Source organism: Myotis yumanensis, unplaced genomic scaffold (genome assembly GCF_028538775.1).
Source record: "Myotis yumanensis isolate MYYU_CA2020_CCGP unplaced genomic scaffold, mMyoYum1.0.hap1 SCAF_7, whole genome shotgun sequence".
Taxonomy (NCBI): Eukaryota; Metazoa; Chordata; class Mammalia; order Chiroptera; family Vespertilionidae; genus Myotis; species Myotis yumanensis.
This window is the reverse complement of record NW_027223758.1, coordinates 23,264,800-23,336,888: the sequence shown is the minus strand read 5'-3', so window position 1 is coordinate 23,336,888 and position 72,089 is coordinate 23,264,800.

The window sequence follows — 72,089 nt, the reverse complement described above, 5'->3', positions numbered from 1 at the left end:
CTTAGGCTTTTATAAATATACTAGAGGCCCAGTGCACAAAAATTTGTGCACTTGGGGGTAGGGGGTCCCTCAGTCCGGCCTGTGCCCTCTCGCAGTCTGGGACCCCTCAGGGGTGACCACTTGCTGGCTTAGGCCTGCTCCCTGGGGGATTGGGCCTAAGCTGGCAATCAGACATCCCTCTGGCAGGCCAGCAACCCTCGGGGGGTGCCCACTTGCCAGCAGGGAGCAGACCTAAGCTGCAGTCGGACATCCTTAGCGCTGCTGAGGAGGCAGGAGAGGCTCTCACCACCACCACTGTACTGGCAGCCATCAGCCTGGCTTGTGGCTGAGCAGAGCTCCCCGCTGTGAGAGCACACTGACAACCAGAGGGCAGCTCCTGCATTGAGCGTCTGCCCCCTGGTGGTCAGTGTGTGTCATAGTGACCAGTCATTCCCAGTCTTTCTGCTGTTAGGGTCAGTTTGCATATTACCCTTTTACTATATAGGATAGAGGCCTGGTGCACGGGTGGGGGATGGCTGGTTTGCCCTGAAGAGTGATCTGGATCAGGGTGGGGGTCCCGCTTGGGTGCCTGGCCAGCCTGGATGATGGGCTGATGGCTGTTTGAAGCTGGTCACACCCCCTTCAGGGTGGGGGTCCCCACTGGGGTGCGGGTCCCCACTGGGGTGCCTGGCCAGTCTGGGTGAGAGGCTGAGAGCCATTTTCAGGCTGGCGGGAGACTGAAGCTCCCAGCCTCTTTTTTTTTCTTTTTTTTTTTTATTCTGGGATTTATTTACCTTCTATAGCTGTCACTGGAGCTAAGAGCCGGCTCCAGCTCTGAGGCCGTGGCTGGCTGAAAGCAGGTATCTGGGTTTGTTTAGCTTCTATAATTGCAACATTGTTGCATCTGGAGCTCAGAGCTGGGCTGCAGCAGTCGGGGAACCGTGGCATCCTCCGTCACTGGAGCAAGCAAGCCTCCTGTTCACTTTAGCTGGGTGGCTGCCGGCCGCCATCTTGGTTGGCAGTTAATTTGCATATCTCGCTGATTAGCCAATGGGAAGGGTATTGAAGTTATGGTTAATTACCATGTTTCTCTATTATTAGATAGGATGTATTTATGTAATAATATGTAACATTATATGTTATTTTGTATGAATCAAATCATTGAGCATGAAAGCCTCTCCTTAAACTCAGTAAGTTAGACTTTCCAGGGGTGACAACCAAACACTGGATTCTCTTGCACGAGGCCTCTAACATGCAGGGTGCATTGGGGTAACTGAGAAGATTTGGTGATCTTTGTGCTAATGTCTTTCTTCCTGGGTTGGAGGCAGTTGGTCTCTGTCTCATGCTGTTAAGGCAATAAGACAACTTAAAAATTATTGTAGATTCTCAAATTCTTAATTCTAAGTATTCCAAACCCACAAAACATAGGTCACATGCAGCTATGAATCATTACATATTTTAACCACTTTTAAAGTGTGTTGCTTACAATTCCCTTAAGGTAAAAATCTAGCCCTTTTCAGCTCATAGAATGCACCTCCAAAGGGTCATATCAGTGTCATCCAGGAGCTTGTTGAGATGCACATTCTTGTGCCTTACTCTCAATCTACTGAGTCAGAAACTAGGGGGTTGGAGCCTGGGAATCTGGGCGGTAGCCAATTGTCCAGGTACTGTGACAGTGTAATGTGTGAGAACCAGTGTTCTGTACAAAGGAGTAAGGCGTGAGGCAGTGGTCCTAAAACGGCTGCACATCAAAGTGGCCTGGGACATCTTTAAAAAAAAATTAGTGATATTTAAAAAATACTGATACCTGGATCCCAGATCCCCCAACTGTGATTTAATTGATCCGGGTCATAGTGCGCACTCTGGGATTGTTAACAACTCCCCAGGTGAGTCTAATATGCAGGCAAGTTTGAGAAACTGATGCGAAGCAGTATCGAGCAAATTCCAGAGCTGGCCTCACCAACAGGCTGGTCCTCCCAGGCAGCTCCTCTTGAGCTGAATCATTTTCATCCTCCCTGTCCCCATGTCCTCCAGGTCATCACTACTAATACCACATTTTTTTGTCTCTCCTCCCTTTTCTCTTTCATGATCTCAAGGAATGCAAAGTGCATCATCAGGAATTAAGCAAATGCATGTTCTTTAATTCATGGTTTGCTATTGATTTGAGGTCCCAGAATTATTGAAGTTATCTTGCAAGTTTTTCTTTAGTAGAGACGCAAATTATTTTCAATAAGAGGAAAAGAACACCTCAAAGGATCTGGTTTATCCCACTGTTAGACATTAACTAGTTTTGTATCTATCCCAGCAATCTATTCCTAACCTGCCTTTATTAAACTTTCCTATAAATACCTATCTTTTCAAATGTTCTTTGGGCTGGTTTTAACACCTTATTGTTTCTCTCAGCAGTTAATGAGTTGAATAAATCTTTGACCCATGTTCATTTTATATGTGTGTGAGCGTTATGATGTTATCTTTTCAAAATTATTCTCTAATAATGGGATGGAATTTTTCATCAACTACACAGAAGAATAGAGTTTATTTGATTCTGAGAAATAAAAAAGGGCATTTAAACTGATGTTGGGGACTGCAATTCACAGCCTCTGCAATCCTCTTAAATTCTAAGAAAAAAACAATTTCTTTGTCATGCTCTTCTGGGAGGAGGAAGGAAATAAATCCATCAATAGCCACCTAACTTCTTTCTGTGCACTTACAAAAGCAAGATCTCTGGTCTCCAGGTTGTAGAGAATAATATTTAACTACCAGGTGTGGTAGTGATGGCAGCAATGGTGAAACATTGAGACTGGAGTAAAAGATTTATTCTGAGAGCAAAGGATACAGGTCAGAGCTCTGGTAACAAATGCTTTGCTGAGAAATATCTCAGATTGAGCATTCACGGATATGATGGGATTCCAACAAAACCCTCAAACACTGTTCAAGTATGATTTAATCTGGTTCTTGACATATAGAGTGTAATGCAATTAAATATAAGTTTAATCTAGTAAATTAAATTTATTTGTAAATATATGTGCCATTTATCATGAATAGCTTATTTATTTTAATTTTTATATATCAATGCACAGACACATGTGTATGTACATATACATATGGAAGTGTTATGGTAAGTTTGACTTCATGTTATTTTTCATCTTCATATTTACTTTAGAACATGAAGGGACAGGCTTGGGTTACATGCCCATCCCTGAACCCATTGCTGTGGATCTGGAGGGGAATAAATACACTAATATATCTATTAAATACAATAGATAACTTTTGAGTTATATATTGCTATACTAGCACTCACTCCAAAACTTTGTGGCTTAAAGCAACAATCATTTTATTTCCTTATGATTCTGCAGTCTGGGCTTGGCTGGTTGGTTCTTCTGTTGGTCTCACTTGAATGAAGTCTTTCATGAAGCTGTGAATATTTGGAGGCTAAACTGAGGGATCCAGGAGGACTTTACTCACAAATCTGGTACCTAAGTGTCCTCATCATGGTGCCTCTTTTCACACAGTCTCATCATACAATGGTCTAGCCCAAGCTTTATTATAGCATGGCAACAGATTCCAAGATTGAGTATACCGAGAAGCAAGATCATATCTACATGATGATGGCTTGTCACAAGGCAAGGCTTATACTCAGTGATGGAGGTGAGTGCACCAATAGTGGGAATGCCAGGAGGTTTCACTGGATGTTACCAAAGCACTGAAACGCGGAAATTGAACTGAAACCTGTGGTTTTCCTCTGAGTAGGATGCAAAAGTGGCTTCCTTCCTGGGTCCTTGTCCAGGTGGATTCAAAGAATGAAGCCACAGACAAAAGGTGGTATAGGAAAAGGTGGAGATGTATTGGGAAATAAGCAGACTCCCACGTGGGGTGTGGGAGAGATCCACTGACTCCCTCTTTCTAAGGTTTATAAAGGCTACAGTTGTTTGTGTCCTGATATCCTCCCTGATTGGTCACTATAACAGCTTCAGAGCTGAAACCCCTGGAGGGGTCCCCCTCCTTTTCTCACTTTTGTTTTTCTACTCCTTGTGGCTTTCCCCTTATCTTCTGTGAATGGGTCTCTTCCTCTCCCTTTAGGCCAGTGATGGTGAACCTTTTGAGCTCGGCATGTCAGCATTTTGAAAAACCCTAACTTAACTCTGGTGCCATGTCACATATAGAAATTTTTGATATTTGCAACCATAGTAAAACAAAGACTTATACTTTTGATATTTATTTTATATACTTAAATGCCATTTAACAAAGAAAAATCAACCAAAAAAATGAGTTCGCGTGTCACCTCTGACACGCGTGTCATAGGTTCGCCATCACTGCTAGGCTGTGGCTCCTTTAGTTCTTTGTGAATGTATGCCTTTTAGCAGCTCCCCTCCCCCCAGCTTTGCAAGTCTCCCCCATGGACTCCCTAATTCCCCAAACTCCCTAAACCTGCCTATTTTACCCCTAAAAACTCCTTTCAGTACAATCTACTACAAGTGGTCCTAAATCAATCAGTGACTTTCAAAGTACATTCTTTGGGATCACTGGAGTTCCAAACAACCCTTCAGAGTAAAGTGGGTAAGCCTCACTTAACAATAAGAATTTCACTTAAAAATATATGGCATTAACAGTTAAGATTTCTATTGAGGAAAGTGTTCACTGCTAAGTTTTTAAAATCACTGAACTGTATCATCCCTTGCAAGTTAAACATTTTATATTTTATGACTCCAGGAGTTCCTGGGCACTTAGTGATCGTCCTTGGATGATAGCACATATTCTTATCTACTTCCCTGGATAACTGCCAAGATGAATGCTATAGTGTCTCCACATCGCTTAGAGGTCTTCAACAGACACACTGAATGCATCCATTGAATTTTAATTCCCTTTCTGCATCACATCCTGCATAGGAAATACCTCCATCATTTAGAAAGTTAATATCCATAATTATGAGCACTTATGAATTTAGAGGCAGGTGTTAATGTTAAATAAATCAGTAGTGTGAACTTATATTCATCTGAAATGTTCTGTCCTGTGCGTGTGACTATGGTATCACTGTTTCAGTTAATAGCATAAGCTCTTTTTTAAAAATTGAAAGTGCTTTGCAAATAATAACAGTGACAGCTATCAGTCATTGAATATTGATCCTTTAGCATGTCCAGGCACTGTGCTAAGTGCTTTTCATCTCATCCTTTTAATCTTTACAAAGCCCACACAAAATTATTATTATTTCCATTGAATGAACAAAGAAGGAAACGGAGGCTTAGTAACTGATCCAAATCCATGCAGCTAAGGAGTTAGTGACAGAGCTGGGTTATGAACCCAGAACCTTCAAGCCACAAAACAAGTCCTCTTCTTCTCCACCATAATACTGTCCTCCCATACCTTGGCCATTCTTCTTATGATCAAGTACCTAATTGAAAATGTGGAGTTTCACCCTGGCTGGTTTGATAGAGGGTCAGCCCTCAGACTGAAGGGTCCCAAGTTTGATTCCAGTCAAGAGCATGTACCTAGATTGCAGGTTCGATCCCGGGGCACAAGTGGGAGGCAACCAATTGATGTGTCTCTCTCACATTGACTGTCTCTCTGTCTCTCCCCGTCCCTTCCACTCTTTCTAAAAAGCAATGGGAAAATATCCTCAGGTGAGGAATAACAAACATACAAAAAAAGTGGTGTTTCAGTGTATAGCAAAGAAACAGACTTATCTGGACAGGGTATACTCGTTAGCTATTGCCGACAGCACTGGCTCTCAACCTTGGTTGCATATTGCAATAATCCAGGGAGCATATAATAAATGTTGATGCCTGGGTCTCAAAGGTGTGAAAAATCAAAGAAGTTAAAGTCATTATCAGCAGGACATTTATTATTTCTTCTTATTTGTTGCACTCAAGAATTATATGAAAACAAAAGGCATTGCTAAGATTTGAAAAAAGACAGTCTAGGGAAAGTAGCTCCCCTCAACATGAAGATGCAATATGTACATCTACAGATGATATTGAAATTTCAGTGGCGTATATCAAAATGCTGACAGAGATCATTGGAGGTGGTAGCATTATGGAGGACTTTTATTTCTCTCTTTGTGCTATTTTGAATTTTTTAAAAAATATTTGCTACATTTAATACTATATAATAAAAGGCTAATATGCAAATCAACCAAACAGCAGAACAACTGGTCCCTATGACTCATATTGACCACCAGGGGGCAGGCACTCAACACAGGAGCTGCCCCCTGGTGGTCAGTGCACTCCCACAGGGGGAGTGCCACTCAGCCAGAAGCTGGGCTCATGGCTGGCAAGCCAGCAGCAGTGGCAGGAGCCTCTCCTGCCTCTGTGGCAGCGCTAAGGATGTTGAGGGCTCCTGGACTGTGAGAGGGCACAGGCTGGGCTGAGGGACCCCCCTGAGTGCACAAATTTCATGCACCGTGCCTCTAGTATTATATATTTATCTGTGAAATATATTGCTTGTATAATATGCATTGCTTTTGTTGCCGGAAAGTACAAAGTCAGCTTACAGGAATTTTAGTCAAATATAAACTTTCTTGTAATCTCTTCCTATGCCCTAAGCCTAGAAAAGTCAAAATTTCCCAGCAACTCTCCTCCTTCCTACATGGCAGGCCCTACCAAGAACTTGGACAGTTTCAAGGACTGGACATTTTAATTACTATTATGATTTTAAATGATGGGGAATTTTTATGACATTATTGTGGCCAGGTAAGTCATGGGGTCTATATTTTTGTGTTATTATTTTTATTCAGGGGCAAGGGAAGAACCATAACAGAATAAACTTAAAAATAAAATAAGAGAAAAAATAAAATTACTTTTGTGATTGACCCACTCCCACTATGAGCCCTGCTTTTTATTCAATGTTTATTTGTTTGTTTTCATGTTTTTATTTGTTTCCATATATATGTGTGTGTCTATATTTATGTGTATCTATATCTATATCTAGCTATATATAATGAGAACTATTTGATGATTTTAAAGTATTTTGAATTTGCATTAGGCTTGATGAATATAATCCACCTTTGGTATGTTTTAAGAGCCTGCAGAATCTTTTGGTTACATTTCTAAAGTTTCTGGATATGGAACTGATATTTTACCTAAATTTGGCATTATGTTGAGTCCTTGATGAGACTCAGATTCACTCAGTTATATCTGTAAAAATGTTATAGAGAGATAGAACGATTACTCAATCAACTTTGCTGTCATTAAGGAAGGCTCTTCATGTTAAGGATAGAATTTGAACTTGGCCTTGAAGGATGAACAAATAGGTAGTATATCAGAGTAGTTAAATGCAATAACTTAAGAGTTAGAAAAGCCTATATTCAAATGCAATCAATGCTCATTACTTATTAGCTGAGGAACCCAGGATAATCCCTCAGTTGCAAAGTGGAGATTATTATTATTTAATCACACATTCCATTGTACGTTTTATTAAACATTAGAGGCCTGGTGCATGGATTAGTGCACCAGTGGGGTCCCTCAGCCTGTTCTGTGGGGATTGGGCCAAAACCGGCTCTCTGACATCCCCTGAGGGGCCCTGGATTTCGAGTGGGTACAGGCTAGGCCGAGGAACCCCACTGGTGCACAATTGGGGCCGGGGATGGGGGTACCGTGGAAGCGCTTCAGGGCATGTCCAGCCCCTCTCACCCAGTCCCGATTGGCTAGACCCCAGCAGCAAGCTAACCTACTGGTCTGAGCATCTGCCCCCTGGTGGTCAGTGTGCATCATAGTGACTGGTCAAATGTTTGAACGAACCGTCAGACACTTAGCATAGTAGATTTTTATTATATAGGATTAGTTTAATTACATATAATTATATAACATATAATATTATTGGTTATGGACTTATAATAATAGAGGTGTCTGTCTCAAGATTTATGAGTATTAAAAGATATAACTCAAACTAATGTGCCACACATAAGGCCTGTCTATTAGGAAGTGTTCAAAAAGTGTCCTTAGCAAATACTACCACCAGAAATTGGCTAGACCATAAAATAGGGGAGTGAGCTCCCAGGCATAGGGAGTGCATGGAGGTGTGTTTAATTAAATATGCTGATCGTGCCACAGAGAACCTGAAATGAGAAAGCCTCTTTGAGATGGTCTGGTAAACGAGATGAAAACCAATTAATGGAAAAGGAAATGTCAGGACTGAAAGTGGAACTTTGGCATCTTAATCTCGGTCAACACAGCCTCCTCCTTGGTTTCATTTGCATCCATCCATCTCTGGAATGACATCCCTGGCAGCACATTATATGGCTGCTCAGAGCAGGTCAGAGCCAGCACGGGGAAATGGAATGACCCCTCTAACTAGCAATGATGGCTCCCATGCAGCCTTCTACTCTAGAATTAATCTTAAGAGAGAAAATAATACTCAGTGCAAGCTCTTCTACAAGGCCTCAGTCAAGGCCAACCTTCTACCATCTCCTCTGAGAGCTGAGACTCTCTGGGGACTACTGTCATTTTTATTCTTGGTTGTGTGGAATGAGGAATTTGAGCACAAATATCCTGCCTACTAACTCTCCCTTTCTATACAGGCTACTGAGAGAAACCCAAAATGGGTGTTGTTATAAAGCAGATGGCAATCTTAAAAAGAAATCTGGGAGTTGGGGTGTGCTTGTGTTCTTTTGAGAAATCAGAGCTGTGTGTGAAGATTGGGAAAGAGAAGACACCTGAGTGTCCAGTGAAGATCCTGGGAAAGGGATGTAATATACCCAACATGCATGAGTGAGGGCCTGTTGCATTAAAAGCCTTAAATGGAGCTGGCACTCTGCCTCAGAAGTTCTCATAATCAGATGGAGGTGAAAAGACACCCACATGTGAACTTCAAACCGTGGCCAGGACGCTTCTCAGGCTGAGCCATAGCGCTGAGAGAGACGCAAGGCTGGGGGCAGGAGGTGATCTCCAGGGAGCTGTGGTGGGGTGGCTGGACACATGCAGGTTTGAAAGGATGGGTATAGACCTCTCAGGAAGAGAGGCATGAGGAGTGTGGTCCAGGACAGAGGAACAGCTGCCCAAGGGAGAGGTGGCAAGAGATGGCCCAGCGGGTTGGGTGGCTGCAGTGGCGAACTCATAAAGGGGAACTCATAAAGCTTCCGGCTCTCCTGGGAAAGCTAACTATAAAAACGGGTGGAATTCAAAATTAGCTGTAATGCCTTTTTTGAAATTAAACACTGCACACATGTAAAAACAGGACTGGGCAGTGCTTGAGAGCACGTGGCCAGAAAATTAGTCGAGGCTTAATGCCTGGCATTGTCATTTCTTAGCTGGTTGATGCTGGGCATGTTTCTTAAATTCTCTGTACAAAAACACTTATATAGCTTTCTTGCAGGTGGAGAGAATTCAATGAGATAATCACTAGTCACGATAAGTAGGTTGCTCATTATGTGGTACATGATAAATATGCAATATTGACTATTGGGTTATTAATTTGGCCAGCTCCTCTGCCAACCCTAAGGTAAAGAACCAATATCATAAAAATGAAGCTGCTATATAAGCATTAAAAATAATGCTCCTTCTCTAACTTGTAATTCTGGTTTCCAGTTCATAAATTATAATGTGATTTTTTTGGAGCCATTTGGGATTTGAGAAAGGAAAAATTGGAGACTTTGGTAGAATTTGGAAGAAAAGAGTTCCACAAGCCGAACAGGCTCATTCTGATGGGCCCTGAGGCTGAGATCTGTGTACAATGGGAAGATTTACAGGCAATGGATTTTTATCAGAGCAGAAGGTAAAACTTTTCATTTCAAGGCCATGTTTTAAAAAGAAGAAAGGAAGGTAGGGACAGAAAGAGAATGTATAAAGAGGGATGATGGGAAGGAAAGAAAGAATGAAGGAAAGGCTGTGATGGAAAGAGAAAAGGAAGAAAAGAGGAAAAAAGGAGGAAGAGAAAAGGTGAGGGAGGGAATGAGGACAGAGAGTGGAGCAAGAGGGAGACAGGAAAGGAGGAAGGCAACAAGGGAAGAGGCAAAGCAATCATGGCCGTGTAGGAGAATGAGATTTTGATCATTGACCCCACCTGCCTTTCCCCCAGAAGTATCCAAGCTGAGAATAGGTACCTCTCAGATTTTCCTAAGTAGTTAGGAACTTGGGCCAAATGACTTTTAAAGTCCCTTCTGAGTCCATCTTTTTATGGAAAATTGGATTTTGAATAACAAGGCTGCCTCGAGTATGCAAATGTGTAAAATAAACCTTTTGTTGTTTTTGTTTTCTTGCAGCTAGTCTTTCAAATCCCAAAGAGCAAAACTAAAATGTTTACCTATGCCATTTCATACGTAAAATTTGAGGGACCACTACTGCACCCAAGGCTGACAGATATACTGTTTGGCATTTATGATATGATCCCTCTGGAGTCCAACTATTCAGAAGTAGTTTCTTTTTCAAAAACAGCAACCAGGTAAAAGTTTTCACGTAGTGCAACTTAGTGCTGTAATATTAGTCATGAATGCTTTATTTTTTATTGAAATTTAAAAAAAATCTCTTGTCTTTGGGAATTTTGACTTTTCAGCATGTATGACCAGTGACATGCCTCTTCCCTAGACAATTTTATTATTTCTCATTAAAAGAGCAGCTTTAATCTCCACGTAGGTTTTAAGTCTTGCATGTCCTATTAATGTGGCTGTTGAAATTTATTATTATTACACTTGGAACACTTTTTACATTACTGCCTTTGATTGAACTTGCATTTGCCAACTTTCTCCAAATTCAAGGACAACATGTGTTATTGATTCTCTCAGATGGGTTTATTCAGAAAAGCACGGCTCAGATCTCTGTCTAGACTGGGAGGCTGAACACCTGGTATGTTTAGATTCCGCCATGACCCATGCAGATTTGGAAATGCTTATAAGCACTGAAATTTATTGTCATTTTATAGAACTGGGATGGTATTTTATTTACAGGCATTCCTTGTTTTATTGAGCTTAGCTTTATTGCACTACACAGATGCTTCGTTTTTTGTTTTTACAAATTGAACGCAAAACCCTCCACCAGTAAAAACATTACAACTCACTTTATTGCAGTGGTCTGGATCCAAACCCGCAATATCTCTGAGGTACTGTTGTATTTCTGGAATCTATGGCTAACTTTGGGTAAGACAGCACCTGGCTTTGTAGTGCGTGGCTCTGTGTTCTGTATAGAAAGGCTTTTCATAGGCATAGTATATTATGTTTTCAAGCATCACATTTTCTCACAAGTATGTTTTTTTTCTTTAAAAATATTATAAACTGGAAATAATAAATGTATAACCTTTTAAAAAAAATTTTTATTGATTTTTAGAGAGAGAGGCAGGGAGAGAGACAGAGAGAGAGAACACATCGATGTGAGAATGATGGACCATCAATTGGCCACCTCCTGCATGCCTCCTACTAGGGACTGAACCTGAAACCCAGGCATGTGCCCTGACTGGGAATCTAACTGTCAACCTTTTGTTGTGTGGGGGTGATGCCCAACCTACTGGGCCACATGGCCAGGGCTTTATAACTTCATGTAAAGATATTCATGTAGACAGAAAGCCAAGGCACACCATAGAATAGCTTCCTGCACAAAGGGCAGGTGTGCCTGAGTTTTCTATGGGTTATGAAAATTGATGAGGGGAAGAATTTCCACTAGATTTTTATTTAAGAGAAATACAAATTGGCTAATTTCAAACAAATATGAAAGAATGGTCTTGCTTTACGGACTTTGAAAATGGTCAAATTACCTCTAATATGAGGAGTGACTTTGCCATGCTAGTTGAAAGGCCGGGTCAAAAGCATCACTGGAACCTTCTGAAAGAACATATTGGATGAATGATAGGAATTTGAGGAGGTGGAAAATCAGCCAGGTGCTGCTAGTTCCATAAAACAAGGGTTGGAGTTTTGTCAAAGCAGAGAGTCTACAGGTGAGGCTGTAGACATTCTCAAATGGGGACTTCTTACTTTTAGAGAAAAAAATAAATGGAGTCATAGGGAGGAGAAAATGATGTGAAGCTCCTTGGCAGAGCATGAACTTAACCCTTGGCCTGCTGAGCTTAGGCTCAGTAACCTCCCAGCTCACCTGATATAAGAGAAATTTTGTCAGTTGTGCCAGGAACCCACAGATTCAATCTGAGTCAGCTGAGGTGGCCTCCCTGAACCTTTAGAACAGGCAACATGGGCACAGGTGTGAGGGCTAATATTGGCCTTGGGGGAATGCCCTTCAGTCCTAACTGAGGCTGGAGGACCACACTGATGAGTTCCGGAATGCTCTCTCTCTGACCCTGAGGTGCTGGGTACTGAAGGCATATTTATTGAATGGCTACATGTTTGCCCATCTTGCTACACTTTTCTGCCATAACTATCCTAATAATCAGTGCTTTTATTATATACTACACCCATATTAATCTTCAGAACAACAAATTCCCTACTGGGCCGAGTTTAAACTCCCTTCCTTCTACCTGATAGAGTATCACATCCCTTTATCTTTCTTTCCTCTAAAGTCACATATATAGCCCACAGTCAGGATGGCCAGGATGTGCCTTGGAGTTAACACCTACAAAAGCAGTAGTTATATAACAAACAATGACAATCAGTGGCACAATTCTGGTGCATTCCTCACAAGGACACCAGTGAAACTGAGTTCCATTTGCTCAAGTGATTCCATACTATACAAGGGCTTTTCACTACAGTCCACAATCTGTTTTGGAGTAATTCATTTCTCCCTTCCCTGTCTCACTTTCTCTAACCCTCTCTCGTGCTTTCTGGAGTTACTTCCCAGATATGTTACCAGCACCCAAGTCCTTGTTTCAGGTTTTGCATTTAAGGGAACCCCAAGTGAGATACCCTATAGTGAAAACTGCAAAAGCAATAATTTAGTGCCCAGCTAGAGCTATGTACATTACAGAGGCTAAAATCATACAGATTAAATAGATATAGATGAAGGAAAAATATGCCTTATATTAGCATCTGTTTTTGTCTCCTCTGAGGCTGTCAGAATTTGCTGAGCTGTGTATCCATGATTTATAATATGAAAGTGAAGAGTGGCTGTTCCTCCCGATAGGATCCCCTTGTAGGCCATTTGGTGCCCTGCCCAACTGATGCACCTATCTTCTAGCTGCTGTGTTGGTTGTCCCACGGGCCCCCTCTCTGGAGAACTGCCCTTGGCCAAGGGGAGGTGCCTCACTCAAGAGACCATGTCTACCCTCTAGAGCAGTGGTTCTCAACCTTCCTAATGCCACGACCCTTTAATACAGTTCCTCATGTTGTGGTGAACCCCAACCATAAAATTATTTTCGTTGCTATTTCATAACTGTAATTTTGCTACTGTTATGAATCGTAATGTAAATATCTGATATGCAGGATGTATTTTCATTGTTACAAATTGAACATAATTTAAGTATAGTGATTAATCACAAAAACAATATGTAATTATATATGTGTTTTCTGATGGTTTTAGGCGACCCCTGTGAAAGGGTCGTTCGACCCCCAAAGGAGTCGCGACCCACAAGTTGAGAACCGCTGCTCTAGAGGCAGTCAATGACGGTCTGATGTGCAAGCTACTCCCCTTGCCTCAAAGGGGGCTCTATGGTGAAATTCATACTACAGATTTCCTTGTGGGATCAGGTTGAAACTAGATACCATATCGGTTTCTACCACATTGCTCATCTGTTTTCTCCACTCGAACATGTTTCCCTTCTACCCCTTTACTGAAAGGCCCTCCCTCAATACACTGCACATTTTAGTTTCTGGTTTTAGAGAACTTGACTCAAGAAGATTCCTGATATCCATTAATCTTCCTTATCTTCCAGGACCTTTTCCCAAGACGCCTGGACAACCTTCTACTTCATTTCTCATGTAATGTGACAATTCATTTATTCAATAAGTGTCAGAAATTTCACCTTTGCCACAAGATAAGATCTGCTGCCCCTTATCATCATTTCCACCTCTCCCTATTCAAAGTCCAAGAATAGTGGTTGGCATCTTTTTCAAGAAGCAGCCAAAGAAGATGTAAAACTGTTCAGTATATGGAATTACATGACTGAAATTTCTCTAGGAAGAATAAATCAAATTTATTGGGGGGAAAAGGCATGACTTTTCTCTGATTTTTGCCATAGTAATTTTACTGCAACACGCTATAGGATGATATTTAATATAACTCAGCTGATAGTTTATGAGGCCACGTTGAGGTTAGAATATTTTGGCTGCCCTGTTGCTTTGTAAGGGAAGGGAGCAGAGTAGCTAGAAAGACCACAAACAACCTTTTAAATTCCCCCAAGGCCTTGTTTAATGGAGTGAATACAATCAAATTTCAACAATCCATGGCTAGATTATCTACGGCAGCACTTGTCAGGCATTAATGTGCACATGAATCACCAGGAGATCTTGTTTAAATGTATATTCTGGTTCTGTAGGTCTAGGGTGGTGCCTTCGACCCTACGTGTATGAAAATGTTTCATTAAATGGCAATGCTAATTGTCCATAGACTGCACTCTAAGTAGCAAGGTTTTATATTTTCTTCCACTCAGTAGTGCTTTTTCTCCCCACGTGACTGTATAGGTAATATAATCTAAAGATGAAATTGAAAGTCTAACTTTGAGACCCTTCATGACTATGCAGCAGAAGCAAAATTACTTTCTGGTCCCTGATGTTAAGCTTGGATTCTAAATGCATATAATGATGTTGCACATGACGTGAAATATGAAAATTGTTAACTTTATTTTTTTTAATTTTTTTAAAAATATATTTTATTGATTTTTTACAGAGAGGAAAGGAGAGAGATAGAGAGTTAGAAACATCGATGAGAGAGAAACATCATTCCGCTGCCTCCTGCACATCTCCCACTGGGGATGTGCCCGCAACCCAGGTACATGCCCTTGACCGGAATCGAACCTGGGACCTTTCAGTCCACAGGCTGATGCTCTATCCACTAAGCCAAACCGGTTTTGACAAAAATTGTTAACTTCAGATCAGTTACTCTCATAGATGGGATCAGGAAAGGAATACACAACTTTTTCTAGCTTCCATAAAAGGATATCATTTTAAACAATAACAACAGAAGAAAACAGTCAATACAAGGACCAGCCTAGCCTGTGTGGCTCAATGGTTGAGCATCAACCTATGAACCAGGAGGTCACGGTTCAATTCCAGGTCAGGGTGCATGCCTGGGTTATGGGCTTGATCACCAGTTGCAGGCATGCAGGAGGCAGCCAATCAATGATTCTCTCTCATCATTGATGTTTCTATATCTCTCTCCCTCTCCTTTTCTCTGAAAATTAAAAAAAAAAAATACAAGGATCATAAGCAGTCTATAATAACAAGAGTATAATGATTGCATCCTAGCTTGCCTGTGCTTTGGGAACCTCACTCCACAATGGGAAATTTTAGTTTCAGCTCCTGCAATGTTTCATCAGACTCCAAGCCATATCTTAAATATGAAATACCAAAATCAAGGCTCATTTTACTACTAGAGGTCCAGTGCATAAAATTCGTTCACTGGGGGAGAAGGGGTCCCTCAGCCCAGCCTGCACCCTCTCGCAGTCCAGGGCCCCTCAGTGGACTTCCCTCTCACAGTCTGGATCCCTCACTCCTTACCACCCACCTGCTCGCTGCTCCTTACTGCTCAGCTCACTGCTCCTTGGCGCTGCTGAGGAGGCGAGAGAGGCTCCCACCACCACTGCTGCGCTCGTCAGCTGTGAGCTAGGCTTCTGGCTGAGTGGCGCTCCCCCTGTGGGAGCACACTGACCACAAGGGGGCAGCTCCTGCATTGAGCATCTGCCCTCTGGTGGTCAGTGCACATCATAGTGACCAGTCATTCTGGTCATTCTGCCATAACGGTTGCTTAGGCTTTCATTACATAGATGTTTCTTGAATTCTAAGTTAGGCTTGAAGCCATTTACTTTTCCTAGATAGGTAGTCCATGTTTCCAAGTTCTAGCTGTCATTCTGAGAAATACACATCTCCAAAAAATATCTTCCTGATTATTTGTGTTACAGACCTTCTACAGATCTTTACAATATTCTATATATCTTTACAATATTTTCAGTAAAGTGAATATGCACAATGTTTATAAAGTTAGACTACCACACACATAACATAGTTTTTATGTTGGAGAGTGTTGAACAGTAAAACAACACGACATTTGTAAACTTTCAACATGATTAGGTATTAGAGAAATGCAAATGAAAACCACAATGAAGTACCATTTTACACCAAGTAGTATGTCTAAAATAAAAAAAAACACAGACAAAAATCAAGTGTAGACAAGGATGTGGAGAAATTAGAACCATCATTCATTGCTGCTGGGCATCTAAAATAGTGTAGCTGGTATGGAAAACAGTTTGGCTTTTCCTCAAAATGCTAGACATAGAGTTACCACATGGTCCAACAATTCCATTCCTAGGTATCCTAGGTATATACATAAAAGAATTGATAACGTATGTTCACACAAACACTTATAAAAGAATGTTTATAGCAGTTTATTCTCAGAATAGCCAAAAGAGCAAAAACAACCTCAATGTTCATTAACTGATTAATGGATAAATAAATGTGGTATATCTAGACAATGGAATATCATTCAGCCATCTAAAGGAATGAAGGGCTGATACATGCTGTGACATGAACAAAGCTTGGAAACATGATGCATGAAAGAAATCAGACACAAAAGGCCACATATTTAATGACCTCATTTGTATGTAATGTCAGAATAGAAAAATCCATAGGGACAGAAAGTAAACTAGCGGTGACCAGAAGCCGTGGAGGGAGAATGGAGAGTGGCTGCTAATGGGTATGTGGAGATGAACATGTTCCAAAAATGAGGTGAAGGTTGCACAGCCTTGTGAACATATTGAAACCATTGAATTGTATGCTCTAAAGCAGCAGTTCTCAACCTGTGGGTCGTGACCCCTGAAAATACATCCTGCATATCAGATATTTACATTACGATTCATAACAGTAGCAAAATTACAGTTATGAAGTAGCAACGAAAATAATTTTATGGTTGGGGGTCACCACAACATGAGGAACTATATTAAAGGGTCGCGGCATTAGGAAGGTTGAGAACCACTGCAAGGGTTATTTTTTTTGTATGTGAATAATTTTTTAAACTCTCAATTAAAAAAAAAAACAATGTGAGTTCACAAAAAAGGAGACATATTAAACTTTACTGCAAATGAAAAGAATATTGCAAACCCTAATTTAATTGATTTTGGGGTCATTTTTTTCCCCTTGTTCTCTTAATCTGACACCACCTATTGGGACATATATTTGAAGCTGAGAGCAAAAAGCATTCCCTTTGTTAGTGAGGCTGTATTCATTCAAAAACAATGTGAATAGAGAATTTGCATGCTCAAAGCTAAGGATTCTTGAGGAAGAAATGAAACCCAGGAAATACATATATACAGACAGCAATGATATAGTTTTGAATTAGTTCAGCATTGTTATCTCTGGTCAACAAAGTTTGAAATAACAGTGAGAGAAAAGAAAGAGAAAAACAGCATTGCAGGAAGTTTGGATTTTAATTTGAGAAAAATCATATAGTTGTTCTCATTGTTACTTAGTAATTTGTGCGTAAGTTCTTTCTCTATTGGGCAGTTATCTCTCCAGGTGATCATGACTGTATCATGTATCAGAGCTCCTCAAATGAAAATGTACATTTGAATCCCCTGGAGACCTTGTTAAAATGCAGATGCTAACTCAGTAGGTCTGGGATGGAGCCTGAGATTCTGCCTTTTTGAAGAATTCGCAAATGATGATGTTAATTGCCCATGGATTGGGTACACTTTAAGTAGCTAAATCTTAACATGACTTTTCTTCTCAGCTCAAGCTCTATGCTTAATAAAATACATCCATGTATTCATCTAGTTGAATAAATAGATGGTTTTCTCTGCTGTGGATAAATGTCTTTCCTACATATACTTTCCTAGGCATGCACACAGAGTGGAGGATTCATAGCCCATCAAACGTGAGGAGAATGTTGTGGATTCCATTAGAGTTTTTTCCTGTATAAGCTCAGAGCACACTGCTGCTGCCACATTTTTGCACATAAGCAATGTGAATTGCAGTCAGCTGTGAAAATTGAAGTTTACCTTCATCATGCATGGGAATTACTTCAATAAACTCTACTTAAATAAGTGAAACTGAATGTAAGCACTTAGATATCTAGGCTCCGGCCTATCAGGACTAACAGCATATGTGTTACCAAGCTGCAAAAGATGTGATGTCACATCAGCCGCCTTTGGACTCTTCAGGAAATTGTCACAGAATCCTCTATACTTCTTCACGCTCTGAACTGCTTCATGGAAATGTACCTCACTGAGGAAGTACAGAACCTAATGAGGTCCATTCTCTCCTTTGCTAGCTCCTCCTAGGCCCAGAGGAAAATTATACTCTGTTACTCAAGATGAAAATAGTTGTCTCCCAATAGAATGTCCTAGTTCTGTGACCATACAGGGCCGGCAGAACTCACCTGCTCACTTGAAAATAAGCCTTTTCAGGGTAGGGTCTTAAAGCAGTCATTGCATAGCATTCATTGAACACCCAGCATGCGCTCTAACATTGTGATAGTTTCTTTTTTAAAAAATATATTTTTACTGACTTTAGAGAGGAAGGGAGAAGGAGTGAGAGAATAGAAACATCAATGATGAGAGAGAATCATTGATCAACTGCCTTCTGCATGCCCCACATTGAGGACCAAAGAAATCTGGGCATGTATCCTAACTGGAAATCCAACCGTGACCTCCTGATTCATAGGTCGACACTTAACCACTGAGCCATGCTGGCCAAGCTGTGATAGTTTCGTTAATCATCACAATAACTGAAGAAACAAGCTTCTTCAGAATAAGGACTTGCCTGTTCATCATAGTATGTCTAGTAGCTAGAATGATGCTTGGCACATAGCAAGTATGCAGTAAACATTTGTTGAGTGACCAAATGAGCCATAAATTAGATAATGTTCTAATTTTATAAGAAAAATATCCCAGAAGTTCAGAAATTACCTAACTTCCCTTAAGTCACAGAGCTAGTGAATGTCACAGCCAGATTTCAGAAGGTGGTCCGCAAGGCTCTGAAATGCACACCAGATCAGTTATACTTTCCCATTTTTTTCTACCTTTCAACAAAGCATGTGATCTCCCATCTCCCAGAGGGTGCCAAAGTGTTATGGGCATGCCTCTTTCTTCTTATTTTGACTAAAAGTCCACTCTTCTGTCTCTGGCATGAGACCACATATCAGAGTAAATTCAGTTAAGGGGATTTATTTTTATAAACATAGGCAATTCACAATGTATAGCAACAAATTATCAGTAACAGAGTAGTGTGTCTTGGGACTCTGATTGAGAACCACTACATTTAGGGTTGGTAGATTTAACAAATCAAAACATAAGATGTCCAGTTAAACTTGCATTTCAGATAAACATCAAATAATATTACAATATTAGCATGGTGCAATATTTGGGATACACATACTAACAAATGACTTGTTGTTTGTTTGAAGTTCATGTTTGACTGAGTATATTGTAGTTTATCTTGCAATCCTAACTACCCTAGATCACACCACCTGCCCAACACAATAGCAGGAGCCAAAAGATGTTGGTTGAATGGACAAATAAATAGATAAATAAACAAATTATTATTTAGAATCGATAATTCTCTGTTTTGGGCATTATATTTTAGACAAATGTCATTGTGTGTCCTATTTTATATCATTTGCAACATCACCATATGTCCTTGAAACCAGAGCCTATCTTTGGGGATCAGGGGAATCATTTGGCCTGAGCTACATAGTCAGAAAGGGCTCCAATTTTAGGCTTATCTTTAGAGCAAATTATCCACAGAAATGGGAGTGAATACAGGAGTGAAAGAAAATGTTTCACAAAGAACTTTAAGAGTGATCTTATTAATAAAGATTAATACTAGCCCTGTATTAGTTTCCTGCTATCATTGTAGTAATTGACTACAAACTTAGTGGCTTAAAGCAACACAAATTTATTAGTTTACAGTTCTGGAGGTCAGAGTGTAGGGGGTTAAAATCAAGAGCTGCATTTTTTTTTCAGGGGGTTCAAGGGCATTCATCTCTTGCCTTTTCCAAAGTCCAGAAGCCACCTCCATTTTTTTGGTTCATGGCCCCTTTCAACAATGTCATCACTCCAACTAACCTCTGCATCTAGTCTCACTTCTCCACTCTGACCCTCTTGTGATTTCTTGGGCCCACCCAGATAATTCAGGCAAACCTTCCCATCTCTGTATCCTTAACTTAATTATACTTCAAACTCCCATCTCTCAGTAAGGTAACTTAGTCACAGGTTCTGGAGGTTAGGACAGACATCTTTGGAGCCATTATTTGGCCTGCAACAAGCACTATGAGTTAAGATGTAATTATCTTGCTAAGTGCTCTTTATAAGTGTTAACAGATTCAGTGTAAACCTTTTAAAAGTATACCAACCTTTTTACAACTTCTTCTGTTATTTCTTCCATTTTTAATATCCTTGGAAGTTCTTTGACTTCTGAGAGGCCCCACTTGAAGCAATATGATTTCTTATTTCAATAATGGAAGAATTGCGCAGTTTGGTACATGAAACCGGTGGCTCTCAACCTTGGCTACACATAAGAGTCAACTGAGGATTTATGTAACATCCCATTGCCAAGGCTGCACACTAAATCAATTAAACCAGGATCTCTGGGAAATGGATCCAAGACTCAGTATTTTTAAAAGCTCTCCAAGTAATTCCAATGTGTGTCCAAAATAGAATGGTTACACCAATTTAACCTTCCATTGCTAAGCTAACCTGATTATGTTCCCTCCTTTCCTCCTTCCTGATTTCTTCTTCTAGCCATTTTTCTTGATATCTGCAACTTTCTTTCCCTCTTTTTTTGGAGTATATTATTTTGATTGTATCATATTCAATAAGAAAGACAGATAGAGGCTTTCAATAACCAATATGGCTTGGCTTAACAAAAGATGCTCTGCTTTATCCCCAAGAAGCAGGTTTTCCACCTCCACCATTCTTAGTCCCCTCATCTGCAGAAGGAAACTCTCTATAAAACTCTCTATAGCATTTTCTAGTTTATAAACTCCACAATTCTAATATACAAACAAGAGCACAGTCTTATGAAAGGAGCTCTGGATTCCCAAACTGGAGATTAGGTCTGATTTAATTAAAGGCAGATGGTTTTATTCTATGTATCACTATCTGTCTTAGTTTTGTTTTCCCAAAAAGCAGAATAGGAGAAAAGAATTTGAGTGCAAGTGATGTAATTAAGACTTGACCCTGGGAAGCACCAGGACAAAGCAGATGATTCAGGGTAGATTCTCAAGTTCAGTGCCGCTGTGGTTAACTGGAACTCAGTCCTGCTGGACCCTGGAGCCAGTGTAGAACATGGGCTTCAGAGTTATCCCACCAGAGGGGGGAGATTGCTGGAGGCAGAGGAGTTGTATACCCACATTCTTTGTTGTTGTTGTTGTTGTTACTCGTTAGTTGATGGCTGCTCTTCAGGACTGTTAATTCTCCACTCCTTTCAGCCAGTTGTGATGAGAGCAGAGAAATGTGGTGTCAAGAGATGCCTTCAGGCAAATTAAATGCAAATGGTGACATTTTGGATGTCAGGTCAATGTATACCACAGGGTTAGCCAAAGAAGATATGGACAGATGCTAATGTGGCTTTAAAAAAATGGCAATAAATTATTGCTCTTTATACATTAGTTAAGGGCATTTGAGGAATAAGTGAATTAACATTTCCAAAGTACTTTGAGAACCCTCCCCACCCTTTGAGAAAACTGCTGCAGGTAGACAGGGTATGGCAACAAACTAGTCTTCTTGTATAAAAGGCTCTCTTGGATTCCTTTAGAAAGAAGATAAAAATGTTTAACCTCTTTAGGCCCCATTTAGTCAGATTCTGCTTCAGGCCACTAAATGATAATTTTTTCCCAAATACCAGGAGGTTAAAACCTAGATTTTTAATACTGAAACTAAATGAAAATAAATATTACTTTCAAATCCCTATGCAGGAGTTAAGGAGAAAGGGTGTTGCTAGTATGCTCTGTATCACCTAAGCCAGTGGTTCTCAACCTTCCTAATGCCGCAACCCTTTAATACAGTTCTTCATGTTGTGGTGACCCCTAATTTCATTGTTACAAATTGAACATAATTAAAGCATAGTGATTCATCACAAAAACAATATGTAATTATATATGTGTTTTCTGATGGTCTTAGGCGTCCCCTGTGAAAGGGTTGTTCGACCCCCCAAAGGGGTCGCAACCATAGGTTGAGAACCGCTGACCTAAGCCCAAAGGGAGAAAAGTATACTTTCATGTCTAGGCCAGGGCCTACAGACATATGCCAGGATCACACAGATTTGTTTTCTCCCCCACTGAATAAATGTCACTACTATAGCTCAGGCTCATCACAGCTATGTACTCCTAAGACCATGGTCCCCCTCCATGTCTTATTGTAGAGTGCTGAACAAGATGGGCTGGCCATCTCACAATCTAATCATTACAGAGCGTGCTACTAGGTGATTTTTTTAAAAAGTTAGATAAATAGTGTAGATATATTTCCACATTTAAAATCTCACTTGGAATTTCTTCTGTATAATAAAAGTGATAAAATTTTGACCTCAGATACATTACTCTTATCTCTCTTGATTTCATTTATCAGAGACTTCAGCACGACACTGATGGAAGTACAGAATCTAGGAGCTGGGTTCCTCCTAGTGTAGAGTAGAAGGAATGGATGAGTTTGAGGGTGGGTGGAGAGAGAGTAGTGGGTGGAGCATATGCCCCCCAATATGAATGAATTCATGGTTTTAGGACACCAAAACAGGAGCTTATATTCAGAGCCATCAAAAGCACCCAGCACCATTTGAGCTGCCAAGTGACCAAAGTTACATGAATGAACCCAGACTAGACCAACAGAAGAGCCACTCAGTTGAGTCCAACCCATATTGCTCATCCACTGAATTATGAGTAAATAAAATGGTTGTTGTCTTAAGTCACAATGTTTATGGTGGCTTGCTATAGAGAAACTGATTCGTCATATAACTTGTTCAGCAATAACCCATGGGTATTTAAGGAAAGCCTTTGACATTTTCATATATATATATATATTATTTCAGAGAGGAAGAGAGAGAGAGAGAATCATTGATTGGCTGCCTCCTGCATGCCCCACACTGGGGATCAAGCCCACAACCCAGGCATGAGCCCTGACCAGGAATAGAACATGAACTCCTGGTTCATAGTTCGACACTCAACCACTGAGCCATGCTGGCCAGGCAAGCCCTTGACATTTTGAAATGATTTGAAACTCTATTTAGGCTTAGCTGAAATAACTCAAATTTAATATAAACCTTTGGTTGCATGTAGGCCCATTATGTGTTAGATATGTCTTGCAATCTTTCTCCTGCTATATCTTTGTTTATCAGACCCTGATTATCTCAGCCTGCCCAGCAAGTTTCTGTTCAAAATCAACCTCCTTCACTATGTTTGCTTTGACTTCTGGCTCTAAAAGACTTCTTCATCCACTAAACCCATACAGTCATAAAAAGAATCTAATTATTTCACACTGTATCAATCAATCTAAAAGGCTTATGTCCCATCTAGACTATAAGTTTGTTTCAGGAAAGAAGATGCCTATACTCTGTATGGTATCTTTCACATGGTTCAAAATATGTGAGCATCCACCGAAAAATATAGGTGTCTCAATGATTTACTCACTAGTGTTCTTTTTTTGTTTTTTACATTTTTCTTTATTGATTAAGGTATTATATATATGTCCTTATGCCCCTATTGCCCCCATCCCCCCACTCATGCCCTCACCTCCCTGGTATCTGTGTCCATCAGTTAGGCTATATACATGCATACAGGTCCTTTGGTTAATCTTCCCCCCTTCCCCCCACCCTCCCCTACCTTCCCTCTGAGGTTTGATAGTCTGATTGATGATTCTCTGCCTCTGAATCTGTTTTTGTTCATCAGTTTATGTTGTTCATTATATTCCACAAATGAGTGAGATCATGTGATATTTATCTTTCTCTGACTGGCTTATTTTACTTAGCATAATGCTCTCCAGTTCCACCTATACTGTTGCAAATGGTAAGAATTCCTTCTTTTTCACCCCAGTGTAGTATTCCACAGTGTAGATGTACCACAGTTTTTTAATCCACTCATCTGCTGATGGGCACTTAGGCTGTTTCCAAATTTTAGCTATGGTAAATTGTGCCACTATGAACATAGGGGTGCATATATCCTTTCTGATTGGTGTTTCTAGTTTCTTGGGATATATTCCTAGAAGTGGGATCCCTGGGTAAAATGGTGGTTCCATTTTTAGTTTTTTGAGGAAACTTCATACTGTTCTCCACAGTGGCTGCACCAGTCTGCATTCCCACCAGCAGTGCACGAGGGTTCCTTTTTCTCTACATCCTCACCAGTACTTGTCGTTTGTTGATGATAGCCATCCTAACAGGTGTGAGATGGTACCCCATTGTCATTTAGATTTGCATCTCTGGAATGATTAGTGAATTTGAGCATGTTTTCATATGTCTCTTGGCATTCCTATGTCCTCTTTCAAAAAGTATTTAGATCCATTGCCCATTTTTTTTGATTGGGTTGTTTATCTTCCTTTTGTTAAGTTGTATGAGTTCCCTGTAAATGTTGGAGATTAAACACTTATCAGTGATAACATTGGCAAATACGTTCTCCCATGCAGTGGGCTTTCTTGTTGTTTTGTTAATGGTTTCTTTTGCTGTGTACAGAAGCTTTTTATTTTAGCCCTAGCTGGTTTGGCTCAGTGGAGAGAGCATTGGACTGTGGACTGGAAGGCCCTAGGTTCAATTTCCAGTCAAGGGCACATGCCTGGGTTGTGGGCTTGATCCCACAGTAGGGGGCCTGCAGGAGGCAGCCAATCAATGATACTATCTCATCATTGATGTTTCTATCTCTATCTCCCTTCTTTTCTGAAATCAATAAAAATATTAAAAAAAAAAACAAAAGCTTTTTATTTTGATGTAGTCCCATTTGTTTGTTTTCTCTTTAGTTTCCATTGCCCTAGGAACTGTATCAGTGAAGATATTTCTTCAGCATATGTCTGAGATTTTGCTGCCTGTGGATTCCTCTAATAATTTTTGTCTAGTGTTCTGTAAGCTGACACAGAGTAGGAGGAAAAGAACAGGGAAATAATGAAAGGATCTAAGTTCATGGCTCTTCTCTCTTTGGCTGTGTACTTGTGTTCATTACTTTTCATGACACTTAGCTTTGTAGTTTCCAAATAGATTTTATGAATGGAGATGGGATACCAAGAGAGTATTATCTTTAGAATCATTGTAAAGTATCACTGTGCTTGATGTGGTTATAGGAATTAGGATGGCATTAAAAAAGAAGACGCAGGGGTGCTGCTCAGTATAACAAATTGAGTAAGTGCAGAAGACCTTCAACACATCTGTGGTACTGAATTCTACTGAATAACCTCATCTCCACTTTCTTGTTTTTCTTTCTTTCCCTTCTAACTACAACACACTTGAGAGGCAAATTGAAACTCTGGTTTTAATTAGAGTTAATATCAAACCTACACAAGGATTTCCTTTCAATTCAGTGATACTGTCTTTTGAACTTGAAAAAGGTCAGGTTTCAGGGATATTACATTTCTGGTGGAGGAGCCTATAATGTAGGTAATATTTTTAAACTTCATTCCCTGGTGGAGAGTCACTGGCAGTGAGCATTGGAACTCAATGGGGTCTCTAAGAAGATCTAAGCAAGACAAGCATAAATATGCAAGAGGAATGTCAGTCCACACATTTCCCCATGGAATATGATGCAAAATTCATAAACATTGACAAAGCTGACCTGGGAGAGAATCTGAAAACAAAGACAGAGGTTAAAATGATGCCACTTGAAATAAGAACTAAAGGATCTCTTTTCACACTTTCTCAATTTTAAGTTCAAGGGTTCAAAGGTGGTGATTGCTTAAGAGTCCAGGCTTTCCTGTCTGACAGTTTAAATCAAAATGTGCTTAGTCACTAACTACTTGTGTGACCATGAATAGAATCTTTATTAGTATGGGTTCTCTATTTGTAACTTAGCCTATAGATAATGTAATTTATAGATTGCTTCACACATTTCCTAATAAATAATAATCATGCAGAAAAAGTTAACACTTATCATGCAGTGTTACTAGCTTGCCTTGGTCTTAGAATTTTTAAGAAAGTCCTTTTGAACCAATGTCTCAGGTCAGGACTCTAGAAGGCTGCCTGTAGACAAAGATTCACTTAGGAGTAGTTGATTATGGAATTGCTCCCACAAAAGACTAGTGAAGCAGTGAGGGAAGCTGGACAGGGAACAGGAAGAAACCAAGTGAGGATGGAAAAATTTCAGGTGAATTCCAAGCTTAGCCTGTTCCCAAGGGGAACTCCACAATTTGTCCTACCTCATGACAAGGGAACTGGGATTATATAATTCAGCACCAAAGAATTGTCCGTTGAGACTCATCCTGACAGATGGAATCTCTCAGCCCTTCTGGCTCTGGGTGTGCAATATTCTTCCAATACAGTCACAGAGAGTTCCTCTTTATCAAAAACAAGCACACAGAATGAGGAGGAAGAAAGATAGGTGCTGAATATTTTCAGGATAGAATATGGGTTCATTTATGTAATATATATTCTTTTCTTTTTTCTTTTTATTTTATTTTTTTACCATGTATTAGAGCTTTAGATACTTAATGAGAGATGAGAGAACTGTATTTTCAAGCAAAAATGCAACACTGGTCAATGTGCAATATTTCTAATTTAATGGGGTTTCCATATGAATGCACCCCCATGGGTGAATACATTCTGATTTGTCTGACCTTTTACATTCAGATTTTCAGAACAACTCTAGCAATCACATGATGGGATCTCTTTTATTACTAATCCTTCACTTTAATTGTAGTTGATTTTAGAATTAGATCCAATCAGGAGACACTTGGGTACCAAATGACCCAGAGGGTAACCATACAAGTTAGTTTCTATGACTCCTCAGGGAGTCTGAAGGAAAAGAATCAAGCACATGTCCTCTTACAAGTCTCTGCTTTGCCTGGATTTGTGACACTTGAGCCATTTGCTCAATTTCTTCAATAATAATGATAATCATTATATAACCACCACACATCCCATACTTAACTTGCACCCATAAAGTTTAAAATTCCAATGTAGGTATGACTCCCATTTTATGAATGAGGAGATGAGCCTTACTGACTGGTACAAAAATATGAAAGCTTGCCCGGCAGGTGTGGCTTGGTGGTTGAGCATTGACCCATGAACCAGCCAGAAGGTCATGGTTTGATTCCCAGTCAAGGAACTGGAGTGGATTGTGGCCTGGATCACCAGTAGTGGGCATCAGGAGGCAGCCAATTAATGATTCTCTCTTATCATTGATTTTCTATCTTGCTCTTCCTCTCCCTTCCTTTTTCTGAAATTAATAAAAACATTAAAAAACATGTGAAAGCTCAGCTCATTTACTTTGACATAGTGCAAACTCTGGAGTGTAATTGATATTCCATAGCTCTCCTTGGGATCATACTAAAGTTGGAAATTACCTGAATATTCCACTCTTCATTTGGCTTGTTCCCTTTCTACCAGCTTCCCTTGGTCTTTCCCATGAATAATTTCTTTAAAATGTATTTATATATTAATTCCTATCTCAGGGGTAGCTGACTTCAGACACTAATTCAAAGGGATGTTAATACCAATTATAAGACCAAGGAAAGGTCAAAGACACAACTTGTTTAATCTTGCCACAAGGTTGATGAGGATGAAAACACACATTTGAATTCAGATCTGACTCCTTCCCAAAGTCACATTCCAAACACCATCTTATAGTTTCTCCCAATAAACTGAGGAGGTCATGTCAACTTAGTCATATATATATATGTGTGTGTGTATGTATATATATATATCCCACGTTCAAAGGCTGTTAAATCGCATTGTTTACCCATATCTTCAGAAAAAAATCACTTCTACTGTCGTGGTAAACAACCTGCTTCCCTATTTATAATGGTCTGGCCCTCTAGCACTTCGCAAAATTATAGCTAATTTGCCTACAAAAGTCAGGTGGTCATAATAATCTGGCCACTTGTTGTAATTTAACAGATAAATACAGTATCATGACTCTGACAGTGTCCACCTCACCTCACACCACTTTCAACTCCAGAACAACTATTTTTATCAGATGATCAAGATATTGAGACTCTAGAGCAGTGGTTCTCAACCTTGGCTGCACATTAGAATCACCTGGGAATCTTTTTAAAATCCTGATTTCTGGGCCTCATCCTCCGGAAATTCTGTTTCTTTGTTATGGGATGGGGCCACAACATTCGTAACAAAGAAACATAATTTCCGGAGGATGAGGCCCAGAAATCAGGATTTTAAAAAGATTCCCAGGTGATTCTAATGTGCAGCCAAGGTTGAGAACCACTGCTCTAGAGCATCTCTTGTAAGACTCTGCAATTTGCTGTGTGTATGGCGTTATCCTAAGCCCTTTACATAAACAATTTCATTTAATGTAATGCAACACTGACTGGACATGGCCCCAGTCTTCTACTCTTCCTTTACAACACCCTAGGCAGTATGATTTTGTAGCAATGCCTAGCAAGAGGTGGAATCTATTTCTTCACCCCTTGTGTTTGGGTTTGGCCATGTGATTTGCTTGGAACAGTACAATGCAATGGGAGTGATTGTGTGATAGCCCTAAACCCTAGAAAGCCACTTACACTGCTACTTTCTTTCTTGGACCCCTACCACCAGGAGCACAAGTGTGGTGTACAGCTGGCCAATGAGAGACTACATGGAGCACAGATGAGCCATCCCAACTGAAGCCATCCTAGACCAGGCAGACAGGACTAACCAATCAACTCTTCAAAAATGCATCAGCCAGCCAGCCAGCCAAGCCCAAGGCAGGACTGCAGAGTCTTGCAGCCAACCCACTGATTCATAACCAAAAATCCACATTTATTGCTCTAAGTCACTGAGAATTTGTGCATGCTTTTTACATACCATTGTTGTGACCATAGATCCAATAATCCTACAATGGAGACGTTTTTTTTTTAATAGATGTGGAAACAGGAGAGGTTAAATGACTTGGTCAAGGTTATACATTAAACATTTGATTGCAAACCAGGAATATCTAACTTCATGGGTTTTACTGCTACAATTTACTGCTTAATTTTCTCTGGATCTTTGATCTTCATTTCTTACTGACTAATGGCTCTTAGTGAATAATTTGACCACATTGTCCTCTGCCTTAGGATGCTATACTTCTTAATTTTATGTTTTGAAGGGGCTAGGATATAATAACCAAGTAAATATTATATAGACAAAACATTCCGTGGGAAGAGAATACCAGAATGTATGATAGAGAAAAGATATCAAAGGAAAGGCAGTCAAGTACAAATTTTACCCTAAGGGAGAGAAGGCGAGACTTGGAGTGGAATGATGAGCCCATGAGGGGATGGCCGGTCCCTTAAGTAGATCAAGTCTGTGGCATATACCCATCTTCGAGTTTTGTGGTTTTGCATCTTCTCTATAGGAAACCTGATAGCATTGATTTGCTTTTTCTAGTCTATGAAAGGTGTGACCATAAATATGTTGGACTGATGTTGACATGTGGCTTATAGAATCAGTCGTATGCATTCATTTAAAGCCATACCCCATGGACTACCTGCTGCCAGGGTGAGGACTTGGTATCAATATTCAATCAGGGGCCTCTGCTGTATTTATCCAGCTGCATTTGAAAACACACACACACAAATACAAGCCAGGGTGAGGTCAGTCAGTCAGCCTGGGCCTCCTGGGCGCCAGGGTTTATATATCTGCCCCATCAGTGTGGCAGGGAGACGTGGACCTCATTCCCATTAGCGTTAATGGAACCAATCGTATGAATCCACCACATATCAATGTGTATTTGCTCATGTTTTGATATCTTAATGCACAAAATTACATCTCTAGGGAAAGGCTTGCCTCCTCCTAAGTGCTCCCAATTCCCATTAACGATAATGGAACAGAGACACACACACACCCACCATTGCTCAGAAAAGTGGGCAAAATATGGGAGATGATTAGGTTTCAGAAGTGTCACAAGAGACTCACAGAAACTGCAGGGAAGGTCTAAAATGATCCTTCTTTCCAGGTTTATTTAAGCAGTTTCATTATACATATTCATTTTCTCGGAACCATCCGCAGGTAATTGGCTGCATCCCCTCTCCTGGAGGAAGAAGCTGACAGCCGTACATGTTGAGAATACCCTTTGGGATGTGGGGTGTATTTTTGAAGAAAGAGTGAAGAAGGGGCTGGAGCTGAGTCAGCAGGAGGGAAATGAACAAAAGGACAGTGTGAGGGATTCTAGCCTTTCCCTGGGCTTGGGAAGAGCTGACACCCACTCAAACAGCTTCTCTGAGCTGGAGAAGAGAAACATGAGCCAGGACACTGCCCTGCACTCCTCTGCCTGCAGTTCCTTTTGGAAGATGCTTGTCTACATTTCAGGAAAAGTGAGATAAGAAATTCTGACATTACCCTACGCTTTTTCTCTCTGTAGAGAAGGCGCTGATATAGGTCCTTCCAAGGTCTGAGGTTATAAAAGAGATATAGTTATGTAATTTACAGATAAAGCTATGTGATCAGAATATAAATTAACATGAAAATTAGCCCACCCTTATTTACTCTCTCAACAAGGTTGGGTGATTTTCAAGGTTGTTGAACTAGAATTGTGTCCTTTTGGTGATTTCATATAGTTTAAGGAAATTGCTTGACTAGAATCAGCCACACCTGTACACAGCATCATATTGTCACTTGCTGGTGGGAGGGACCCTTACATAGTTTTGATCTAGAGACCACAGTGGCTGAAGTTCTATCAGATTATTTCTTTGGTGTAAACTCTCAATTTTTGTTTTGTTTGCTTGTGTTTTTGTTTTTGTTTGTTTGTTTGTTTTAATTTTTAAGTGTAGGGCAAAAGAGTCCTGGGAGAGACTATTTATATGGAAGTTAACACCAAGGAGGAAACAATTTTATGAAAAAACACCTGGACATGATTCATGGAGGTCCAAGGGCATTTCAGAGGAGAGGAGAAAAGGAAGAGAATGGAAAAACACAGGGACAAACATGTAGAGGAACTAAGATGATGGCAAATTCTCTACAATGTCCTTAGAGATGTTGAGAAGATGGAAAAAATAAACATATGACTGAGCTGGGTGCACACAATAGAAGGCATTCTTTCTAAGACAGCATCTTTTGTCCTTTCTTGGGGTGAGGGTTGCAGATATACTCAGAGACCCTGATGAAAGCTATGGAAGCTCTTGTCACAAACACGCACACACACATACATACACATGCTTACACACAGCTTTATAGAATATTGAATGTCCAAAGATCCCCAACGTCCATCCATGGGCCCCAAGTCCAGGGAAACAGCCATTCGGAAGAGTTCAAGGTCAGAACTCCAGGATGAATGAGAACCTTGTATCACATAGAACAGTGGGTTGGGGTCACTCATTTCTAACAATCACACATAGAATATGATTTTTTTTTATAATGATGAGAGTTTAAATGGGCATATTGAAACTCATAGAAATAATAAAAATGTTCTTATAAAGTTGCAGTGCTACTTGTTAAAAGGGATACATATATAGGTATGGGTAAGGATTAAGTTTTTATTTTTATTGTTTTTTTATTGATTTTAGAGAGAGGGAGAAAGAGAAAGAAACATTGATTGGCTGTCCCCACATGCACTCTGAGCCCACAATCTGGGTATGTGCCCTGATCTGGAATGGAACTGGTGACCTTTTGGTGCACGAGATGATGCTCAACCATCTGAGGCACATTGTCCAGGGTAAGGATAAGTTTTAAGTTAAGAGACCTATGTAGTCACACAGAATGATTTTTGGAAGTATTCTAAACCTTTATTTTTGTTTGCCCTCTTACACACACTCACACACACACACACACACACACACACACACACACACACCCAACTTTCTTCCATTGATTTTTATATCAGAATCACTTAAACAAGAAAGAATCACTAGGTCTTTAACAACATTACATTATTGGAACACCAGCTATTCCTCCATGCTTACCTGCCTCTCAATTGCACTGGATTCTTAAAGGAAAAGCACCACATTGATATAGTATCCTCTGCCTCCATATCATTCTTCCTCCCAGTATTTTCACAGCAAATGGCAGGTCTCAATATTATACCTGTGGGAGCAGAAATAGTAGATTACTCCACTTTCAAAGCCTTGAGAGGACAAAAATACTATGATTAAATCCTCTTTTCATGGCCCCAATAAAATGTCTGCCATGTGAGATTCAAGTAATTACTTGTAATTGTTTGTTAACTGTCACATATGAGAAGGAAGTTCTTTAACAGTGACAAATGCTGATTTCTCAAATATATGCATTCTTGAGTCTGCAAGACACAGATGATGATCACCTCAATTATTACAGCAGAACCTTGTCTTGTTTTATTGCCTAGGAGGAAAATAATATAATAATTTATTTGTAAAAATTAGAAGATCAGACAGAAGTGCATCTTACTAGTAACTGCTTTATTTATTTATTTCGCATGTCACTATTTAAGTCTAGATCAAGGCAAGCCCTGAATTATAGTATATTTGTTCTTAAACCAGATGAATCTTGCTCTTAAAAATCAGAGCACAACTACAAGAGGCACCCATAGGTCCATTGAGCTGGGCACACACAACAGAATATGGATGTAGTCCCATCATTTCAGCCTGACCCTTGGCTCTAAGTGGTAGAGAATGGTGTAGCTGAGATTAAGGACCCTGTCCACAAATTCATTATTATTAACTGGGCTCACACAAGATTGCATCTGACAGTCTATTTTGTAAATGACTACTGCAGAGTTCTGATTATTCCTGTGGCTATGAGCAATAGAAAGAGGGGCCTTGACTACACCCAATTTGTGGAAGAATCTTGTCATCACTGGATTCTTTCTTTGTAAAAGTTTCCCAATTCAACTGGATTCTTTGCCAAGGATACTTAACATTGTGCCACTGAGATAAGGGACCCTCCTAGAGGTTATGCTTAGTTACCTGGTATCTATCAACCTTATTTATCCTCTACTCAATATCACTCCAAACTCTCAGTTACTAGACATAAACACTCTCCAGTGTTCATAAGCAAGAATAGATACCATTTCGGAAGATGGACTTGCCAAGAACACAGGGCATTCAACTTCTTAAATTCTAAGACACTTTTCATAAGAAATGTATCCATTCAAGAACATAACCAATTAGAAAATTAAATTCACCATAGTTTCTCTGTTAGTGACTTCCTCCTTGCTTGGATTCAGATGTAGAGAAGTGACAGAGATGATACATGGGAAACCACATGAGTTGATTAGCTTGTAGAGGTGGATTGGCAACATCTAGATTTGGGTTTTAAACATCTAATGGTAATAGCACATTGTGACCTGTTATCTTCCATAAGATCTCCCTTGGGCACCATTTGTGAACTTTGTTCTTCATTAACAGTGGTCACATGTGCAGAGAAAATGGCAATCAAAGATCTATAGTTCTGTATATCTGGAGTTACTAATTGCAGGTAGACTAGCCTTAGAGATTAGTCCCCAAGAGATTATGGCCAATACACACGAAGCTTGTAATACTAGAGAGGGCTGCTATATGTATGCGTTTGTATAATGAATTCCTACTGTAAATCTTTGATAATAAGAAGCTGATGCCTTACAGTCCCTTAGGCATTTTGTGTCTATCATACACTCAGATCCACTGCTGTGGGCCAGTGGGAAGAAGCTGAGATGCATGTTCAAACTAATGTGCTAGCACTGGCTTCTTGTTAACAATACCATGCTCCTGATATTTTTCCCAAAGTATTCTCTCTAGGAAATGTTTGGTTTTTCAGGTTGGCCAGGGTCACAGAGAAGATATTAAACAGTTAATGTCAAGGTACAATGCATTTCAGAAAATTAATCATTAGAATGGGAACATCATAAATTCATCTAATTCAAGACCAAGAATGCAGCCAAAACATCAAAGCTGGTAAATTGTCAGTTGTCTCTGTTTGTTGTCATGAGTGTGACTCTGAACACTCTCTCTTATAACTTTCTGATTTAATCCAGAAAGAAGAAACTATGTTTAGATTGTGTCTAAAGTAGATTGTGCCTAAGTGAGATTCTGAGGGATTCAACTATGAGTGAAGCCCACAGTGGAGCTTGTAGGATTAATCAAGGCTGCCCTTTGGACTCAATTTTTTTCTAGCCTAAATTAAGCTTAACTGTATTTGAGACTTCTGTAGATGTTGGTTAGCCTTTATTAGTCAGGGTAGGTAAGTTAAACTGCAATAACAAAGAATTCTGGAACTTTAGTACTAAACAAAACAAAATGTATTTCATGCTTATGGAATTTCCTGAGAGTCCAGGAAATCCATCAGGACAACTGCCTTCCATACAATAACTCAGTGGTCCAGGATGGTGAGTGCCACTATTAGCTGCACCAATGGGAATAAGTGACCTTCTTGTTCAACAGGCAGGGGAAGAGACACTGAAGAAGTGTGTTTGGGCTTTTTGCTGATTAACACACATCTCTTCTGTCCATTGGCCAGAAGCAGTCAAATCTCTCCACCCCACAGCCAAGGGTAGGGATGTTTAATCGTCTTGTGCCCCAAGAAACAGAGTTGGGTAAGTACAGTCAAACCCTGGTTCTCAAATGTCTCCCTTCTCCACCAAGCTGTTCACAAAAAAATGTCTTGGTTGTGGAACAAAACTGTGGTTCTCAACCCAACGACCCTTTCATGCTGAGACCTGTATGATCAGACACATATCTCTTAGGCAACACACAAAGGAGAAAATGTGTGCATACGAGTCAGTTTACCATGAAACCTCATATTGTTAACATTTCAGGTAATTGTAATATGAAATTTTCATTTCTTTTTTTTTCCTTTTGTTGTTGCTTATTATTATTGATTATGTGCAGTAAGTCACCATGGGTCCTAAGAAGGGTAATGATAGCAGCAAAGTGTAAAGGAAAATTGGGAGAACAATAATGGAGCTTTAAAAAGAAATAATTGCAAAGTATGATAGAGGTATTTGCATATCTGATCTGGCTACTGAGTATAGCATAGTGAAATTGAAAATTAGCACAATTTTAAAACATAAAGAGGCCATCAAGACTGCTGATGTTGCTAAGGGTGTGAAAGTGCTCACAAAACAATGATTGCAGGCAATTGAAGAGTAAAAAGATACATTTTTTGTTGTTGTTGATTTGGATAAACAAAAAGCAGTTAGCTGGTGAGAGCATTTTGGAAGAACTATATGTGAAAAAGTGAAATGCTGCAAGATGAATTCCTGGAAGGAGTGCTGAATGTGATTTGCTTAAGGCTAGTAGGGGGCATTTTGATTTAAAAAAAAAAGAAGTGGCATTCCTAGTGTAGTGACCTATGGGGAGGCTGCCAGTTCTAACAAAGTAGCTGCTGATCATTTCACTGACAGAATTTCAAGAATACGTAGAGGCCAAGGGATTTGTTCCCAAGCAAGTGTTCAATTGTGATGAGATGGGCCTCTTCTGGAAGAAAATGCCAAAGAGAACCTACATCACACAGGAGGGGGACTCATTGCCAGGACACAAGCCATTGAAGGATAGGCTGATGTTATTGTTGTGTGGGAATGTGAGTGGGACTTTAAGTTGAAGCATCTACTGGCCCACCATTCTGAAAAACAGTGAGTTTTCAAGAGAAATAATGTCTTGGAAAACAAGTTGAATGTGATGTGGAAGGCTAATAACAAAGCCTGGGTAACCAGGCATTTTTTTTTTATTATTAAATGGATTCATTAAGTATTTCTTCAAGTGCAAACGAATACCTCTGAGAAAAAGTAGCCTCTTGGGGCTCTTTCTGTAATGGACAAGGCTCCTATCCACTGTCCAGGCTTGGAGACCAAGTTGGTGGATAAGTATAGCTTCATCATCGTTAGCTTCTTGCCACTTAACATAACTACTCTCTTCCAGCCCATGGACCAGCAGGTCATTTATAATTTTAAGAAACTCTATACAAAAGCACTGTTTCAGAGGTGTTTTGAGGTGACCTTTGGAACCAATTTAACCCTTAGGGAGTTCTAGAAGAAACATTTTATTATCCTTACTTGCATGGGCTCATAGACAAAGCATGGGGGAAGTGTCTTCCAGGACCACGAAATCAGCCTGGAAGACATTGTGGTCGGAGTCTGTTGCTGAAAGAGTGAAAGGGCTTTGAGAGTGAACCTGTGTCTGTTGTGGAGGATACTGTGTCTTTGGGCAAGTGTGTGGGCTTGGAGGTGGATGATGATGATGTGAAGGAGTTGGTGGAGCACCTGAACACTGAGTTGACCACTGAGGAACTCCAAGACCTTCAGAGGGAGCAGCAACAGATGGCAACTGAGGAGCTCTCTTCAGAGGAGGAAGGCAGGGCATTCCTATTTCACTAATCAAGGACATGCTTGCCAAATGGGAGCAAAGCAAAGTTTTATTGAGAAATATCACCCTGAGAAAGAAGTGGCAAACTGTGGGATAAACTTGTTCAATGGCAATGCAGTGTTTCACTTCAGGTGAGTGTTAAAATGCAGGCAAAAACAAAAATAATTGGATAGGGTATTAGTGAGACAGCGGCCCAGTGAGACTGAAGCAGGTTCTAGTGGAGCAAAGGGACAAAAGAAAGAAAGAAGCCCAGAATACAACTTCCTGATTTTTTTTTATGGAAGGGGACTCCCCTTTCAAACAATGTCATCCCTCCATCCCTCCACCTCTCCTCTCCATATTCAGTCATCAGTAGCTCTCAACATTAAAGGTAAGTTCTAGCGTGTACGTACATTTTCATTATTTACTGTGCATTTCATAACTTCTCATATATATTTCATGTCCTTTTTGTTTTTAAAGGGTTTATTTACATATTAAACAGTGCTTAAGACATGTACTGTATATAAGAAAGGTCAACACATGGAAGGAGTCTTCCATGGACTAATTCAATTTACATTATTTCTATTGGGGGGAAAAATGATTCAGTCTTCAAAATATATCATTGCTCAAACAGCTTTCAGAATAAATTAAGTTTGAGAATCAAGGTTCCACTGTACTAGAAATCTCTGTAATGACATTGATAATTCCAGAGTAATGTTCTAACTCAAGCTAGCAAAACTTCTGGCTTTCAGCTTTTAATACTCCCTCCTCATGTCATAATCGGTGGGTGCTACATCACTGCAAGGAAGAAAGACAAGGCACTGCCTCTCCCTTTGTTTGTGATAAACAGGAGGCACAATGGCTGGGGTTTCCAGATCATAAATTATTGGTTCAGTCAGAGCCACCGCAATGCTGCATTCTTCCAGGACACTCAGCCACACAGCAGGCCTTTTAAAATCCCAACCGCTCCCTCCCTGCATAGGACGGAAGGGAAAGGATCACCCCAGTGAGCCCTGGTGGAAATGGAAATCTGCTCACACTGAAAATAGAACTCCCATGGGGGTTTTCTTTAAAAAGGAACGACAGGGCCCTGTAGTTCTGGGTGACATATGTTGAATCATTTAAATGTGGTTTCTTTCCACATAGTTTAGTTAGAAAGTAAATGGCTTTGAAGCAGGAAAAAAAATAACACAGAAAAAAGAACTTGAACTCAAAATGACAGTTCAGGAATTTCTCCCAGGCCAGGGCATCCAAGGTATCCGTCAGCACAGGCCATTTTTCTTTACCCCTCTCTTGCTCCTGGAATATAATTTTCTGAAACTCTATTAAATGACAATCCTATAATATCTCATTATTGCCCCCCATCTCTCCTGACTCATCTCGTTATACTCTCTGGAAGTGCGTACCTAATGTTTTCTCTCTATAGGACATTCAAGGTCCTCTTTTAAAGCTCTCAACTCCCCAAGGCTTCCTCTGCATGTGCTCCATGCTGTGCAATTATCACTTAAAAAAATACTGTCCTTTTTCCTCGGAGCTCCTCTATGTGGTTGAGAACTTAATCACACCCTGGCTTGCTCAATAAGTGTTACAAGTGTGTTAGTCATGTCTTCCCAGAGAGGTCAATTGGTCCTTGACATATCACTTCTCTTTCGGACTCAGTAACACCAAGTTGATGCTGCAGTTTAGGAGTTGGTTGATTGCATAATGGTACCCACTTACTCAAGCTGAGGTAACGTGACGTTTCTGAGGCATGTGAATTATACAGATGCTCTCTGGCCATCCTGATGTTGTGGTCTCATCCATCCACTTCCAAACGGCTGTGGGGCTGAGTACATATCGGAGCCCAGGGGTAACACATGCATCATGTTGTTCCTGCCTCTATTTGTGCTGGGAACCCACTGCACTGTTGTCTCAGGGGCATTAGAGAGGTCTGTAGATTACACTACCATTTTCAATTTGTCAGACCTTCTTAAATTGTATATTGTATTTTATAATTATCCTAGAGTCCTGGTGCATGACATTTGTGCGCTGGGCAAGGGAGGCATCCCTCAGTTCAGCCTGTGGGGAGTGGGCCTAAGCTGGAAGGGTGGACATCCCCTGAGGGATCCCTAAGCACTGTCACTGTGCTCTCCAGCTGGGAGCCCAGCTTCTGGCTGAGCAGTGCTTTCCTGGTGGTCCGTGTGCATCATAGCGACCAGTCGTTCCACTGTTCAGTCGATTTGCATATTAGGGTTTTATTATATAGGATTTCCATGTTCTTTCACCAAATGATTTTCCCTTCCAGTAGAGTAGGCAGAGCTATGCATCCCTATCCTGTTCCTTTTGGTTTCATGCAACTTGTTTTGGCCAATGCATCACTACTAGACATTTCATATGCAGAGGCCTTAGATATACTTCATCATTAGTTTAGCTTCTTTGGCTCTATTATTTGTCTTGTGAAGAACTTGTCTTTGGTGTTTATCCAGTTTCAAAATTATGAAAACACATGGAGCCAACTCAAATAGATTTGAAGCTAAGAGTCCAGCCGAGCCCACCAGAACCAGATAAGGCCAATGAAGATATTAGCCAAACCACAGCTGATCTTTAGACTAGAGCAAGAAAAATAAGCATTGGTTGTTGTAAGCCACTGAGATTTGGTGGGAAGAGGGTTGTTGTTACATAGAATTATCCCAGTAAAAATCTAAAAAAGGGAGAGATCGGCTGGTGAGGCATCTGCAATATGGATTCTTCAAAAATAAACTGGTAGTGCAGGAGTAGCTGTTGGCTTATGAGAAGGTATAGGGAAGACACAGGAAGTAAGCAGCATCCTGCTGGACAGATGCCAGACAGTAAAAGAACATGGCTTCCTGAGGATGACCAGGGGGCTGGGCTCCCCTATGGCACTGATAGCTCTGTGACAATCTTCTCTACTTGCAGATATTCACAGGGGCAAATTGTGCTGCCCTTCAGACGTAAAAATTCCAATATGGTCTAAGGATAAACAGTACTGAACAATGGTTAAGAGAATGACTTATAGAACTCAACTGTCTCAATTTCATTCTTAGTTCTGCTACTTTACTAACTGTGGCAAGTAATTTAGCCTCGTGTTTTAGTTTCCTTATCTGGAAATGAGACTAATAATAGAATCTGCCTAATAAAAGTCATTATGAGGATTAAATAGTTCAATATATATATATATATATATATATATATATATATACACACACACATATATATGGCACTTAAACAGGATCAGGGACTTATTACTCAGTGGTGTTAACTGTTATCATCATCATTTTAATTATTGTTATTTCACCAAAATTCAGGACACAGAACCCCAACTGCACTCTGCTAAATGTCCTGTGGGGAATTCAGATGGACACAGGATATGGCCACTGCCCTAAATGGAAGAGTAGTCTAAAATGGGAGGTAATACCATAGGAGCATTTACTACAAAGGATAGCAACCAATGCTCAACGGGCAAGAGGGCCCACGCCAACTGAGCCCACACTTACTGAAATCTCATTTGGCCCAGTACCTAGACAAGGATGGGGAATAAAACATGAGTTTTTAATAGAAATATGAACAAGTGGCTATGAAAATGTGAAAGAGAGAGAGTAATTACAAATGTGTGGGGAAGATCAAGAATTTCCACAGAGGAAATGAGATGGAGGTTGAATTAAAGAATGCTGTCATGGAGGGGAAAAAAATCAGTGACAAGGGAATTCTGGTCAGAAGAAGCTTTTGTAGAAAATTGGGTAATGGCAGTTATAGATGACTAAGGCATATTGTTATGAGGCTTAATAACACAATTCTTATCATCATCTTATATACTCTGTATTATCATTTCTTTTTTTCTTTCTTTTTTTTTCTTTTTTTAAATGATGGATTTGCACTTCAGAGAGGTTGAGGAATTTTCCTAATCTCAAACACCTCATTTTGGAGTTAGATGGGAACTCAGGGTCTTTCTGACCTCAAAGCTCATGTTTTATTATATCACCTTTTGTCATGGATATCAGTAGAAGTAAAGGAAGAGATACCAATTGGGGTGTTATTTGAGGGTTTTGAAGATCAAGCAATGAGTTTGGTCTATATTTGTAGTCAATTGGGGGCCCTCAGAGAGTTTTGCAGAAGAGAGATACCACCTTAACTGTGCTTCCATAAGGCAACTCATTTTGCATTGGGTGGGCCAAGTGATCAGAGAGAAAGAGTTTGGGAACTGAGAAACCACTTCAGAAGCATCAGTATGGCCTAGGTGCTGGGTCTTTGGTGTGTGCTGGAGTCAAGGGAGAGAAATGGATTCCATTTTGTTCAGCTGACAGAAAATAATTTTGGGATGATGATATTGATATATTTGCACTGATTAGACTCTGTGTTTTTTTGTAATGTCTTAATTGTAAGTGACTTTTTATTTGGAAATTCACAGGAAAGCTGCAGGAATACCCACATTTATCTATTGTTAAATTTTTGACTCATTCGTTTACTTGACTTCTCTCTTTATCTCAGCACACATATGCATAATACACATACATATTAAATATATTTTTTATAAACCATTAGGGAGTAGTTTGCATATATTATGTATCTCTACCCCTAGATTCTTTTTGTTTGTTTGCTTATTTTTGTTTAATCCTCACCAGAGGATATTTTCCCATTGATTTTTAGGGAAGGTAGGAGAGGGAAAGTCAGAGAGAAACATCAATGTGAGAGAAACACATTGATTGGTTGTCTCCTGCAGGAGCCCTGAACCAGGGCCCAGGCTGGGGAGGAGCCTGCAACCAAGGTATGTGCCTTTGACTGAAATCATACCTGGTACCCTTTGGGCTACAGATGATGTTCTATCCATTGAGCCAAACTAGCTAGGGCATAACCCTAAATTCTAAAGTGTATATTTCCTAAGGATAAGGGTACGCTTTGTTTTTGAAAAAAATCTTTATTGTTGAAATTATTACAAAGGGTACTCTTTAAATAACCAAAGTCACTTGTGAATTTCAGGATATTTTTAGCATTATTTTCCTTCCATTATAAGATCAAGTCTAGGATCACACATTTTATTTAATTGCCATGTCTCTTTAGTTTCATTATTCTGGAACTGTTCCTCAGCCTGTCTTTCCAGTTATGACACTGACATTTTTTAATAATACCACCTCCTCCTTTCAATTGAATGTTAAATATTGAATAAATGTTCTTTATTTGGGGATTTCTGAGGATTCCTCATGACTAGACTAAAGTTGTGCATTCTCAGCTGGAATACTGTGTCGGGTATACTGTGCCCTTGTCAAAATATCACATTCAGAAACAGGATGTTCATCAGCTTCTCAGTAGTGATGCTGGTTTTTATCACCCAAAGTATTACCCAAGTGCTTCCCTATCAGGGGGTTGTCCAATTTCTCCACAGTGTAGTTAATATGTTCCCTTTGCAATTAATAAGATAGTTTGTAAAAAACACTTAACACCATGCACCTATCTTGTTTCTTGTGAGAACTTCATCCTTTGATGATTGTCACCTGATCCTATCTTTGCTATGATTGTGGCAAAATACTGATTTCCCAACTCCAGTTCATCTGATGCATCTACCAGACAGTAATTAGCATTCAATTAAGTCCGAGCCCTGTTTATTTGTTGATTTGTCTAGCTATTTTTGGTGTAGACCCATGGATTACTATACTTAAATATTTCAATGCTCAAATTGTCATACATTTGGCCTGCAAGAGCTCCTTCCAACTAGCTCCTGTGTCCTTGTGACATAATCCTATGGTTTTCTTTTCATTTGAGTACTTTTTCTTTAAACTTTCTGGTTTAACAAACAACCTGTGGACAGGCCATTTTCTATGGTCATGTACTAGAAACACACAATCTCATGAAGTGATAAAATCCAGAACTACTGGCTTTATTAATTTTTTGTTATAACCAACTAACTTATCCTGAAAATCATCCTCTCTTTCTCATCCACTACACATTGCTCATCAAAAAAGTCCTCCTTAGAAGTGGCCTTGGTTGAGTCAGGACTTCAGCACCAAAGCCTGCCCACTCATTGTATCCTTACTAGTACTCAATAATCACCCTACTTTTGGGCTCAGGTGTTTCCTACAATTTGATATCAATAGATGGTTAAGCTGAAATGTTAACAGGCAATGAAGATCATGACAAGATTAAGACAAGATTATATTCTGACCATGACACTAGGTGGGAAAAAGAGAAGCTGGGGTTAGAAATGGAAAAAGTTTCAAAGAGCTTGACACTGTCTTGGCAGCTTTCTCACTGCCTCTAAGACCTTGGTCCAAGGTGTCCCCATTAGAGATGTGAATTGGAGCATATTCTTTCCCAGTTTATCCTCAGTCAGGGGAGACAATGGAAAACTAAAGACATGCTGAGTTACCAAAATGTCTTTTATTTTCAGATAGGGTAATCTAAAGTACACATCTGAACCCATAGATAGTGAGGACTGGTGGTACTTTGTCCTGATGCCCTGTGTGAGGAAAATATATCATGTCCAGCTGCTCTTATTGGTAACTAAAGGCTCATAGCTGATCCCTTCTCTAGAGAATTACCCTAAGCCAATGGAAAGCTCCATGCACAAGAGGGTAGACTTATCTCCTTGGTCCTGAGAGAGCCAGAAGCCAAAGACTGATGAGTCAGAGTACAGAGGCTGATCTCTTTGCTTCAGAGTGGGACCAAGTCTGTGATGCAATCCATGCTCCAGAGATCCCCATGGGATCAAGCGGGGACTGGACTCCAGAGGAGCCCACACTCTTGCTCAGCTAGTTCCCTTGTCCCATCTGCTTCTTTCCCTCCTTTACAGATTTCTCTCAAGTACACTCTCAGTAAGTTGTTGTGTCTCATGGGACCCAGATTCTTGACTCAGGCTCTGCTTCTAGCAAATTCAACCCAAATAACCCAACCAAATTAATATGGGAAACATTTTGAAGTTATAAATAATCTCTTAAGCGATTTTCAAAAAGTAGGTAGAAATGTATATCTTCCATGTGAATCATTTGAAAAAAATGAAAAAATATTTAAGACCATGTTATACAATCCTAGTACTAATAGCGTTTTCAACAGCATTACCATCTCCCAGTAATATTAGTTAGAAATTTTAAAGTTATCTTTGACTCTTTTCCCACAAACTTACCTCCAATTTGATGCCATCCTCTATCTGCAGACTTGCTCACTTCTGCAGCCACCTCCATGAAGTCTTCCAAGATTCCCTGAATGAAAACTGATTTATCTTTTCCCCATATTTCCCATATTATTTGTTTTTCTAGTAAGGCACTTCTCATATTCTGCTTGTTTTTTTATTACCAGTGAGGGCATCTAACTTCTCCACTGTACTATAAGTACTTATGGAAAATAATTGTATCTTATTCCCCTTTATCCACATATCTTCAGTTTTCCCTTCTTCGGATATTTTTAGCTCAACCTCCTCGCCTACATTTTGCCTGTTCCATAAAACAGAAAACAATGTCTGCTCTAGGTAATGCACCAATCACTCCTCATATCCACACCAGGCATCGCTGCTTGAATTCCAGGCCTTGTCCTTGACCCTTGCTTTTTCTGCTTCTTCCCTGCTCTTATTTAGTGATGATTACTACCTACCCTTTTGAACATTCATATTGGGTTTCTACTCTGGTTCTGGGCTCAACCCATTTCAATATCCCCTATAGCCTTGGTTGAGAATTGCTTTTCCAAAGCACATACCTATGGGGCTTCAATAAATGTGTGTTCTGAAGCCCATGAGGATACTCTGCCCTGTTTGCTTTCCACAGGTGCTCTGTTTATCAGCTGGGAGTCACAAAGAACCAAGAAGCTGGTTGGTCCATGAGTCAAATTACAATTAACAGGAGGCCTTCACCCAGCTGGTAAACTCTGGCTCACGAATTTCAGGCCTTTTACCAATGTTTGGTCGATTCAAATCCTGGTGCATCCTTTAGATTTGTTTCCTATGCAAGCTCAAGACACATACAAGTTCAACTGGAGAATCATGGAGGTCATGATCAGGAAACCAAAAATGTCAGAATGAGAGATTTTTTGGAGAGGTCCCCATTTTCTTTGAAGTTAATGAACTTATTGTATCTAGATGGGTCTTTCCTGATTGGTGGGGAAATCTCTATGCAATTCTCTTTTCCTAGTTTAATTGCTTTAACACAGTTTTCATATTGTCTGAGTTGACCCCTAAATGAATCTCTGTAAGTGCAAGTGTCTAATCAGTTGCAAAGGACTAGGAAAATGTTAGTTGTGCTGTTTTGCAATTGGTATTTCAAGGCAGGGAAACATTTATTTTGGCTGTCTCTTCTTAAACTTGAGAAGCTCTGAACTCTGACACCTAACTGGTCTTAAAATTACAGCAAGAGAGAAAGGGGAATTAAAAGTAAAATTTAAGCAATTATATGTATAAGACCAAATTGGCTAATATGTCGAGAAGATCTGAGATGCAAGAGGTGGAGCCAGGGCTGTATATTAAGATCTTGACTTCAAAGCCCCGTGAATGCATGTTTAATTCTTTCAACCCTAAATAGGTGTCTTAGACAGAAGTATTCTGTGTGAGACATGATGTATTTTTGTGGCTTTAGAGACAGATAAAGACCTTTCTCTAATAAATGTTTCTAGATTTGTGACATTTTGATATTTTAGGAATACTTATCAGAGTCTAAAATGCCCCTTTATTCCCTAAATGCCAACAAGACCACAGCTTCTAGTGAGAACCAGCAAAATTAGAGAACAGAAGTTTACCTGATGAAATCTTAGTAACATTTGGTAATAAAAAATAGAGAAAACATTCTCAATTAAAAGAGAATCTGATTTCTATTGTGGACAATGTTCTGTTTGTTGATTTGATTATTCATTCGTCCATTTGTTAGTGCATCTATTTTTAATTTAATTTTTTTTAACTTCTATTGTGAAATAATTACAGATTCACAAGAAATTGCAAATACATGTTTTGGGAGGGTCTGTGCACTCTTCACCCAACATCCTATGTGACTGTAATATAGTATCAACATTAGTGAATCAATGCTGGCGTAATTCACAAAGCTTATTCAGATTTCCCCAGTTATGCATGCACTCTGTGTGTGTGTGTGTGTGTGTGTGTGTAGCTATATGAAGTTTTCTCAGTAGTGTATCTCAGTGCAATCATGACCACAATCAAAATAAAGAACTCTTTTATCACCACAAGACTCCCTAATGCTATTCTTTTTTTTTTTTTTTAGGATGCTGTAACTTTATGGTTTATTTGAAAACAATCCTAATGCTATTCTTTTATAACCACACCCACCCTCTCCCCCAAATCTAATTCCTGACAACCACTAACCAGTTCTCCATTGCTTTATGTTATTTCAGGAATGTTAACTAGATGGGATCATACAGTATATATTTTTTGAGATAGGCTGGTTTCATTAACCATACTTTTTGGGTTTATCTAAGTCATGTGTATTAATAATTTGTTTCTTTTCATTACTGAGTGATATGGATGTTATGGCTGTACCATAGTTTGTTTGCTACCCATTGAAAGTCAGATATTTATTTCAGAATTTCTGTGTATGCAATTTTGCTGAGTGGCTCATTAGCGTTAGACATGAAGAGATTCAGCTCAGAGCTAGTTGATTATAGAATAAGGTCTGACCTCCGGGAGAACTGGATTTGAATAAAGAGAGAGAAGCAGAATCAGGCAATGCTCTTGGTTCCTTCTCATTAAAAGATGTATGATGACTCCTCCTAGATGCTTGTGGGTGCTGCTTAAAAGAGTAAAATCAGAAGCAGGTTCCAGATTTGAGGAACTAAAGTTAAAACTCGGGTCCTGAATTTTTAGACTGGCAATATATCAGCTCTGTGCTTTTCTAACTTTGATGTGTATACAAACGCCCTAGAGATCTTGTGAAAATGCAGACTATAATTTGGAAGATCTGGGTGGGGCCTGTGACACTATTCCTAACAAGAACCTCATTGATATTGATGCTGGTGGTCCACAGATCTATTTTTGAGCAACAGTGGACAAGATAATACCAGAGATTTTCTTATAACTTAAAATACCCTTCCTTCTTTTAGGTAATGTTACAGGCTGACAGGTAAAGTGCTGGAGATAGAAGTTGCAGGAATGCAGTGACTTGAGACTCAGATGCCCTTAAGGGAAGTGAGGGGTCAGCATGCCAGCCATTCTCTCCCCAACCTGGCCTCACCTGAGATTGCCACATGGGAACAGCATATAACTCCTTCAGGACCACAGCTTTGGTTCCTATGAGCAGCCGTAGCCTGGTTGGTGGGCCTTGGCAGGTCTCAGTGGTATCCAGCTCTGTACACCCTAACTCTTCTGAATGATACTGAGAGGAGAGTAACTATGAGTAATGATGGGTGAGATTCCTCTTTGGGCTTAGCGGTGTTGAGCAACTGATAGCTCTTCCTATGTGCAGTATTGACAAAGGAAGAATTCTTCTCATTTCTTTTTGCCTTCATGCATGAAAGAGGGTACACTTATTTATTCCAAGCCATTCTAATAGAGCATAATTAGGCCCAGTGGGTTGGAGATTTGAGTTCTGAATAAAGATAATTTTGATGAAGGCTGCTGTTAAAGGCTGGCTTGAGAGGTGACACACCGTGACGGGTGTGGGGCACAGAGCCTGCTGATGGTCTGCTGGGCCTATGAAGGGACTGTGTGGGAGGATGGCCTAGATCAGGAGTCAGATAATTTTTTTTCTCTAAAGGGCCAGATAATAGCTATTTTAGGCTTTTGGTTTATCCAGTCTCTGTCACAAGTACTCAAATCTACTTTTGTAGCCCCAAAGCAGCCACAGAATATATGTAAATGAATGAGTTTGCCTGTGTTCCAGGAAAACATTATTTGTGAACATTGGAAATTGAATTTCATACAATTTTGATGTTTCATGGACTATTGTTCATCTTTTGATTTTTTTTTCTACCATGTAAAAATAAGAAAATCAGCCCAGCCAGTGTTGCTCAGTGGTGAGCCTCAACCTAGGAACCAAGAAGTTAACCCTTCAATTCCCAGTGGTCAGGGCACCTGCCTAAGTTGTGGGCTTCATCCCCATTGTGGGGCTGGCAGGAAGCAGCTGATCAATGATTCTCTCTCATTGATGTTTCTCTCTCTAGCCCTCTCTTTTCCTCTCTAAAAAAATCAGTAAAAACGTGTTTTTTTTGTGTTTTTTTTAATAAGGAAATCATTCTTAGCTTATAAGCTGTACAAAAGGTGACATGATACATTTGGCTTTTTGACCTCAACCTAAATGAACCCCAAAATGTCAGGAGTCTGGGGTGCAAGAATTTGGCCTTGGAATACTCTGGGAGGTGGCTTCCTCCCACCGAGAAAAAAGGGCTTGCCTTCTGCAGGTAAATGTGTTTCAGAGAGAGATGGATGTTTCACTGCATCTTACCCTGCTGCAAGTGTTTGCTTCTTCCTCTGAGAAGTAAGGTCTGGGATGACAAAGATTGCCTTTCTCAGATTCCAAGCAGTAGATTCAGCCCACAGCTTGCATTCTGCCTCAGATGGTTTCACCTTTGTATGTTGCCATGAGTTCTTCCATCTTGTTTCTAGAGAGCAGGCTGATTGTGCCTGTGGACAGCAACCCTTCAGAGTAATTCCTGGCTTTGTTAAGACTTACTGAGGCTGACCTTCGCGGTGCTTTGCATTACTGTGACTGACTGTTCATGAACTTGGTTCTTGGGTTAGCACCCTGCAGCACTAACCCCGTGCTCTCTGCTGCAGACATCGATATGCCCCCTATCTGATAGTCAATAGTAAGGGTCACTGCAGACAGAAATATTGCCTGGGTGAATAATGAAAATGAATCTGTTCCCGAAGGGAGGTGGTCTTTTGTCTGAACGTCTCCACTGCTGTTATCTCATCAGTGGTTTCTTGGATCAGACCAAGGAGGCAGAAAGTGGTTTGATTCCTGTTTAGAGAAGAAGAAATGAAAAAGGCAAGGGGCTGAGTAACTTTCCTAAGGCTGCTGAGCAAGACTGTTGCTGAGCCAGAGTGAACAGGCATAGCTACCGAATTCTCAAAAGCTATCAGTCCTTTGACTACATATGTAATCCCTATTCTATTCAGAAATCTCTATGCACATTGTGGGCTAAAATGGCTGCATTCCAAGACCATGAAATGGGCCAAGGACTGTAAAATCCTAACCAGGAATAAAACCCCACCTGGCTTCAGAGAGAACTGATAACCCATTGGCACAAATAATGTGGTACCGTAGGTGAATAAGGCACCATGCTTAATACTAATAGAAATAGAGTAAATTTATGTATAATATGCAGGGGAAGATTCTATGCAGGATTTTAAAAGCCCTGAGTTTAGCTCCATTCCACCAACTGAACTGATCAAAGAATTGATGCAGTTAGAAAACATCTATTGGAGGGTAGTAGCACTTGTTCAAGACTTGGGAACAAAGCTTTGTAAGGATGTGGAAACATTTATTTGCTCAGGTAATTCCAATGAAATCAGGAAAAGAAAGGGATTTAAAAATGGAGGATTAGTCCTAACTGGTTTGGCTCAGTGGATAGAGCGTCAGCCTGCGGACTGAAGGGCCCCAGGTTCGATTCCCATCAAGGGCATGTACCTTGGTTGCAGGCACATCCCCAGTAGGGGGTGTGCAGGAGGCAGCTGATCGATGTTTCTCTCTCATCGATGTTTCTAACTCTCTATCCCTCTCCCTTCCTCTCTGTAAAAAATCAATAAAATATATTTTAAAAAATGGAGGATTAATGTCATAAGTATATAAGCACATGAATATAATTTAAAAGCACTAAAACACAAGAAATCAGAAAAGACACCTGAACTCTAATTTAGAGAAGAAAACACAAATGGTCAAAAAATTGAGAAGATGCCCTGCCTGGGTAGCTCAGCTGGTTACAGCATTGTCCTGATAAGCCAAGGCTGCGGGTTCAATTTCCAGTCTGGGCACATATAAAAAGCAACCAATGAATGCAAAAATAAGTGAAACAACAAAGCAATGTTTCTTCCTATAAATAAATAAATAAATATTTTTAAAAATGAGAAGATAAAAAACTTCCAAATAAAGTAAGAAATCACTTTATTGTATTGAATTAATAAAGATTAAAAGTAATAAGATCCATTTAAACTACAGTGAGATACCCCTACACACCTATCAGAATGGCTAAAAAAATAAATGCTGGTGAAGATGAGAAGAAACTGAATCACTCAGGCATTGTTGATGAGAGTGTAAAATGATACAGCCACTCTGGAAAAACAGTTTGGCGGTTTCTCATGACAATAAATATGTAACTGCTATCTGATCCAGAAATTGCACTCTCCTGGGCCTCTATCCCAGAGAACTGAAAATGTGTGTTCACATGAACACACATGTTCTTAGTAGTTTTATTTGCAATAGCCCCATATTTGAAACAACCCAGATATCCTTCAGGGAGTGAGTGGTTGCACACACTGTGGTACATTATTACCATGGATCATTGCTCAGCAATACAAAGAACAAACTGCTGATATGTACAACAAACTGGATGACTCTCCAAAGAATGATGCTCCTTGTAAAGAGACACGCCCAAAAGGTTACATTCTCTATGATTTCTGAAATGACAGAAATATAAAAATGAACAGGTTAGTGGTTGCCAGAAAATAAGGAGGGTGTGGGGGTAGGAAGGATGTGGGTGTGGCTCTTAAAGTGCCACGTGAGGAAAACTTGTGGGGATGGGAACAGTCCATGTCTTGGCTGCATCCACGGTCACGTGCTGGCTGTGACCTTGTGCTATCCTAGTTTTGCAAGCTGCTAATTGGGACACGTTGGGTAAAATACGCATGGACTTCCCTGGATTATTTCTTACAACTTTGTGTGCATCTATAATTATCTCAAAATAAAAAGTTTAATTAAAGATCTGATGCTGAGAGGAAGGACATAATAAAGTCTCTTCTTGCTTGCACATTGGGAGTGGTCTCATTACCAAATACGGGTAAATTTTTGGAAATATGTTAACAACACAAAAGCCTTACATTTTTCTTGTATCTGCCTTAGAAGTTCTGCTTATAAGAATGTATCTTAAGGAGATAAATGGACATTCGTATGAAGATTTCGGTGTGAATATGTTCAGTGTTGCATTATTTACAAGCAGAAAAAATTACAAATAGACAAAATGTCTAATAATTAAGGAATATTTAAAGGGTTGTGGTACTAACATGCCATGTACTCAAATGCAGAATTAAACTCATGTTTTTGTAAAAGAAATAGGCCATTTTATTAGAATGTGAGTTGTAGGGATAGAGAATTTCTTTGTAAGTAGAAATAATTGGTAACTTGCTTTCATATAATAGAGAAATACATGTTTCATAGTGACTGCTAGCATTTTGGAGATAATCACATAAGAGTTAGAAAGTACACTTTCATGTCAAAAGAAACAGCATGAAACGAGAAAGCAAAAGAAAAGTAAATGAAAATATATAGAAAGGAATACAGAATAAGATCAATACTTTACTCATCTTACCTAAGAGTAAGAACAGGCTGAATTCTCCTTTGAAAAACAAAAATGATTAAACTCATTTACAAAATACAGTCTCACATTATTTATAGGCTATAAAATATGGGGGCAGAAACATTATTAGAAAATAAAAAAAGGTCAAGAGGTCAAAGGGATCAAAAGGAGATAGTGTGCAATGTGCAGAAGAAATGATTTATGATGAAAATACTGGTCTCCCGATCTATAATAATAAAAGTGTAATGCTAATTAGACCGGGCGTCCTTCCGGACATCTTCAGGACGAAACCTGGCCTGTGAGAGAAACCCAGGTCCCAGGTGCCTGCCAGCAGCCCCAGGGAAGCCCGGGTCCCAGGTGCTAGAGGGAAGCCGGTGGTGGTAGCCGGGGGAAGGTTGTCCTACTCTTGCACGATTTTTGTGCATCAGGCCTCTAGTATTTAATAAACAACAAAGTTCTATTTTTCTATGTAAGTTACTGTCTTTCAATTTTCATGTATTTAAAAATAGAGGAGAAACCAAGATGGCGGCATAGGTAAACACGGGAGTTTGCTGCCTCAAACAACCACTTCAAAAATACAACTAAAAGACAGAACGGACATCATCCAGAACCACAGGAAAGCTGGCTGAGTGGATGTTCTACAACTAGGAGGAAAGAGAAAAGCATACCGAGGCTCAGAGGAGGTGCAGTGCTGAAGTAAAATACTAAGGTTCGGAGTGCATGTGGAGTGGGCTGGAGGCTGAGGGCGCGGTTGTTTTCAATCGGGAGGGAGTCTCAGGCTCTGAGCTCCAGTTCCGGGCGAGTCTCTAAGGACCCAGACTCATACGGGAGAAGCGGGACTATCTGGCATCGCTCAGAACCCTAGGGCAGCTTTCTCTCCATGGGGCTTGCAGCGACTACTGGGACACTGAGAAGCAGAGCCTCTGAGGGCAAGACTGAGAGCAGCCATAATTGCTAACCCCGCCCTGTTGATCCCGTGGGACCCGCCCCGCCCAAGCCCTGCAGGGAGGCTTTTGCTGGATAGCCTCAGGCAAAGGCTAGATTAGCACCTCCCTAGAGATCCAGGAGCCAGGAAGCCCAGAGGTCAGAGTGGGACCATCCAGCTTTAAGCTCCCTGGAACCATAAAAGACACACTCAGGAGGCAGACTCAGTGAGCACCAAAGCCCCATCGAAGCAAGTCTAGCCCCAGAGGGGTGTCTCCAGCACAGAAGTTCTCCCACCGCAGACACAGCTGATTCTCACAGCCAATTGACCTGTAGGTCGATTCCTCACAGTGATAACTACAACAATCAAGGCTTAATTACAACAAGACTGTGCACAAAGCCCACAAGGGGGTGCACCAAGAGTGTCTACCTTAGGTAATTGGGACACTTAGCACAGAAAGGCACTCTATCGACACAGCGAAGCATAAAAAAATGCCGAGACAAAGAAACAGGACACAAACGACAGAATTGGAGGAAAGCAAACTGTTGGATATAGAGTTCAAAACCACACTTTTAAGGTCTTTAAAGAACTGTTTAGAAGCCCTCGAAAAGACTGGTAAGACCGCCGATAAATGTAGTGAGATCCTCAAGAAATCTAATGAGACCCTCGATGTTGTGATAAAGGACCAACTAGAAATTAAGCATACACTGACTGAAATAAAGAATATTATACAGACTCCCAACAGCAGACCAGAGGGTCGCAAGGATCAAGTCAAAGATTTGAAATACGAAGAAGCAAAAAACACCCAACCGGAAAAGCAAAATGAAAAAAGAATCCGAAAATATGAAGATAGTGTAAGGAGCCTCTGGGACAGCTTCAAGCGTACCAACATCCGAATTATAGGGGTGCCAGAAGATGAGAAAGAGCAAGATATTGAAAACCCATTTGAAGAAATAATGACAGAAAACTTCCCCTACCTGGTGAAAGGAATAGACTTCCAAGTCCAGGAAGCGCAGAGAACCCCAAACAAAAGGAATCCAAAGAGGACCACACCAAGACACATCATAATTAAAATGCCAAGAGCAAAAGACAAAGAGAGAATCCTAAAAGCAGCAAGAGAAAGAAAATCAGTTACCTACAAAAGAGTACCCATACGACTGTCAGCTGATTTCTCAACAGAAACTTTGCAGGCCAGAAGGGAATGGCAAGAAATATTCAAAGTGATGAATACCAAGAACCTACAACCAAGACTACTTTATCCAGCAAAGCTATCATTCAGAAGTGAAGGCCAGATAAAGAGCTTCACAGATAAGAAAAAGCTAAAGGAGTTCATCACCACCAAACCAGTATTATATGAAATGCTGAAAGGTATCCTGTAAGAAGAGGACGAAGAAGAAATAGGTAAAGATACAAATTATGAACAACAAATACACATCTATCAACAAGTGAATCTAAAAATCAAGTGAATAAATAATCTGATGAACTGGTGATTGTAATAGAATCAGGGACATAGAAAGGGAATGGACGGACTATTCTTGGGGGGGGGAGAAAGGGGTGTGGGGGTGAGTGAAGAGATTAGACAACAATCGTGCACCTTAGGATGAGGACAGTGGGTGGGGAGTGAGGGCAGAGGGTGGGGTTGGAACTGCGTGGAGGGGAGTTATGGTGGGAAAAAAGAGTAACTAATGTAATAATCTGAACAATAAAGATTTAATTAAAAAAAATATATATATGTAACACATTTTTTAAATACATGAAAATTGAAAGGCATTAACTAACAATAAATGATGCTATAAGCTTGTTTTATTAGCTTTATTATGAAGTTCCTGATAATATTTAATGGTTTGACTTATAATAAATGTAGCCAAAATACTTTTTTAGGCTGAAATTATTTTATTTATAAATTACATTGTTACTTCACAGGAATAGCTATAGAATTATTTTGCAAACATGACTAAGATAATTTCGCAAAAATTCTAAAGGTGAGCCATGATACCAAATAACTATTGTCACAGAATGACCTGGAGGAAAAATTGTCCGGCTTTCTCTCATAGGCATCTGAAAAAGAATGAGACATATTTCCTTCCTGCATCCTGGTCACTGGGCAACCCCCTCCAGCCCAGTCACCAAACACATGCACCAACAGGTAGTCTGCATTTGTTGTGGATCTGAAGGTTGCTGTTCTGCATGCACCTCTTGTGACTTCAGGTGTGCACCTGTGCTTCTATTTAAAACTGTACAAGTAAGATCACATCTAAAGAAGAAGGACACCATGCTCTATTAAATACCCAGGCTATGAGTTTCGTGTACCTACCTGTTGTGAAATCCCAATTGGTTGTGCAAACCGCTACTTCCTTCCTTTCCGGAAGTAGCTGGGAAGACTGTGTCCTAATATCTGAGTTTCTCTGGCTCCAAAAAGTTTCTGTTTTAAAAAGTTGGGCTCTTGCCAAAACCGGTTTGGCTCAGTGGATAGAGCGTCGGCCTGCGGATTGAAAGGTCCCAGGTTCGATTCCGGTCAAGGGCATGTACCTGGGTTGCGGGCACATCCCCAGTAGGAGATGTGCAGGAGGCAGCTGGTCGATGTTTCTCTCTCATCGATGTTTCTAACTCTCTATCTCTCTCCCTTCCTCTCTGTAAAAAATCAATAAAAATATATTTAAAAAAAAAAAAAAAAAAAAAAAAAAGTTGGGCTCTTATGGGTTCTAGATGTAGTTTGTCTTAGAGGATGGATGACTCCAGGGTAAGGACAAGAAAGGTGGGGGTGTCATCACGGTGGGAACTTGCATCCACTCCCACACACTGCTTTGTGAGGTGGCAGGACTTCCTTCCATGACTGCCAAAAACCTTCCTGGACCATGATCACGAAGCTTCAAGTTCTGGGAGGCAGACGCCAGGAGTCTCTTTTGGATAAGGCTTTGTGCAGAAGGGCTTGGACCAACTCCTCTCCTTGTCATCATCATTGCCCATACTGTGATGGAGACCAGCACGTAGGCAGTCAAGTTTAGTCAAAGGAGCCGTAGGAAATATGGCAAACCTCACCAAGCATGGCTTGGAGTCAGACAAAATTTAATTTAGAAAAGTTAAAAAAATATCATAGTTCTTTTACTACAATGTGTAGGAATAAATTCATACTCCCTACATTATGGTTTTTATTATTTACTAGAGGCCCGGTGCACAGAAATCATGCATGGGTAGGGTCCCTAGGCCTTGCCAGTGATCAGGGCTGATCAGGATCAGGTTCTCCGCCTCCCCGCCTCCCTGCCTCCTCCTTCCCTCTCTCCCTCAGCATCCCACTGGAAACGCTGGTCACCCACCATGTTCCGCACCTCCCCCTGGTGGTCAGTGCACATCATAGCGAGCCATCGAACTCCTGTTCTCTGGATTGAAAGAGGGGGCACTTTGCATATTAGCCTTTTTAATATATAGACTATTTGCAAGTGACCCTGTGAGTGAGCATTTTTTGAGAACCTTTGCTTTTATTGACTGTTTCCAATATGATTAGCTGCAGCTCAATAATCCAAATGGTATTCATAGAACATGATTTGTAATTTCATCTGGAGCATTTTTTGGTCTTGGCCCTTACATCATCATATTTTTACATGAAATATTCTGTTTTTCTGTGCCACGTTGGCACAGCCAAGGGTGATCCCGAGTGGGGGGGGGGCAGTGAAAGGATTAAGGAAAGACAGACAAGAGAATAATAGCTGAGTCTCGGTGGGACGCTGCCTCCCTGATGAGGAGACAACGACAGTGCCCACAAGCTGTGTCTTTTTTTATAGTAGATGCCACGAGGCAAAGTAGGGGCATGATCACGTTGTTTACAGCATTCTCGTGAGTTTTAACCTCACTCAACTATATGCACCCGAACTCTATCACAAGGCACGTGGGGCTACGTGTTGGGACCATAGGTTCAAGCTTACAACCACAGCCGTTGGCTATAATTGTGCTGGGAGGGCCCTGCCCTTCCAGCTGGGACGTGAACATGGCAATGAGAGGACCCTGTCCTTTCATTAGTCCGAGGCTTGAACCTGGCCAAAACACAGTAACCGTGCCCCACATTTTTCATCAGTGATTCATTTTCTGGATTAAATCATTGTTTTATCCCAATAGAAAAAAAATGAATTAAAATAAAATTCATTAAGAACCATGTTAAAAATGTAATTAACACAAAATTTTGCATAATTTATTTTCACTGTGATGGAGTATAGCATGCATGCTCTTGTTATTGCACAACCAATTGGGATTTCACAACAGGTAGGTATGCAAAACTCATAGCCTGGGTATTTAATAGAGCATGGTGTCCTTCTTCTGTAGATGTGATCTTACTTATACAATTTTAAATAGAAGGGCAGGAACACACCTGAAGTCACAAGAGGTGCATGCAGAACAGCAAGCTTCAGATCCACAACACATATACAGGATTCGAAAAACATGGGGAGACTTCACAAACTCAAGATACACTTCAATAAATCTGGGGCAGCAGGAGGGCTTTCATTTAGAGAGTTACACAACAATAATTACCCACAAGAGTACATTAAATCTTCAATAATCCTCAGTATAGTTAGTGTATTTTAATACATGTTGTTTTTTAAAACTATATTCAAAAGAATTCAAAATATTGAAAAAGGAAAATTTGAAATAGAAAAATCAGGAAACCCCCAAATACCACTATGGAATTCTAAGATGTTTAGAGAAGTAAGTTGAAAACTAATGGTCTAAAGACCCCTTCTAATTCTCTGACCCTTTGAAGCTATGTTTTAATTGAGTAGTAGTTATTCATATTTTTATTCAGGGCCTCATCAAATAGTAGTTCTATGGTTGGCCTGCTTCAAACTCAAGCAACACATAAAATAGAAGTTGTGTAACAACACACAGGTTAGAAATCCATGTAGAATCAGTCCTCATTCTCTATGGCTGAGTTTAGTGACAAGTACATGTCAGCGAACATATCAAACTTGGCAAAATTGGATGAATCCCCATGGATTCTCTTAAATACATTTTATGCATAATTGCAATGAGAGGGTAGGGATTATTCATTTAGATTATTTTCCTCATAAAAATTACCCTTTGTGCTTTTCTGAATTATAAAAGAATGGAATATTTTTGGTCAATATTTTACAGTTCAGAGTATATTCACTCAGTTCACTCATTTCATATAGACCTTGCCTGGCAGTGCATTTGAAGGCAAAATTTCCAAAAAGAAAATGAAAAGTATCTCAGGAGCACGTAATTTTCTTTCTTAAAACAGACTTATTGAGTTATGATTGACATATAATAAACTGCACATATTGAAATCTGATGTTTTGACATATGTGTAAATCTATGAAACCATTACAGCAGCAAGGTAATGAAAACATCCATCATCTTCAAAAGTTTTGTTTTATCTCTTGGTAATTTCCCTTTCTCACCCTTCCTTTTTGGATATTGATTCTGTATTTTGAAACTTTAATAAGCTTACTTGTTAGTTCTAGTCACTTTAAAAATTTTTCATCAAATTTTATAAATGCAATGTTGAATAAAAATAATGAGAGCACATATTAGTGTACTTGCCTTTTTCAGATTTAATGGGAAAAAGATTTAATTTTTAAATATTAAGTATGATATCAGCTGTAGGTTTTTGATAAATGCCCTTTTTTAATTAAGGAAGTTTCCTTCTATTCCTATGTCATAAGATGACCACATATTTTTGTTTTCTTTTTATTTAGTTTTCTAATATGATGATATAAATTGATTTTCCAATATTAAACCAACCTTGCATTTCTGAGATCAACCTCACTTGGTCATGATGTGTTATCCTTTTCACATATTAATTTCATCCTTCTTTTTGTTTCTCTTTATGTATTATATAATTTTTCTGGCTGCCTTTAAAATTTTCTTTTTATCACAGCAATCAAATATGGCATAAAGGATTCCTGCAGAAGGGAGAGGTCTGAATTGACTTTCTGGAATATTAGAAAGATCAGAGACCATGTTAACAGAGATCAGCCATCAAAGATGAGGCATTCTAGTCCAGGGAGTCCTCAGCTAGACTCCAGCTAGCATGGGTTACCTCAACCACGGTTAGCCAATCCCTTCTAAGACAGCAGAAATATGCAATTGACCTACAGAATTAGGAGTTAATTGATATTTATTTCAAGCTATCGTGTTTTGGGGGAGTTCATTAAGCAATAATAACTAAGTGATACAGTATATTTACAAATATGTAAATGTGGTAGACTTCAATCTACATTACCCATTATTAAACACTAGGGGCCCAGTGCACGAATTTGTGCACCTTGAAAGAAACTGTGAGCCCTGAGGCTGCAGTAGGCACAAGGACGGGTCTCAGCCCGCCCTCCATGGTCCTGCCTGGCCCTTCCTGCTGCAGCCTGGTCCCCTGTCTACCAGCAGCCCTGCCCCCACTGCCGCCGCTCCCATGTGCTGATGGGGCTGGCCCTGCTCGCAGCCACTAATGGCGCGGAGCGTGGAGTGATTGGGGCTGGCACCAGCAATGGGTGCGAGCAGTGGCTGCTGCCCCGATTGCCCCTCAGGAGCAGGGGAAGGTGGAGAAGCCCTCAGGGGCAATCGGGGCTGGCAGCTGCTGCTCGCACCCGCTGATGGCAGCAGGTGTGAGCGGGCCCAGTGCCGGCAGCAGGTGCGAGCACCAGGTGGTACTGCAGCGCATGGGAGCAAAGAATTTTCAGTAACCACCAGAGGCTCACACTGATGACAGTGACCGGCGCCCTGCCTTGGTCTGGTGCCCTCGCTCACCTGCTCCATCATCCCACTGCTGCCAATGCCCGCCATGTTCCCCTTGCTACCTCCTGCTGCCAATGCCCATCATGTTTTATGCATGCCCCCTGGTGGTCAGTGCACGTCATAATGACTGGTTGTTTATTTGTTCAGTTTTCTGCTGTTCGGTCTATTTGCATATTAGCCTTTTATTATATAGGATGTATGTCCAGGTAATTAGTGTAGCATGACCACACTAATTCTTTTGGTTGAATTTTAAATACCTATAGAGTGGTTAAGCTTCACCACCTTGAATAAAATTTCAAGTGTTTCTTCTAACACAAACAAATGCCCTTTTAAAGTGATGCATAGAGTTTCTGACCATGATTTATTACTATCCACACTATAAGTGCAGTTTTCTTAAAAGTAAATTAGATATATGAGGATATCCATAGCTAAATAATTACTTTAAAATTTCCTCATTTTTCATAAATATTTGCCATTAAATTTTTGCCTTCCAATTGCTTGTTTGTGTGCTTTTAAAAGATTACAATCAGATTTTGTTATACATATTTCATTTTAAGAAGACAAAGTTTAATTTGCACAAATAACTCAGAAACATAACTGTTAAGAAGCTACAGTAGTTCAAGGGCAAAATTGGGAAACTCTTGGCAAAAATGGGAAATCACTGGGCTGATGGTGTGTGCTGGATTGTGAATTGGACTCCTTCCAACCAGGAGAGATCTTTGCAAAGAGAAAGACCATAAAAGGTTGTTCATCAACTGGTTCCCTGAACAGAACAATTGGAGGTAAGACAAATTATCTACACTAATAAAAGAGAAACATGGTAATTGGCGTACGACCGCTACCCTTCCCATTGGCTAATCAGCATATCCTATGCAAATTAACTGTCAGCCAAGATGGCGGCCGGCAGCCAGGCAGCTTGAAGCGGAACATAAGGCTTGCTTGCTCCAGTGACGGAGGAAGCCAAGGTTCCCAGGCCTGCTGCCGCCTGGCTCTGAGCTCCTGAAGCAACAGCTCCAAAAGATACAATGTTTCAATTATAGAAGCTAAAAATGGCGGTTAATTTGCATATACCAGTTGCGAGGGAAGACTGAGGACAACATGGAGGCCAAGAGTTACAGAAGAAAGCTAAGTAGAGGCCTCGAGGACAGAAATGGACCCAAGGCTGCAGAGGTGGGAGGTGGGAGGTGGTAGGTGGGAGGGCAAGCCCAGCCACAGCGGCTGCAAGGAGGGGCAGTGGCTCAGAGGGGAATGGGCAGTGCCTGGGAGCGGGAGGGGAAACCTGCCTGAGCGCCCGGGAGCGGGAGGGGAAGCCTGCCTGAGCTCCCAGGAGCGGGAGGGGAAGCCCGCCTGAGCACCCAGGAGCGGGAGGGAAACCCGCCTGAGCGCCCAGGAGCGGGAGGGAAACCCGCCTGAGCGGCGGGGAGTGGGAGGGAAACCCACCAGGGCGCCCGGGAGCGGGAGGGGAAACCCGCCTGAGTGCCCGGGAGCGGGAGGGGAACCCGCCAGGGCGCCCGGGAGCGGGAGGGGAACCCGCCAGGGCGCCCGGGAGCGGGAGGGGAACCCGCCAGGGCGCCCGGGAGCGGGAGGGGAACCCGCCAGGGCGCCCGGGAGCGGGAGGGAAACCCGCCAGGGCGCCTGGGAGCGGGAGGGAAACCCGCCAGGGCGCCCGGGAGGGGGAGGGAAACCCGCCAGGGCGCCCTGGAGCGGGAGGGGAAACCCAGCAGGAGTGGCTGGGAGCAGGAGGGGAAACTGGCCACAGCCCTTTCACAGGGAATGGCGTCCTCTGGAGCCAGGCCGCTCTGAGCCTGTAGGCCTGTGCATAGGCCCTGAGTGGCCGAAGTCCGGAATGTCCGGCCTAAGCTTGCAGGTGCCAAGCGGCTGGGGTTGGGGTGGGAACATCCCTAGGACCCAGGCACTCCAAGCTGGCGCACACCCAAGCGGCCAGGAAGGGGGTGGGAATGTCCCCTGCAGCAAGTGAGCAGACAGCAGGGCCCTGCTGGCCACTGGCCATGGCAGCGAGGGGCAAGCAGTCCCTTGCAGGGCCCCCACAGAGAGCAGACACCAGGGTCCTGCCTACCCCTGCAGTGGCGAGCCAGAGAGAAGACAGCAGGACGCTGCTTGCCCCTGACCCCAGCGGCGAAGGACAGGCAGGCCCCTACAGAGAGCAGACACCAGGCCTATGGTGGCGTCAAGCAGGCAGGTCTGCAGAGAGCAGAGCAGGTCTAAGCCGTCAGTAGGACATCCCCTGAGGGCTCCCAGATTGGAGAGGGTGCAGATCGGGCTGAGGGACCCCTCCTTCCCCGTGCACGAATTTCGTGCACCAGGCCCCTAGTTTTTTTTATAAAAATGCTTGATCAATTGATCTATTAATTTTAGAAAATAAAGGTCAAGAAAGAATTTGGTAATAAAAGTTACTTGGAATTTTTAAAAAATCTATAAGAATAATTGTTACCCTGCAGCTGGTTCTGATAGGGAAGGGCACCAAGGGAGCCTTTGTAGGGCTGGAAATGTTGTAGATCTTGGCTGGGGAGTGTTTAAAAGGTGCATGCTTATGTACAAATAAATCGAGATTTCAGAACCATGGACTTTATGCCTGCTTGTCTCAAAAATAATTTTTAAAAGAAGAGTGGTGTTGAGTCCAAGAGAATAGGATAAGTTTATGCTGAAAAGGTATTTGAATGTTCACACAGCACCTATCCCACTTTATATTTTTTAAATTGTCATTTAGAAAGATAATGTGAAACAGGTTTTATGTTTATAATTAGTAAGGATACCAAAATAAACAAAGTTCTTTAAGAGTAGAAAAATATGGGTTTAGGAACAAAGGGAAAAAGTAACAATATTTACATTAAATGGTAAAATCCTAACTTTTACCATTAGGTAGGCCCAGTAGTATACAACCGCTTAATCTTGAGTAAATTCATCCTCATAGGGAATCTTTAAGGTGAACTTGTGATTTAGGAATTATTGCTTTATGTCTGAGGTTGACATCATATGGGACAGTTCTGTTTTCCAACTAAATATTCCCTATTGCCATGATCAGAGAGAGCCCACTATAGCCAGGGCCAGCAAATGATGCCCCATGACCAAATCTGAGGTGCCATATATGTATTCCCCCAAATTCATCAGTTAAGCCTAGCCCCCAAAGGTATTAAGAGTTGGGGTGTTTGGGAGGTGACTAGGTACGGAGGGCAGAGTCCTCATGAACAGTATTAGTGATATCATAAAAGAAGCTCCAGACAGATCCTTTGCTCCTTCCACCATGTGAGGCCACAGCCAGAGGTGCCAGTTGTTACCAAAAAGAGGGTTCCTACCAGAACCAACCATGCTGGCACCTCAATCTCAGGCCTCCAGAGCTGTGAGAAATAAATGTTTGTTGTTTACAGATAATATTTTGTTATAGCATCCTGAACAGACAACACTTGTTGTTTTTTAGATAAAGTTTTATAGTAATACAGCCACATGCCACTCATATAATATTGTCTTTAGTGGCTTTCCCACTACAAGAGGCATACTGAGTGGCTGTGACAGAGCCCACATGGCCTGCAAAGCTTAACATAGTTACTATCTGATCATATGTTGAAAAAGTTTGCTGCTCCTGTTCTATAAGAAGGATCATCCATAATTAGCAACCTCTATAATTCTCATTGCGTGTCCATTATAAAATGCAGTGTATTATGCTCACCCATGATGTAGGCACCTATGGGGAAGAACAGTCTTATAAATAACCTTGTATTCATTTCTTAGAGTAGTTCTGGTATATAAATGCCAGTTTCCTCTCTTAGCAGACTAAGCAACTGCATATTAGAGAAGGTGAATAACCAATAACTTTCCTAAGCTGTCTTGTGTAAGAAGTGGTTAATTCTAAACTTCAACTTACATCTATCTCATTCAACCTTCTTCCAGTAGAAACATGGAGTTTCCAATTTAGATTTGCAAAGTATAAAACCTTAGAGTCTAAGTGGTTCTCAACCTTCCTAATGCCATGACCCTTTAATATAGTTCCTCATGTTGTGGTGACCCCCAATCATAAAATTATATTCATTGCTACTTCATAACTGTAATTTTGCTACTGTTATGAATCGTAATGTAAATATCTGATACGCAGGATGTATTTTCATTGTTCATGACCCATAGGTTCCCTTAGACCTAGAGTGGGATGAGTCTGGGAATTCTGTCTAGGTATTTATACCAGGTCAGGTAAACAAAGTGCAGATCAGACTGAAACCAAGACTTGAGGAAATATAGCAGAGGTGAGCTATTTCTGAGTCTCTGGCCTGAGCCATTGGGGTTGGGTTTCTCCTGAAGGGAACTGATGTTTCCTTAATCAATTATCCTGGTAATGAGTCACCCATGTAAAGCCTTTGACTCATTCTTTCTACTGTGTATAAAATCTAAAAGAAATAAGATCAAAGTCTCTCTTAGTCACAGACTCCTGTAAAGATTAATCCATGCCTGGACCTTTGGTTTTTGTTTTGTGTAATTGTTCTTTTCTACATTCAATCAGGACATTTTATGTTGAGTAACATTCATATCTTTGATCTTCTTTTCCTCAGTCATAAAGGTTAGGACAGCTTGAGTGATGTCGGGGAGCGTGGGATCATGGAGAGAATGGAGTGAGAGTCAAGTTTCATGGAAAACAATACCAACCCTTGCAAAGGCAGACAAAACTTGAGGAAGCTCCCCACGCCTTCTAGTCTCTCACAGAAGTTGGCCCTTGGTTGCTTCTTGGTGCCAGATAGAATAAGCATCAGCAAATGCTGGTGCCACAACTCACAGTTCTTGCACCGGGTTGAGGCAGAGGAACTCCTATCACTGCCTACACAGAACCTTATTTTAGTTTTCTAAATGAAAACAAAAAAACAAACAAAAACACAAAACACACACACACACACAAACCACCACCTAAGTTTTTATTATTCTTAATTACTCTAAATAACTCGGCCCTGACCACACTAATTCAGAGTCCAATTAAATAATCTCAGTTTACAAGAAAGCACCCAACCCCTTTTTCAGAGTGTGTTGAGTTCTGCCCTTGAAACAGAAGGGGCTAATCTTGGGGAAGGAATGGAAATGTAGGGAGCTGGATTGCATCAATTTTCTAGGACCTTTATAACAAATTACCATAACCTCTGTGGCTTAAGATAGCAACAATGTATTCTCTCACAGTTCTGGAGGCCAGATATAGGAGATCAAGGTGCTGGCAGGGCTGTGTCCCTTAAGAGGTTTGAGGGGAGATTTCATTCTTGGCCTCTCTCGGCTTCTGGTATGGTTGCCACTTCTTGTTTTGAGGCTACATGATTGTTATCTCTGCACCTGTGGTCACACTGCCTCCCCTTATGTGTGCATTTGCTTCTCTATGTCTGTCCCCAAACTCTCTCTGCCTCTCATAAGTTTACATGAAATTATATTTAGGGTCCACCCAGATAATGTAGGATTGAGGTCCCCTTTTCAAAATCCTTTGCATAATCACATCGTCTGCCGTATGATCATAGGTTCTGGGGAATTAGGACATAGACATATTTTTTTTTGCGGGGGGTGGGGAGGGGCATAATTGAATCCATTATACAATTTTTAAAGAAGGGCGTGTAACAATCTCTTTTTATCACCTTGCACCTGTCAGAATGGCTATCATCAATAAATCAACAAATAAGTATTGGAGAGAATTTGGAGAAGAGGGAACTCTCTGCAATGTTGGTGGTGATGGAAAACAGTACTGAAGTCCTCCAAATTTAAAATGGAACTGCCTTATGAGCCAGTGATTCCACTTCTGGAGTTTTATCCAAAGAAACCCAAAACACTACTGAGAAAGGATATATTCACCCCTATGGTCACTGAAGCATTATTTACAATACCCAAGATATGGACATATCCCAAATGCCCATCAATAGATGAGTGGATAAAAAAGCTGTGGTCTATTTATACAATGGAATATTACTCAGCCATAGAAAAGAACAAAAACCTACCTTTTTAGACTGCCTGGGTGGACCTAGAGGGTATTATGCTAAGTGAAATAAGTCAGACAGAGAAGATAAATGCAATATGATTTCACTTATATGTGGAATCTAGGCTGGCATTGCTCAGTGGTTGAGTGTCAACCTATGAACCAGGAGGTCATGGTTCAATTCCCAGTCAGGGCACATGCTTGGATTGTGGGCTCGATTCCCAGTGTGGGGCATACAAGGGGCATGATCAATGATTCTCTCTCATCATTTATGTTTTTAGCTCTCTCTCCCTCTCTTTTCCTCTCTCAAATCAATACAAAAAAGGAGCAAAAAAAATGAACATATAAAATAGACTCATATGCAGAGGAGAAACTGATAGTTGCCAGAGGGGAGGGGGTTGGGGAACTGGATGAAAAAGGTGAAGAGATTAGTTAATACAAGTGGGTAGTTACAAAATCATCAAGGGGATGTAAAGTATAAGACAGGGAATATAATTGATAATATTGTGGTAACTATGTATGGTGTCAGGTGGACATGAACTATCTAGGGGATCACTTTATAAAGTATATAATTATCTAACAATTATGCTATGCACCTGAAGCTAATACAAAATAATATTGAATGTAAACAGTAATTGAACAATAAAATTAAAGAAAATTACTCTTCCTCTCTCTAAGAATCAAATTTTGTTTGTGATTCTAGAACTTAGAGAAGCCTGAAATGGACCTGGTGAGCATAGACTATGATAAAGCTGTGGCTGGCCAAGGTGAGAGTGTAGATGCATCTGTACTTGAGTTGTTGCTGTCAATTAGTCTGTTGTCATGCACCTCTTCATTATCTTCAAATGTCAGGGACGCCTTGTTAAAAATTACAGCCTGGCCTCTAGTGTTCCGAGGAACCAGGATTGGGCCTGTGCCCACATTTGGACCAAAGAGATATGGGGATGACTGTGTCTCCTATGTCAAGGGGTGATCTCAGCCAGCCAAGATGGCTAATATCACTGTGATTATTGGGGGTTATTCTATGAAGAGTCATGGGCAAAAAGAAAACGAATAAGTGGCTAAATGAGGGAGGCAGGGTGCAAGGACATAAGGTCCTGATTGTCCATGAGGTAGTCATGGAAAATTCCAAAAAGTAGCTAGGCATCATTTTGAGGTGGGAATAGAGTGTAATCACTTCCCAGAAGCATCCCAGCAGGCCTATGGGCTCAGCCATGATAATCCTCACAGCATTACTCATGGACCATTGAGTTATAGTTCATAAAATAAGCATAAGCTCTATTGCTATTTGGGGATGGAGTGATGATTTCCTATTCAAGGGACATTTTACCTTTGATTCACTTCAAATAAAATACGTTGAATACATCAAAGTATTAATACTATTACTAGAGAATGGAGGCTTAGGATTTGAAATAATGTAGCTTAATTTTTCATTCATCTACGTGATTCTATTATGTGCCACTGGATCAACTATACACATTCTATTTCCTTAGCAGAAAAAAAAGTAATTTCACAATTGAGAGCAGTAGGCTCAGAGAACATAGGCACATCATGCTGGCTATTAATCCAGACCCACTGCAGGGCTGTCAAATGCAAAAATTGAATGGTAATGCTACACGGAAATTGAAATAGGAAGAAGCCAAACTCCTTTTGAAAAATTTAAGACAGATGAAAAGGCAATTTGAATACAAAATTGACCCTGGAAAATAATTTGGCAAGGTGTGTTAGTTTCTTCTAGGCATAGAGTTCATCAGCAGATGAAATGCAACAGGTAAGAAATGGGCAGGAAGTGGATGTACTAGTAAAGCAGAAGATAATGGGGTCCTTTGTTCAAATATCACCATGATGTGATTTTTCAGGTTTATATGTCATAATGGAAGACAGAGTGAGGCGAGTTGGCAATAGGATATGTCAATATTTTCCCTCTCCAAAATGTCACCAGCAGTTAGAAGACAGCATTTTCAGTCATAACCCTCATGAATACTATTTATATTATAAATAGGGGGAAATCTGAAACTACATTGCATATGGTAAATCTATGTTGCTGAGTTAACCCAAGAGTAAAGGAATCCTAAAATTGGTGCTAATATTAAAAGTTGTCCAAATCAATGTAGGCCATATTATATAAATGGCCTGGGAGTATTATTTATATTTGGACAGGTTGGTGATGGAGAACTGCATGGCATATTCTGATGTGGAGAATTATACTTTCACTAGAGGCCTGATGCACGAAATTCATGCATTCGGGGGGGGAGGGGGGGGCGGGGGTGTCCTTCAGCCCGGCCTGCACCCTCTACCAGTCCGGAAGTCCTCGGGGGATATCCAAATGACGGCTTAGGCCCACTCCCCAGGGGCCTAAGCCATTAGTTGGATATCCTTAGCACTTCCTGGAAGCAGGAAAGGCTCCCGCCACTGCCACTGCGCTCGCCAGCCGTGAGCCCGGCTTCTGGCTGAGTGGCACTCCCCCTGTGGGAGCGCACTGACGATCAGGGGGCAGCTCCTGCATTGAGCATCTGCCCCTTGGTGGTCATTGCGCATTATAGTGACCTGTCGTTCCACTGTTTGGTCAATTTGCATATTAGCCTTTTATTATATAGGATTATATAGGATTTCCACCCCTGGTAGAGTTCATGCAAGCATCAGCTACCAACCTGGGTGATAATAATTCAGACTAATAAGGGGGATGTTGGACAAAATAATGAATATTTATGGACCAACTATTATGTGCCAGGCATGTGCTAAGAACTGTTAGATATGATTTAATTTAATTTACTTCTCTAAATATCAATGATTAGGGGTAATCTATGCATATTTTTATAGATCAAGATACAAGGAAGAGAGGGATGAAAAACTTGAACAAGATCAGATAACCAATAATTACAGAACCAGGATTTAAAGTTGAGTCTTTCTGACTTTATTGACTCTTAAAAAAAGAAATCCTGATGTAAGGATATGTTTTTTATTGATTTTTAGACAGAGGAAGGGAGAGAGAGAGAGAGAGATAAAAACATCGATGTGAGAAAGAAACATTGATTGGTTGTCTCATGTATGCACATGGACCAGGGATGGAACCTAGAACCTAGGTATGTGCTCTGACCAGGAATCGAACCACGACCTTTTGATGTACAGGACAATGCCCCAACCCACTGAGCCACATGGCCAGGGTTATTGACTCTTTTAATAACATGATCTTACCTCTGAAACCAATATTGTAGAAAAATTACTAGTTGAGTAAGTGAATAAAATTTTAATTTAAGGAGTTTGGTTCCTTACAAATATACTTAAACTGCTCTTCTGCAAATTCCTCAAGGTTATAAACCTGTGAAAACTTCCTTACTCTCAGCTGGCTGTTAGCTTATCACTCTGGTGGCATTGTTAATCAGTTACACTACTGGTGTTCATGTGCTTTTAATTCTTAATTCTATTAATAAAAATTTTGCCATATGTACTTATGTATATATATTATATGTGTAGGTATATGTATAACTTAAATATATGACCTGCTGCAATAGATATATTGTACATTATAAAGCTCAAACAAAATAGAAATCTAAAAACTGAGAAAGGATCATATAAATATTTTAAGCCTTTACTTAAGTAGTTTTCTTTTCTGTTTTATTATGTATTGTTGTTTTTATTATATATATTGTGTTTTATTTATGAATAGTACACACATACAACATTTTAGTAACAATGAGGTTGAATGTTCCTCATTATTTTTAAAAACCTTGCCTTAAAACTTATAATAGCGCGGTTTAAAAATCATAGCTTCAATTCAGTATGTAATTTTATTTATATAAATAAAAATTTCAATACTTTAAAAATATACCACACTTTAAGAAAAGTTATCAAATCATATATGTATACGTCAATGAATTTTCACAAAGTGAACTTATCAGACCCCAAACCAGAATAATCCCACATCCCATCAGCTACTTTTTGACTCTTATAGTAACTATGCCCTCTGTCCTTCCCAAGGTCATCTTCTAATAGCATTTTCAACCTTTACATAAGGGATAATGCAGCATGTTCTCTTTTGTGAGTGGTTTCTTTTGTTCACATTTATGTTTATCTGATTTATTAAGGTTGTTGATAGTCAGTGCTTGCATGGAAATAACAGAAAATATTATAATATCAGTAGGCATTTGGCTTGTTTCAAATTGGGGGTATTACAAATAATGTTGCTATAGCAATTTTTTACATATCTTCTGTTGCACATAAGTCTACATTTCTACTGGGTTCTAGGAGCATAATTATCTTTGGAGGATCACCTGGAAAATATAGGTTTAAGTTTATAAGAAACTGACCAGGTTTTTCCTGGCCAGCTAGGCTCAGTTGGTTGAGCATTGTCCTGTGCAATGAAAGGTTGCTGTTCGATTCCAGGTCAGGGCACATGCTTAGATTTTGGGTTTGGTCCTGGTTATGGAGCCAACCAATCAGTTTTTCTCACATTGATGTTTCTCTCTCTTTCTCTCTCTCTCTCTCTCTCTCTCTCTCTCTCTCTATCTCTCTCTCTCATCAATAACAAGATATTTTAAAAAATAAAAAGAAAGAAACTAGGTTTCCATGTGGTTGTGCCATTTTATGTTTCCATCAGCAAAATGTGAATGATCCAGTTGTTCCATAGATGTACCACATTTGATATTGTCATTGTAGATCATTTTAAGCAGTCTGGTGGGTATGTAATCATAGGTATTATGATATGCTTTTAATTTGTATTTCCACAATGGAGTAATTAAGTTGTGTGCTTTTTTCATATGTTTAATGGTCCATTGGATAATCTCTTTTTTGTGAAATAACCATATGGGAATTTTTTCCATTGGATTATTTTCATTTTTCTTATTAATTCATAAGAATGCTTATATTCTTTATGTACAAGTCCTTTGTAGACAGAAGTTACTTATTTTGCAAATATCTTTACCCATACTCTGGTTTGCCTTTACATTCTCTTAATTGTGTGTTTTGATGAACAGAAGTTCCTAATTTCAATTAATTCCCACTTTATCCATCTTTTTATTTGTGGTCAGTGATAGTTAAGTCCTACTTATTCATCTATTTCTTCATAGTTTGGGCTTTTTGCTTAAGAAATCTTTTCCTCCCCCAGTCACATAAAGTCATTCTCCTATATTAGGTCCCAGAAGCTTTATTGTTTACCATTTATATTTTGTTCTAGAATCACGATCAGCCTGGAATTGATTTTCTGTAGATGGTAATATGGCAAAGTTTGTGTTTTTCTATATGGGCATTCAATTGACCTGGAACCACTAATTGAAAAATCATTCTTTACCTATTACTCTGCAGTGTTATTTTTGCCTGATGCACATGGTCTGTTTTGGACTCTAAATTCTGTTCTATTTAGCTATCTATCCTTCAGACAGATTTATTTACTGGGGTTTTATAAGTCATCACACCCAGTAGTTTGATCTTCCAGATGACTGGCCCCTCTCATCCTTACTCACTCGCCCTTATTCACATATTAATTCTAGTATCAGCCTGTTAATTTCTACCAACAACATGGCAGTTTTAAAGGGATTTCACTGGATTCATAGATTAATTTTTAGGTGTATCGACATCTAAAATGTGTTGAGCCTTTCAATATAACAAATAGTAAATCTCCATTTTTGAAGAGTTTCTTTAGATGTTTTTTCTCTTTGACATTTTAAAAATCCTTCATTTAATTTTTAATTGGTATCTGGATTTTTATAGTATTATAAATTATATCCTTTCTTAATGGATTACATTTCAGCACTTTGGTAAAAATACCTGTGTTTTGGAATAGCAACAACAAAAATGTATACACTACTTAAATAAAACTTTAAATACTCCAAGGAGCGTGAACAGTGTTCACAGCAATTTTATGATCTCCTCCATCATAGATAGAAATCTAATCTAGCAGGAATACGCAAGGTTTAACACGCCCGAGTGAAAGATATCAATTAAAAAACAGCATTTTCTGTTTCATAATAGACTATAGAATTAAAATGATTCTCTAAATTGATTCTGTACCAGTGACCTTGTGGTTTTTATTAATAAATACAAACATTTTTATTTCAGGTTTTCTACATACACATCTGCAAATAATGACACTTTCGTTTCTTTATTTCATATTCTTTCACTTTTTATTTTTTACTCTTCTTTACTGCGCTGGCTTGGCCTCCAGTACAATAATGATTGGAAGTTATGATAGCAGGTATTTTTGTCTCCTTCCCAATATTATAGGGGAAGCTTATTTATACATTATTAGTCAGCTTAAGAAAGTCGCCATCTATTCCTAGTTGACCATGAGTTTTTTGTGTGAATATTGAGTTTTACCAAATACCTTGCTCTTTATTCTCTCTATGTGGTGAATGATATTGATTGAGGTTTGAATGTGTATCCTCGAAACCACCTCTACCTTGTCATGATATATTATTACTCAAGTTATATTTTGCTGGGTTAGGATTGTTAATATTTTGTTTAGTTTTGCATCAGTTTTCATGAAGCAAAGTGGCCTATCATTTTTCTTTTTTATAATGTCCTCATTAGATTTTGGCATTAAGTTGTGCTGACTGCATTAAAAGAAGCCTGGTGAATTAAGGACTTAAATGTAAGATGCAAAACCATAAAACTCCTAGAAAAAAAAAAAAAACATAGGCAGTAAAATCTCTGACATTTAGCAATATTTTTTTTTCCTGATATATCTCCTCAGGCAAGGGAGGCAAAGGAAAAATAAACAAATGGGACTACATCAAACTAAAAAGTTTTTGCACAGCAAAGGAAACCATCAACAAAACAAAACAACAACGTACTTAATGGGAGAAAATATTTGCCAATGTTACATCTGATAAGGAGTTAATATCCAAAATTTATAAAGAACTCATACAACTCAACACCAGAAAAATAATATAATTAGAAAATGGGCAAAGGACCTAATAGACATTTCTCTGAAGAAGATATATAGATGGGTCAATCAATATATGAAAAGTTACTCCACATCATTAATTATCAGAGAAATATAAATTAAAACCACAATGAAATATCACCTTATGCCTGTCAGAATGCCAATAAACAAGTGTTGGCAATCATGTGGAGATAAGGGAACCTTCATGCACTCTTAGTTGGGGCAGCCATTGTGGAAAACAGTATAGAGTTTCTTCAAAAAATTAAAAATGAAACTGCCTTATGACCCAGTGATTCCTTTTTTGAGAGCACATTCAAGGAAACCCAAAACACTAATTTGAAAGAATATATGCAACCCTTTGTTTATTGCAGCACTATTAACAATAGGCAAGGCATGGAAGGGACTCAAGTGCCCATCAATAGATGAGTGGATAAAGAAAGTAGTGGTACTTGTATACAATGAAATATGACGCGGCCATAAAAAAAAAAACACAATGAAATCCTACCATTTGCGAAAGCATGGATGGACCTAGAGGGTATTATGTTAAGCAAAATAAGTCAGACTGAGAAGGACAAATACCATATGATTTACTTACATGGGGAATCTAGAGAACAAAATAAATGAGTAAACAAAATAGAAACAGAATCATAGATACTGAGAATAGACTGATGATTGCCAGACAGGAAGGGGAACTGAAACTGAGTGAAAAAGATGAAGAGATTGAGAAGTACAAGTTGGTAGTTACAGAATAGTCATAGGTATGTAAAATACAGCATAGGGAATATAGTCAATAATATTGTAATAACTATGCATGGTGCTGTGTGGATACTTGAAATATTGTGGGAAACACTTTG